General features: G+C 36.6%; 2 protein-coding genes and 1 long non-coding RNA gene across 13 annotated transcripts; all 3 read right to left on the reverse strand.

Moving 5' to 3' along the window:
• Positions 1 to 18,430: 18,430 nt before the first annotated feature.
• LOC149208483 (serine/threonine-protein kinase GRIK1-like) lies at positions 18,431 to 21,973 on the reverse strand. The gene is made up of 6 exons (XM_089396078.1): positions 21,412 to 21,973; positions 20,504 to 20,599; positions 20,213 to 20,274; positions 19,794 to 19,909; positions 19,630 to 19,708; positions 18,431 to 19,512 (listed from the first exon to the last, which is right to left on the reverse strand). Exons 1-6 carry the CDS (start codon positions 21,591 to 21,593, stop codon positions 19,340 to 19,342), a joined length of 708 nt encoding a protein of 235 aa, XP_089252204.1. The 5' UTR covers positions 21,594 to 21,973; the 3' UTR covers positions 18,431 to 19,339.
• A 421-nt stretch (positions 21,974 to 22,394) lies between these two features.
• On the reverse strand, positions 22,395 to 23,734 carry LOC149208484 (glyceraldehyde-3-phosphate dehydrogenase, cytosolic-like). 3 transcript variants are annotated; one of them, XR_016252774.1, is made up of 5 exons: positions 23,435 to 23,734; positions 23,192 to 23,291; positions 22,811 to 22,925; positions 22,586 to 22,646; positions 22,395 to 22,481 (listed from the first exon to the last, which is right to left on the reverse strand). XR_016252774.1 is itself a non-coding variant. In XM_089396080.1 (5 exons), the coding sequence occupies exons 1-5, from the start codon at positions 23,542 to 23,544 to the stop codon at positions 22,474 to 22,476; spliced, it is 426 nt and encodes a 141-aa protein (XP_089252206.1). In that variant the 5' UTR covers positions 23,545 to 23,730; the 3' UTR covers positions 22,395 to 22,473. The 3 variants fall into 3 exon arrangements, 2 of the variants coding, with proteins under 2 accessions (XP_089252206.1, XP_089252205.1); XM_089396080.1 differs by having other exon boundaries at positions 22,779 to 22,925; positions 23,435 to 23,730; XM_089396079.1 differs by having other exon boundaries at positions 22,395 to 22,484; positions 22,779 to 22,925; positions 23,435 to 23,730.
• A 385-nt stretch (positions 23,735 to 24,119) lies between these two features.
• On the reverse strand, positions 24,120 to 54,919 carry LOC149208485 (uncharacterized). 9 transcript variants are annotated; one of them, XR_016252126.1, is made up of 5 exons: positions 54,148 to 54,919; positions 53,830 to 54,000; positions 53,279 to 53,367; positions 52,941 to 53,059; positions 24,120 to 24,212 (listed from the first exon to the last, which is right to left on the reverse strand). It is a non-coding gene; the product is annotated as an uncharacterized LOC149208485 (long non-coding RNA). The 9 variants fall into 9 exon arrangements; XR_016252127.1 differs by having other exon boundaries at positions 52,941 to 53,149; positions 53,809 to 54,000; XR_016252124.1 differs by having other exon boundaries at positions 52,941 to 53,089; positions 54,148 to 54,918.
• Positions 54,920 to 72,089: the final 17,170 nt, after the last annotated feature.

The raw sequence follows: 72,089 nt of genomic DNA on the forward strand, positions 1-72,089 counted from the left end.
CAAAGATTGTCTCGTTAGTAGATTAAACAAAACACTTCCTCGGCAATGCCTATCGAAATAGACAAAGGTGAGTGAAAAGAAGATTATTTCACTCACATAACTTTGACAAAAGAATCTTATTCCAGAACAACCCCTCTTCCTCTACGGACGGGGTACAAACTAGTCATATTCTCCCGCGGAAACCTACCCTATACCCAAAGTTCTCTGCCGAAGCAGACCAGGACGCATGCCCCCTGGGTTCCAGTCATATCCTCCCGGATTACTCGCACTCATCAGGAGGACGGACCGTGGGTTGAGACACTTCTTGCGTGAACAGACCATTTAGGGATGGTATCTGACTATTTGCGATGCGTGATCCGGGGAATGAAAGTTGGTCCACGAGCTTGACCATTCTTCCTTCATGCGGAAAACACATTACTCTAAAGATTGATGAGACGATGGCTCCCATGCAATATATATAGTCTCATCCAAGGAGTAGGTTATAATCCAAGGGTCCTTAAACGACCATCACGTTCATTTGAACGGTCTTCCCTTTCAATGTTATTGGCACATTGGGGAGGATCCCTAAAGGGCGACTGGTTCCCTTATCAAAGCCTGATAGATTTCTCATTTCAGGCAAAAGCGTAGGCGAACCAAGCGCTTTCCAAGCAATAGAGGAAAGGATACTCACAGATGCCCCTTCATCAATAACTGTACCAGCCATTACCCTTCTGTATATTTGGACAATAATTCTGAATGGTATGCTAGCTGGCAAGCGGGATCTGCCTAGTTGGTTCCAGTCAAAGGACACAACCAGGTTGCTTGGTGGTGGGACCGAGTATATGGCCGGATAGCGCTCTGATGAACTTCCTTCCTACGATAAAGGAATGGTGGCATTGCCCCCTTGATCATCAGAGTCAGTGCTGATGAAGAGAATTTGGACGATGTCGTCTTTATTCTCCTCTGTGATAGTGTCATTCGAAGATAGAGCCTCTGAAGGAAAAACCGGGTCAACTGCCATTTCAACCTTTAGACATTCATCTGGTATGGATTTAGATGGTTCAACTTCAATGACAGGTGCTTCGGCTGACCACCTGGGCGGGTCAACCAGATTCTCAACTAGCGAGGGACTTGGCAGGAGTCTTTGATATCCAGGAGGAAGATGCTCTCGTAATATCGGGCAATCTTCCAATACTCTTTTTGCCTCGTCTAAGAAGGGACAACGGTGGATGTCGTGATCGCCTTCACACAATCTGCAAGGAAATTTAGCTTTCCCTCTCTGTCCTGGGGCTTCACTCCCACTAGTGGACGGTGAGCAGTCGACATGGCTATCAGAGGTCGATGCTACCGAATTGTGCAAACGGGGGGACCAGTCTCTTAGTATCTGGGGGATACAGGGACAACCTCTATGGAAGTGGTCTCCCTTGCATATGACGCATGGCGATTTAGGCCTTACGAGTGCTGTGTGTGGATTTTTGTTAGATGACACTTGTTTGCCCCCAGTCGCCTTAGGCTCCTTCTGCTTCTTTTCTTTCTTCTTCTTCTCCTTCTTCTCCTTAGGAACCCGGTTCTTTGTTCGACCAGTTCCGTCAAGCGAAGAGGAAGGAGGAGAGGAAGATGAAGTGGAAGGCTGGTGAGCAACTCTTTTCTGATCTAACTGTTGACTCGACTGTTCAGGAATTGTGGAATTCTGAATGACATTGGTTGAAAAGAGCCATACTGGTAGGCCAATTGTCAGTCCTGGAAGCGACAATGTGACCAGGTGGGGCGCACCAACATCTCCCCAAGAGGAGAAGGGACTAGGATTTCCACCAAGGGGAATTCCTTGGTTGGTGTGCTCCATCTTTTCAACCTAAAGATCAACGCAGGAATGATGGGTGATTGTTCCGTTTAAAATAAATTGTTAACGACGCTTTAGACACAACTTGATTTTTCAGTTTTAAAGAGTTGAGAAAAAGCTAAAGATGACTCTAGTCTCCTTCGATGTTTTAACGAGCCCGAAGTGACAAATGCTCAGATGGACTTTTTTTGTTATAGAGTCTGAAAAAGGCCAAAAGAAACTGCTCTGGAGATCTAGGCAGAGGGTGTGCCAAACTTTTCGCAAAACCGCAGAATACTTTTTACGGTACGGGCGGTCGATCTTCGTGAATGCTGTGTTCACTGCATTGCGATCAGTAGGGCGACCGACATGGCTTCCTAAGGATAAAGGATATATGCCTATAGGGGTCTCCCAATATATACGCGACGGTACGTGGGAGCACAATCCGTACTAGCGCTATCGTCCCTCAGGAGGAATCACCCACCTTCTACGAGATCGACAGTCACTAGGCTTAACGACGCCGGAACACGTCTCTAGCCTAGACCTCTATGTTGTGCGTTATGTTGCAAAGCGTTGTTAGGTTCATTCAGTTTATTTTAAGTTGATATTTTTAAAGTTTGTCTTTCAGGATCACCACGAGATGTATGGTACAATTCCTAAATGCAGTCTAAGATGATAAGCAAGCTTTATAATCTTTTCAACTTTGAAAATCCTAGCTACTAAGGGAAAAGAGAGCGACTATCTTTTCTCAAAGAGCAATCAGCACACTCTAATGCACTCTTCCTAAATCAAACATGCAAACTTATCAAAATGCAAATGCACAATGCAGGTGTTTGTTTTCCGCTTTCTTAGTATAAATGCCTACAAAGAAAGCTTTTTGTACAACTTTGAATTTGCTTTTAAATGACAGATACAAACAAGTTTTCTTTTTCCAAAATCAACAAGGGTAGAAGAGATTACAATCATTTTGTGATTTTTCGAAATGAATACTTGTTTTGACACTTAAAAGAGACAAAATTCAAACCAATAAGCAAAAGCAAATGATAATCAACTATAAACAGCCAATGAACTCTCTCCTAAGATCACAATCAATCAGATCTGAATCAAGGGCTACAGGATGATTATTTCACTCATGCAAAGGAAAACTATAAATGACGCCACAAACACATAAAAACACTCACAGTTTTTTTGTACAAAAGGAGGCGGAATTCAAGCAAAGAAAAGTGGTTATCAGACTGGTACCTATGCTGGTTAAAGGCTGCAAAAACAGAGATCAAAACAGGGCAAAAGACAGCAGAGAACCCCAGCTGCACAAGGCCAAACTGGTTCAGCGCAAGTCTAACACTGTGGAGTTGACATTCAGCGCAGGTAGCCTTCACGGGACCTGCGTTGAAATGCAGACTGCCTTCACAGTGTCTGCGCTGAAAGAGAAACTCTCGTTTCTCTTGGGTTCTGGGTCATAAAATGCTCAAAAATCAACTGTTTCAGGCCAAATCAGAAACACAAGCAAGATATAAATAGAGGGATGCTTTGAGAGGGTACTAAAGACTATCACAAAGGATCATCAAATCATTTGTGAGTCCATTGTTGAGATCATAGACAAAAACCCAGTGAAGGATCAAGGCAGCAACAGTCTACTTTGAGAAGCAGTTCAATTGTTGTTGTTGAGTATATGAAGCAAACAATGATATAAACACAAATAAAATGTCTAAAACAAATCTCCCCAGTGGATTCGCCAATTTGTTGTGGGGAAAAATGCCTATGCAGGACGATCCTATCCACCTAAGGTGTGACAGCGCCTTAGCAACAAACAGATACAGCTACTATGATTTCTTCCTTTATGAAATGTGAAAGAGGGGAGATCGGTAGACTTACCGTTGTCTTCCGGTTGTCCCTTGGTCTAGATCCTCTTCTCTTTGGGTGTCCACAGCTACTTGCCTCCTCGCTTGCTCAAGAGAACAGCTACTTGATTCCCACGAGATCACAAGAGAACAACTACCTGTGACAAGAGAACAGCTACTTGCGACAAGAGAAGAACACAACACAAAGGAAAATATACATATTCATAAATGATTTAGGATTAGAAGTAAATCAAATATACTAATGCAAATCATACAAAATACACTAGCATATAGGAAAGAACCAAGATAGCTTTATTGATTGATAACAAGGTTCAGGAAGAGATACAACCCATAGGGCTCCAATCCAGCATCTCCTTCCCAGCAGAATGGAATTCCTTCTTCAGCTCCCTTCAAAGCATTAAGCACCCAATGATCCAACCTCAAACCAACAGCAATTCTTTGCAATCACAAAATTCCAGCCTTTAGATCTCATGGAGGAGAGATCCATATATAGATGTTTTGGAGAGAGGATGAGTCAGCTTGAGATCTGACTAGTGTCCTCTCCCTCTCTCAGTTCTTGAGTCCACTTGGAGGTTCTTGCTTCCACTTGGAGATTTGGAACCTCTTACTCATCACCAGTCGAATTCCCTGATGCAAGTGTCATTTTGGAAGCTTCCTGAGCATTGACACACTGAGAAATGATCCTGCCACTTGTCCAGTTACGCTCAGCGCAGGTAGCCTTTGTTGCAGTTGACATTCAATGCAAGTAGACAGTGGAGCAGTTGACATTCAGCGCAGATGCTCAGTGGAGCAGTTGACATGATCCAGAATTGGCTTGTTTTTGAGCTGTTTCAGGTGGAGAACTTCTGTGAATTGTTGTGGTTTGTTGGCCTTGTTCCTCTAGGGGTAGGAACAACATGTTTAGGGACTTTGGATCCCTTAGATTATGGACATTTCATGCTCGAGGCTATAAGGCACAAAAATGTCTATAACACTTGTTCACCAGAAAAGAATAGATCTAGTCTTGATCATTCTCCGAGAAAATATTTCTTCGTTACTTCACTCTCCAACAACAACGCCAAATGTTGTGTATGTTTCTTGAAGGCAGTTATTGGCTCCAAAACTATGGTGAGAATCCAACTAGATCAAAATTTAAGTTCAAGATGACCTTCAAACTAGAGGGGACTCCCTCAAGTGTTACAAGGCTTTTTAATGTTTCTCAATTTCACTGGACAACAACCTATGATGCATAGTGGCTACATCTAGGATTTGTTGTATAGGTGGTTGCTATTGAGTCACAAACCCCTGAATAAAAAATAAAGCCCTCTCTTGCAGAGGCATTATCAAAGTGTCAACATTCAACTATGGCAGAAAAACATATCTTGAAAGGTTTTGATAGGGGAATAAATGAGAAATTAGATAATCAAGTATACTCCTTGAATACTTGATCATATAACAAGTGCATATGCATATAGAAAAATTTATGCAACCAACACATATATATTCAAGAGATGATAGAACGCAATAATTTAATGATGCAAAGGTACTAATTTAAATAATATGTTCAATTAGTTATTCTTAGTAATGATTATAACTTTGTAGTGGGTTTTCATGGAAGTCAATCGTCAACTTAGCCTTACCCTAACTTCTATGTTACCTTGAATGTATGATGAAAAATAGAAATAATTACACTGGAAAAATACATACATCAGAAATAGATTTTGTCATAAAACTAAAGCCAAAAACCCTTGATTAAGAATTATGCAATAAGAGTCTCTAAAAATGGCATGGTTTGGCATCAAAATCCAACCTTTTTACAATGAAAATGAAATAATATATAGAAAAACATCTTCCTCAAACTGTTCTATTTTATGGAATAAAAATCTAAAAATAAATTGAAATAAATAAAATCCCCACATAGTTGCAAGAAATTTGGAGTTAATTAACCGACTACTGATTTTGTTCCCTCAAATATGGAACTATTGAAGTTGTTGAAACTATCTTTCATTGTACTTATATTGGAACATTGATTTTCCTCCTTGGAATTAGCAGATAATCTCCAATTGCTGATTTTTCCTAAAAATGCTCAATTTGATTCTCGGACGGCGAGAAATACTCTCAACTGCCTGCAAATATTGATAAAATCCCTAGAAATCTTGATTAGGTAATTGCAATTATCATGTGAATATGAGATTTAGAATTGACTATTGATCTTCTGCCACTTTGCTGTTGACTGCTAATTTATGCACTTTTGAAAATTTGGGGTTGATTTCCTGGAATCCTGTAGTTTTGCACTTAGTGCCTTTCAAATACTTCCATTATTCTCTTCATTTTTGAAATCATTCTTTGCCATATAGTATTTCTAAAATTCTTTGTCACTCGTTGAAACTTACCATGCTCATATTTTGCAACATATTGATAATGAGCTTGAGTTCAAATGGTAACATGTTATATTTTGGGCTCCATTTTCTAATTTTAGAAAATAATTACGTGTTACACTGAAGGGTCTTTATGCTCGACTACTTTACAAATTCTTCACTTTTATTTTTTTATTCTTTCTATTAGATTAAAAAAACATGATAAAGGTAGCAAGTCCATGGATATACATCTAAGGCACTCCAAATTGGTTCATTTTCAAATGTTCCCTAAGATCAACAAAAGTGAATGCAAACAGAATATGATACTTGGTTCTCATTTCATATAACCTACTAGAGAAACACAATCAATTTACTTGTGCCCTTTTGGGGTCTTTGGAAACCAAATGGATAATGGTCTAATAAAATTGTAAATGTAGTTTCTCCAAACAAGATCAAAAACTATTGGTGATGTAAAGTCTTTCTTGTTGTAGTGGTATATAGTAGCAATTGTTGTTGAATATTTTCCATGTTTAGCAATATTCTATATAGAGATATATCTATTTGGACAAATTGTTTTCCAAATACCACAAACATGTTTATCTTTAGCAACCAATTCAGGACAAAGCATGCATCAGATTCATGATTCTTGTTCATCTCTCCTTAAACCTTCATAAATCATTCCATTTTTAGCTGTAAATAATAATATATCACCCAATATTTCTCCTTGATCATCACTCCGGAAATTATAATCTACAAATTTGTGCTAAATGAATGTATAGTTGAACAGTGTATTGGGAAGACAAGATGCCCTATTCCTGCATTATGCATCCATTTCTCTTGTTCATCTTTGAAAAAGATATAAAAAATATTTGCAACTTTAATATTTGAGTTGTCTGTTGCACATGGATCCTGGTTTTTTAATGATGAGAATGACATGATAAGGAACATTCTTGAAATGATCTCATCCAAAATGATACCCATCCTCTGTTATGAATTTTGCATTTCAAACAACAAAGTCAAAATTTCAAGATAAGAATAGATAACTGAACCAAGGCCTCCCATGCAATGTATATCAATGTGACTAAAGAATGTCTCTTACAACTAAAGAGCTCTCCACAAAGTTTAATGTAGATCAAGAATTGTCTCTGCCAAAAGGGTATGAGGGAATAACAATTGATTTTAGCATTTTCCTCACAACAAAGTCAACATTTGTCTGCACAAACATTGTGTATACCTGCACTCTTTACAAGGCTTATTCCTGTAACATGAACTTTCACATTATCCAACGGTTCTTAAAGATTCTATGATGCTAAAAACATTAGGTTTAGGGCTCGTTTTAGGTACTAAATGAGCTTTGACATGGTTATCAACATATTGACCTCCTACAAATGGGCCAACTAAACATAAATATTTTCTAGCTTTAGATTTGCTTTGTCTCCTGAGAGATTTATCAAGTACACTAATATCACTTACAAACCTTTCAACAATCAGAGAGAATATGATGCTCCCCCAGCAAGCACTTACATTTGCAATATCATTTGGTAGAAAGTATAATAAGTTGCTTCCTTCCCAACATTAATGACACTTCTTCAATTCTCATAATTAAGACAAGGGCATGAAGGATATCTTTGGGTAACACCTCAATCCTCTCTCTAGTAAACGACTGACACAATAAAATTTTTCATAACTCATCAATCTGAACTTCATTGTTTTCCTTCAGCTCTCCTTCCTCTACCGAAAACTTTCATAAGTCCTTTGTTGCCTCATCAAAACATGCTACATGATTTGAAATAGATTGACTATCCTCTATACCATTTGACTCAAACAAATTACTTAAAATATTCTCATCATCAGGAATTTGAGGATTGGAATTGTTGTTCAAACTGTCTTTTTGCTTCACATTTAATCCAAATACACAATGTTTGGCATGATGTCCTTTCCCATGCTCTTCAATATTAAATAGAAATTGCATAGGCCAAACTTATTTTGTTTTTTCTTGCAATTCGAAGTCTTTGTAGTTGATGGCCCCAAATTTCTTAACACTGATATTATTCTCCGTACACAACAACTAGGAAGTAATTTTCAACATTCATGTGGCATTTTCCCTCTCTTGAAAATTCCCGTGATCATCTTCAAATGTCTCACAAGTGCTGAAATGGTATTAGTAATTGAGCATTCGAAACATGTGCAAGGACAACTATATTACCTTCACATGCATTGTTTCTTATTGTATAAGATCGTGGATAGGTATATCAATTCATCCCCGTGCCCTTACAATGTATTCACACTTGTGCATGTTGAAACGAGTGGTATTGTGGGAGGGGGTACCAGCGGTTTGTGGTTTTTGATGAGGAGGTGTTGAAATTCATTAAGAATTTCCATGATGACAAGGTGGTTTTGGGAAAACAACTATTGTGGGACCCCCCCTCCTATCGAGTAAATTTTGAATGAAGGGGTCCACAAATTTTCCAAACCATTGATTTCCTCTAGAACAATTAACACCATTAAAACCTGCGGCTTTGCTTCCTTGGCTTAGAACTTGTTACATTGGGCTTTGACTTGGATCATCGTTTGATGCGTAGCACTTCATATGTTGATTATTCGATGAAATGGCTTGTGATGACTTGGAGATTGGGCTTTTCATGTAAATTAGCATTTGGGTGCTTGAACTACCAATTCATATATTTTTTATTTTCTTGGGATATATATCCCATATTCGACAAATGAAAAGAATTTGAGGCATATATATCTATATCTATATATATATATATCTATATATATATATATTACGCCTTCCAACATGTAGTGCACTCTCATGGTTTCATCTCATTAGCTTGGTGATTGATATGTATCAAAATTTGACCCTTTATGAACAATAACACTTAAAATAAGATTTCAAGATTGGGCCCCAAGCTACTATTTTTAATTAAAACTTTAAATAAATTAAATAAATAATTTCATAAAATATATATATTATATATTTTTATAAAATTAAATTTATTTAAAATCAAAACTATTATTAAAAATGGTTTGGAAATTTGTATAAAGATCATTTTGTGATAGAAATTTATATATTCCTGAGGGTTTGGCAAGGAAATAAACTAGTAGTTTTGAAAATTCTGTAACATTTTCCTTTACAAGAAAAAGTTACAACATGCCCCAACCTCCTCAATATCAATTCGCTTGCCACTACGAGCTAGGAAGCCCCAACTCCCTATCTTAGCAAGCCACCACTTTTCAGAGGCCCCAACCTTCTCAAACACCATGGACCACAATTTCATTCATTTTCATACTGGGTCCTCTTCTACAACAATAACACAACGAAAAATTGTTTACAATCAACAACACCAAACACTCACAAAGTCATACTCCAATGACAGTAGCACAAACCCTCACTCGACCATACAACATAACCATCAACGGTAGTGTAATATAAGGAAATTTCATGATACATGGAATCTACAATGATGTACTAGACTCTACAACATTAACCCCATATTTGATCACTATTATAATATATCATTCATCTTCATTATATAGAGTAGCTAAACTAAATTCCAACCATGGCATGATATATTTATACTAATTTTTTCCTCATCAAATTGGACCAAATCAGCACACTAAATACATTCCATTTCTCTTAATGACCATATCAAATAGGACTTGATCAACATATCACCATTCACACCAAATACCATGGGAATTCCTCTAGTTTTTCCTTTCCCATCCATCAGAGAAATTTTGAGGTCTAAAATGGGTCTTTTGAGTTATATTATAAAATAATAGAAGAAATAATAAAATAAGATTAAATTACATCATAAAATTTTAGAGGGTAAAAAGAAAAAACTACTTTTTCAATTCATATTTTTAACTTATCTCCCTATGGTTTTACTCTAATTTCAAGTGGGAGCTCTCATTAGATGCATAACATATTTCCTTATCCAAGGATTACCCTTGCATACTTTTGATGGAACTTTCTACATAAGAAATGAGAAATACATGGAAAAACATTATTGCAATCACATTTTTCATGTATTTCTCCTTTTTCATGCAGCGAGGTACATAAAAAGTATGCAACATAGGTACTCCTTGTATGAGGAATTAGATTTTGCATCTAACAAGTGCTTTGGCTTCAAAATTTGAGTAAAACCATAGGGAGATAAGTTGAAAATACGAGTTGAAAAAGTAATTTTTATATTTTTATAATGTTTAATCTTTTTACTTTTTTACTCCAAAAATGGTGAATCATCCCTCGTGGTTGACATGATCATAATGAATCCTATTGTTTCATATAAAGTTGATTTTGGTTGTACATTTTTGTTTTGAAGCCCTTTTTTTACCTTGAAATTTCTCTAATGCCATAGGCAATGCCATGAGCACATAACAAAAAGACAAGACATATTGTCGTGGGTGAGATGAAGCATATCTGCACAATTATGCTAGTGTAGTGGGAATGAAGAAGAAACCTTATTCAGTTTGTTTTCAGCCATCATAATTTTGTCTTCTTTCTCTTAGGTCGACAACCACTACATCAACACTTCGGCAAGCATCATGTCAAAGACTTGCAACACCATTCTAACCTTTTGTAGCATCAGCCAATCACCTTCAACAAAAAATCCAAAGCATAAAGTCTGAAGGTTGATATCAATGCCATCTAAACAATACTATTTCCAATATCTTCATCTTCCAAGGAGCAGATGTTGTCTCTAGAATAAAAACTCTTCTTCGGGTAATTATTATCCTTCTTGAATTTTCTAGATATCATCTTTTCTTTATTATCATATTCATTTTCTTCCCTTTTATAGGGACATTTAGAAGGATAATGACCAACTTTACCATAATTTAAGCACTTAAAAGGTAACATACCTTTGTACTTACCAGATCCTCTCTTCAACTTCCTTACAAACTTTGCTTCTTCTTCATCAAATTCATAGGTTGACTTTCTTGATCATCATGTGGTTTCTTTGTTTCCTTGAAGGTAACTTCCTTTGATGTTGATCTTTCTTTAGTAGTCCTCATCTCATAGGTAGTCAAGATTCCATAAAGCTCATCCAAGGCTAATTTATCTAGATCCTGCATCTCTTCTAGAGATGAAACCTTCACATTAAATATATAAGGAAGAGAGCTTAAGACCTTTAATGGGATTGACTATTTCATCTATACAAAGAAAAAATTTAGCTACATTTTCATATTCTTCATCTTTAAGCTTTCAAAATTCATTCTATGAACTTGAAGTTTGTCTTTATTTACCTTGTCATCACCTTCATGGTTGTTTTGTAGTTTTTCCCATATCTCCTTTATTGATTTGCAATTCATGAATTTAACAAACTCAAATTTAGAGATACCACTTAGTATTGCATTCATGGATTTTGCAAAGTAAAATAAATCTAGATTTTCATATCTAATGATAAAAAGAGTTGGTTGTGTACAACAATCCAAAATTTCATGTCAAACATCTGCACCAAGTGACCTCAAATATGTCATGATTCTAACTTTCCAAAAAGCATAGTTCATTCCATTGAATAGGGGAGATTTGTTAGTGAGGCCACCATACTAACTGGACATCTTTCTAGTTGGATTTCCTTCCAACGGTTAGACTATTGATGAAGGAACCTGCTCTGATATCAATTGTTGAAAATCAAATTTATACTGAGAGTGGGGGTGAATCACTATAAAGCACTTTAAGAATTTAAATAAGTTTAGAACACAATCATACAACAATCAAAATGCACAAATTATGAAAGATATATATATATATATATATATATATATATATATATATATATATATATATGAAACCATCTAGGAGAAAACCAAAACAATTCTTTCCATTAGAGGAATATGGAAACACCAACTTCAATTACATCTACCTTTGTCAGCACCAACCTATTAGAGACACCAATCTCAGCTGTTTTCAAGAACCAACCTATAAGAGACACCAATCTCCCTTACCTTTACATGCATCAACCTCAAGGAGAAATAAATCTCCTTTTCTTTGTACGAACCAAATTGTTATGCTACTCAAACCCCTTTCTCATACATTTTCAAACTTAGATTTAATGTCACTTCATTAAAATTTCACTTATACAATGATATATAATCTTAAATATTCTTTTCTTTTTGTATCTTTCTCTGCAACAAACTTTGTCTCTCTAGTTCTATGATCCAATTTCTTTCCACCAGATCTCTACTACTCCTTAGATCTACTTTGGGCTCCAATATTTTTCTGAGACAACTCCTTAATCATTTCCTCAACTCTTGTGATCTACAATTTCTTTTCACACAACAATTATTTACTTGGATTAGTTAAATCAACCTTATCATTTAATTCATATTTCTAACATTCGACACCTTCAACCTTTGCAAAATACTCTTGAGCATACTCTATGTCAACTTTTGCAAATATGGGACTTACCTACATTTAATTGTCTACAACGTTGCTCCCTCTCACGAATTGCCACAACTTTGCTTGTCAAAAATAGTCTTTTGATGTCATTGCATGAGAAGTCTCAATATTTACATTGTTTAAACTTTTATTTATACCCACATATTTCCAAGATTTTGGCCCCAAAATCAAGCATCTTTAGTTTTTAATGACTTAATTATTTGCATGCCTAAACCATTAAATTTTTGGCCTTAGCACTTGAGCTCTAAAACACATCAAAACGTATGAATAACTACTTGAATTGATGGCTTAACAATTTTTGTATATAAAAATCCTGTGTCCAAGCCTTTTGGCTTCAACCAACACTCCACAATAGGAAAATACCCAAATTCCAAATTTCCCTTTACCAAATTCCTTTAGCGTTGAGGGCTTGGAACCAAACCTCCTTCTAACCTAGGGCTAGAAACTACAAGCTTAAAAAAAAAATCACATGTTTCGCATCCAACTCTTTTGGCAATTGACCAAACCTCATGCATTGGTTAATCCTCGGATGTTGAATAGGATGGACAACCTTTTTAGCACAAAACAATGTTCGATTTTGAATCATGAACAAAGCTCCTTGAATATGATTGAATCTATTGTGTAGGCCTTTCATTGGCAGCGAACTTATTGTACACCTAAACACTATGATACCTAGATACCTCCTCTTGCTTGAACCTTTTCATCGATCCCTTTGGCTATTATTGAATCTAGCGATCTAGAGCTATGGTTATGCACAAGGAATTTCCACTTCACCCATTCAACTTTGGATTAGATCCAGATATGGCCTTTTCTTCCAAACTCCAAAAACACTAAAAATTCCAAACTATTTTAACATTGTGAACCCTTGCAAAACATATTGTTGGTGCAAATACTGAAGCATCAAAGTCTGCCACGTTGATGCTTCATGGACCAATCAAAATTAAACACTTATCTTTGTGTAGCATGCATTGCCATGTCATGTGTCATGTGTGACATGCCAAACATCCACTTGGCCACCCAAAAAATGTTAGAAGTGGGTGCCACATGTCACTACCTCTCGTTTGCACGTCTAGAGGACCTACCACATGGTTCCACCTCACATGTCACGTGTATTGGGGCCAACTTGCATGCTTAGATGATGAAATATTGATCTAAAAATCACTCGTGAGTGATCTCAGTTAAATAGTTAATAAACGAAGGTATTACAGACTCATGTGTTGGTGGGTGTCTATGTTATCTTAGGCAACAGATCGATCAGATTGCAAAATACTCAGACACTGGAAAATGGAAAACAGTAAGAGAAACATAGTAAGCAAATACAAGAACACAACACATTAATAAGGATTTCACCCTATTCTCCACGGCTACGTCTCCGGTCCAGCTTTCAGTGGTGAACTTCTTTTATTGTGTCTTTAAAGCAGAGATTTACAATGAGGAGCTCAACTTGAGTCTCCTGAAACAGATAATGCTTGGTAGGGTGGTTCTTGGATTCCCCAAGCCACTAGAGTGCACAGACTCTTCCTTACCAAGTCTTGACCTCAATTAGTCTGAATGGGATGAGTCCAACTTGGTACTCAATTCCCGACAGGTATCCTCACAGGGAATTGCTTGAAATTTTCAAGCCTTCTGTCTACTCGATGCTGCCTTAGGCCAGCTTGGCTCTCTATTTTCTGCTTCTTGCTTCACTGCCTCTTTTGTCTTTTTTTTCACTGTTTTCTTCTCTGGTTCTTCCTTGTTCTATTATGTGTCTGTTTATGGCTTAAAGCCAATCTGTCCTTGACTATTCGCTTCCTCTTCCGCCTTTTCGGATCGCATGCTATTGTTTGCTTGTTCCCTACCTCTACGTCATCGCCAACGTCTCAAAAGGAAGTGGCCACTTGTCCTCTCACGAACTGCACTAGCTCTTCCTCAACGGTTCGGTATTTTCGGTTACATTGTGTGTTGATTCATCCGCCAACTCAGCGGTCAAATTGGACTTTATATGCCACGGCTTAATTCCCCCGTCAAATTCGGTTTCTCATCCGGCACAATCTCCGCTATCAGATTTGGAGACCCCAGATCCTATGGTGTTCACTCTTATCATGCAGTTGACTTGCTCAACCATTAGCCCATGATGAGAGGCGGTTTTCTCTCTCATCCGCCAGACATGCATCGTGCAATGTATGGAATCGCTCGTTCTCTGCCCAAATCTTCTTACCACCCAATATGCCTCTGATATTCCACCGGTTTTGGAGCGCGGGTCCCGCCTTTCGCTTTAGCACTTTCCCTACAGTTTCCCAGCTTCCCATGCAACCGAGCGCTTGGGGCCTTTCCTTCTCGAGGGGTTTTGCCCAGCGATGCGCGATTAGCGCTAAAGCGAAATGACCTCCATTTCCCCATCCGGACTTCCTAATTGCCAGTTTGCATCCTGTGCGGTCTCCATGGGCCTCGGTCAGCGTGCTTTGGCTGAGGTCCTCGTTGTTCCTTACTGGCTACAAAATGCCACTCTCTAGAGGTCTTCATGATAGCTATTTGTTCATAAATTTTTTAAGTCTGTCCTGATTTGATATAGTCATAGCACTTTGCTAGTTTTCATGGATCAAAATCGGATCAAATATGGTATTTGTATATTTGGTAAGTGTCTCTACATTACACACCTAGATGCCTAGATCCAAGGAAAAAGTTTGAATTTATCTGGTATCTAGATTTTTGGCTAGGTGTTTCTTTGTTGCGCCCCTAGATGTCTAAATGCAAGGGAAAAGGTAAAATTGTATCCAGTATCTGGATATTTGGCTTTTTCTTACTTCATTGCACCCCCATATGCTTGAATACCTATATTTTGAATAACCTTGAGCAAGTTTGAAACTTGCTTTAACTGCTTCACTTGAACTTTGTTTTTCTCCTCATTCCGACAAAGTTAGGAGAACTGTAATATATTATTAGAAAGGTATCAGAACACTCAATCCAACCATACATATTTCATTCTCATTTGGATGAAGCAACTATAGAAGTAATGCCTTGAAGGATAGGTTACTCAAAATATGAATTCATCCATGACATTAAGCATAGACCAATTACACTTAGCGATCAATGGCATCATACACTCGTCAATGCAACAATGACATCAAAGACAACATACACTCAGAAATCTACCAACACACTTAACAGAGTTATGATAAATAACGGTATTTATATCAAAAAAATTCAAGTCTATTTCCAATCCATATGAATTTAGACAATCATTTTCTTTGAAACTTATACTAGCATTTGCACCAGAAGTTGCAAAGGAAACGCCATAAGGCATAAAGTGCGGAAATCCATTATCCATATAGTGTGTGCATTAGGTCAATGACCTAAATATCAACATGTCTATTCACTTTTTCTAAATGTTGTAAATGACCAGAATTATAGAAATATTCCTAAATGTGTACCAATATTTATAGGCACACTCCTTATACCTTAAGATTTTTTGTTGCAGCTTCAGATTTGGAAGTCTTGAGATTTACCAAAGCTTCAATTCTTGCTTCTTCTCGTCGATATCTGAAATTTACAGAAAACTTGAATGCTCACAGATTTTGTTGTGAGAATTATAGATAACAAATGTTAGCAATCTATTAATTTAGAAAAAACTTTGTCAGAGATAAAGGTCTTATCGCGTTTATCAATACATAACATTGTAGATTAGAGCTCATTTCAACTTTAAAAACTGGAAATTGAAACAGAGAAAAAGAGAAAACATAAAGGAAATTGAAACAGAATTGTAATACGATCTTTTAAATGCATTAACACTAAGCTAATGATATGTTCTTTAAAAATGCGCCCATGAAAATCGTTCTCTATTAAAAACTAGAAATTGAAACAGAGAAGAAGAGAAAACATAAAGGAAATTGAAACAAAATTGTAATACGATATTTTAAATGCATTAACACTAAGCTAATGATATGTTCTTTAAAAATGCGCCCATGAAAATCGTTCTCTATTAACGCAAGCAAGAGATATTTAATTACCACTACAAATTGCTTTGACATTTGTTGTGGTGGTCTTTAACACTACATCTAACTGGTAAAGTTTATGTTCAAAAACACTTTTTTACATTCCTGGTCTAAGTAGAAAATTGTTTTTTGTTAACCAAACTACAGAGAGCAATCTGCATGTAGAGGTTGAGTTCACAACAGGCAAACACTTCGTGAAGAAAAGGGACAAAAAATATCATAGCTTTGGGGGTGGAAAGCTTTGTCATGTTAAGGCAAAAGTTGACTCAATTCAAGATTTTAATCTCAAGCATGTCACATCCAATGAGAGTGCCTTTGATCAGGTCCGTACAGAAGGGAAGCCTATGTGTCAAAAGACTGTAATTGCAAGAATTTCAACGGATAGAAAAGCCTAGTAACTGAAACAATTGGTTCAACATTTAGTCATTCTATGTTTCTTCAATAACATAAACACTGGAGCATGGCAGATGACTCACAATGCTCACACCTTTTTAGAACATTGATTGAAGGGGATTTGGCTTACTTATTTGTTTTATATTTCATTGTATATTTAGCAAATTAAAACATAAATTATGGACTAAACAAGAACATGCCTGGGGATAGAAAATTCTTAGAAAAGGGTTGTCGGCATTCTAATCCAAAGAATTGGAAAGAATCCCAAAACTTGTCAACTTTAAATGTTGCAAGCATGCTAAATTCATTATGTGTCTTCAGTGCTTTAGAAATGTCTTAAACATCAGCTCTAGATCTTCTTCTTGTGCCTACGTGCCTACTCTTGCAACTTTCAAAGGGGTCATGCCTTTCCAGCTACTCAAAAAAATGATTTGTGAATCTTATTTTTCTTAATGTTAGATATTAATTTACCAAATCCTCAACAAATGAATAGAAAGAATTTAATGATAAAATGGAAATTTCGAAAAACATCACAAATAAAGATATAATGCGTTGAACTTACAAGCCACCAAAAAACTGGAACAAAATATCGATGGACATTATCACGACAAAATGCACACCAAGTGTAAGAAATATTATTTTCAGTGTCAACAATCTAGCACATTCAAAACTAATATTACAAGCAACTGCCATTTATGCCAAGTCTCCTTTCCTTGCACAGCATAACATCTCAATCTAGTTGCAAGTTAAACATGAAAAAAATTGTGTAATTAAAAATTGAAAAACAGTTGGTTTTGAATACATAATGAATACAAAAATTGTAATATAGATTTCAGTTTTGACTTATGAGTTACCATTTCAAGTTTGTACAATACCCGAAATTTCCAGCATCTCCCCATTCAACTCTCTTCATCTGCAATCTTCACTATCTAAGTTCCAAGTTCTAGAATAATTGCAATTTTTCTTTGAAATCACTTCCTTCTAAAGCTCAGATAGAAACATTACAATGCCTAGGAATCAGACACAAGAAGCAGCCCACTTGAACAATTAAAGTGGCCCTTGAGGGGCAAACAACTGAACACGAGGACTTTCATTTGGTTAAGCTGTCGTGACAGCGCGTACTTTTCTATCAAAATCACCCAGAGATTTGCACATGGCTCCAATTGCTTATTCATGGCTCAAGAAATTTAACTTTAGTGGTTGCCTTAACATACAACCATCTTCACTGCTGAGCTTTAACCCCACTTGCAAAAGCTTAAAATTAGAAGCTCAGACAAAGATGGATATTGCAATTTCAAGCAAAAACATGAAATGGCTATTCATACATCATTGTATAAATTAAAGCGCTGATTCCTTACCAGTTCTTATTGCACAATAATTAAATAATAGAGGCCAATATAAAAGGAATGGAACTCAATCCGCAAGCAAGGTTCCACAGTTCAATCAGCCATTTAATACCAACACTCTAATGCCTTCTTATCAGTTCAATGGATTGGTATAAGCACCAACTGGAAATCTGATCAAACTCAGCCATGTAGCAAATGAGTAGACAAAATCAGTTTAGAGATTTCCCAAAATCCTCCATTCAAAGTCGCATCTTTGGTGGCTTTCTGGTACCAATCAGCTTGTTATAGAAACCCTCAGCTCCAAGAAATCAACAACGAATCTATTGGGTTTCGTTTGTGAATATACAGATGCATCATCAATAGATAAGAATAAAAATCACAATCTAAATATGAAGCCCCATATGACCATTTTATTCAGGGATAGTTCCATCACTGCCATCAAAAACCTGGCCACACAATTAGCTTGCTTTTCTATTGTTACACTCGTCAAGTTGTGTACCACAACCATAAAAGGAAAGGTCTTTATAATATTCCACTACAAGAAAACTAACTTGACTGATTCTAGATCAATTTGAAATGGCCAAGATCTCTGCAGATATTTGGACTGGCAACCAACCTAGCTTGAAAACAGGTTGCACGAAGCCGTAAAAAATAAGCTATCATAAATAGAGTTATTACATGCACAAGGTGCTTAAAACCCTCTGCCTCACATCCCTTTACAAGGAGGATACACAAATTGCAATATTGTTTTATTGTGAATTACACCAGGGAATTCCTAGTATGAAGAACTTGATTGCTACATCTTAACAGCACATATTTTACAACAGAGACACTGAACTTGCCTGCTGCAACCTTACCAGCACATAATCTGCAACTGACACACCGATATCTTGAAGAATTCCCCCAGAGCTCTTGACAGTGAAGTGCTTTGAAAGTTTGAAGTTTGAACATTAGCCACCATATCATGTGATTCTTGATTATTATTTGCATGGTTAGAACTATCAAATAATATTCCTTTGAGGTCCCAATTGCATTAGAAGGAAGTCCAACTAAAGCATGTCGTTGAATATCTAAAGTCATACAGGCAGATACAATGTACAAGCATCATAGAGCAACTCAATATAAATACAATGAGAAAAGGAACCCTCTCTTCTGAAGAACCACAACATCTCTTCCATGACTAAGCAGCCATGAAATATGTAAAAATAAAAACCATAACCATCCCTGTTAAACTGATTCTGACAATGCTTCAGAGGAAGCTACAGTTTGCTCATGATGATCAGAATGATATCTGGAGCTACCCTGTTCACATTTCCCCAAAACCTGCACAGTTGACGTGAAATCCTTCATAACCCACGGATGCCTTGCAACAGCCTCTAAGCTCATCCTTTTCTTCGGATCTATGAAATCCAATAGTGGCAGCTTGATTATTATGGTGAATTTCAAAATTTGCAGCAATGCAACTCTTAAAATTAAAATCTGCTCTGTAAAACATTCAATTGAGAAAAGTCACTTACCCTTGCAAAGAAGACCTTCGAGTAAGTTTGCAAGTGTTGGATTCATATCCTCTGGAAGTACAAGTGGATCATGAACAATCTAAGCCACCACTAGTAACAACAAAATAAGTATTTCCCTCCATCCGGCCTGTTTGAAAAGTCAAAAGCAGCAGAGATTCATTTACCTTGTCATATGTGCCTTGCAAGGAGTCACCAATGAAGGGATAAGAACCTAACACCATGCAGTATAGTGTCACACCCAATGCCCACACATCAGCAATTTTACCATGATATGTCAAGCCTATTGAAAACAGGCAACAAAAATTGTCAGGCCTATTTTGACAACTGAAGTATCTGTCCTTTAACATGTGACCCTTTCTTCCTTTCCTCTGGTCTTTCATTTCATTGAACAGGCTTTTATTTACAAGAGAACAAGCATGAATTGAAAATATAATATATGTCGAGTATAAGAATGTAATCTGACAACAAACAAGATGGACAATATATCATCGAAGATATGAATACAGTACAAATTAGCAGCAATGATTGTCCAAATCTTGAGCAGACGGTATTTGTATAACTAGCAAAGTTTCAAGCACTCTACCTAGGCAACATTCTGGTGCAGTGAAAACAGGAGTACCAGGAGACCTTCGAAGCTTATCATTGCTGCCCTGTATACATCCAAAGGAACATTGGATTTTGTAAAACATTTCCTCCCAGTAACTGAATCCTCATTGTCCAACGTTAACATTTAATAAAAAATACTCACCTAACAATAGTCAACAGTAGGCATTTGTAATTGTCTATAACTATCAAAAGGTGCAGTTTGAGAGGTCATGTTTAGAACACATTCACTATCAGAAAGGAAGGTACACTCAGAGAGCAACTTTCTTACCTCAAACATCCTGCTAACACTGAAGTCAGAAATCTTAACTGTTCCATCGCTGCCAACCAGAAGGTTTTCTGGTTTGATATCTCCATGAAAGATATTCTGCACAGTAATTTTCAGGTTCCCAACTAAGAAAGTGGATGGAGGCAAGTCCAAATTTAACACAGTAAAAAGAAGATAAGTTTCAATATTAAGCTATTTTATTTTTCCAACAATAGAGAGAATGATTGGTATTCTCCTTCAAATTGTTTTAGTGAAAACAAGGTATGCAATATGTAAATATTTCAAAATTTGGTAACAAAAAAATGGCAGAATCAAAGCTTGAATAAAACCTTTTATGATTTATCCAATGAAATGAAGGAAAAAAAAGAACAAGATATTGAAAATAATAGTAATAGATTCTGAATTAGTTCTAATACATTCAATAATCCTGACAAAAGCTTGAAAAAACTTCAATGATCAGTGCTCTTTATATGTTTCTCCCAATACAAAATTATCATTCCCTGTTCAACAAAGGTAGTGAAATGATGCCTAAGCCTGTGAATGCATTGGACCGCTGATAAGTACAATTCTTAACTTTAGAGAAGTATGAGTGAAAATTCTGACATGAGTGAGAAAGGATTTTTCTCTTCTGGAATTGGAAACAATAAATCTTACCCAATATACTATATCTTCTTCAAGTTCTTAAAGTTTTTTGGGTTGTTAGTTGTCAAGTCTCTATATGGCACAAGGTTACCACAGCGTCCTCTGTGTAACCAAGAATTCCTTTCAATTTTCCCTCAGATTCCTCCCTATAAAATGAAATGAACCATATATAGTTAAAATGAAATACACAACCTTGAAACTTATTCCTGACAGAGATTGTATATATCCTCTTCCCTTCCTCTTCTTAGGGGGTAACTGAGACTACTTACTTAATGGCCGCCTTGATCTCGTCATAAGTGGCAGACTTCTCAAGTCTAACAGTGAAATCAACAACTAAAACATCTGGTGTGGGTACTCGGAAGGCCATTCCAGTCAACTTTCCATTGAGAGCTGGTAGAACCTTGCCAACAACCTTCAAAAATACAATCACAATTAGTAGCTGTGAGAACATAAAAGGTGATGCTGGTGGGGATTCATATTAACAAAATTAGAAGAAAAATATGCAGAACCCAACTAGATTACAGAGAATTAACCAATTGCAAGTACACAGTTAATGTTTCTCCAAAGAAATCCAACAAACAAATAAAACCTAATCACCCTAAGCATGGGACAATATGATAAAATGCGAAAATTAGGTAAGAAATAAAAAATATTAAATTCAAATGGGATCCAATGTCAAGCAACTGTGTTGTTGTGCCTACTATAAAGAAGTGGTACTTCCCAATTTCTCTCCTAACAGTCACCTAACTGTCAAGGGTAACCATAAGGATGAACAAACACCAGTGGAAAATAGAAACAGACAAGCTTAACAAAGTGGGCTATACAAAGAGATAATTTGGATGTAAAGATAGGAAAATCGTGAGCCCTAGGTTTCGAACAACAGTGCACTTTCATGACTGCGTGAAAGTAATGGTAACAAGCTGTATTTTGTCACTTGACACGGGAAGGTGGTAGTATCACTGTTTGTTGCTCAGGTAAGACCCTGGTCATACTAAGTTTTGTTCAGGTAAGGTCCTAATCATAACTTCCCATGAAGAGAAGACATTTCAGACATTTCAGGTTTCTCAGGGCTATCTTGAAGCAGCTGAGGTAATTTTTATACATGAAAAGAATGACCAAAAGAATTGTCTCAGAAGTAAATCAATAAAACTAACCTTATAAAGTGTTTAATGTGAATGATAATCACCAGAATAAAATATTTACTGATGGTTTTAAATACGTTTAATCATCATTGGTAATTTGTTGCTTCCTACCTTAGCTGCTCCTGTACTGCTAGGAATAATGTTAAAACCAGCTCCTCTATCACCTCGCCAGTCCTTGTTTGAAGGCCATCAACTATCTTCTATGTTGTTGTTTACATACAGAAACATAAGTCAATGCAGCTTGAAAACGCCTTGTATCAATAAAATTCAAGGGCATAATACTAGTTCATAGTAAGTGTACCTGTGATGGAATGGACAGTTGTCATGAGACCTTCAACAATGCCAAACTTGTCATTGATTACCTGCCAGAGAAAACAGAGTGTTTTTGTTCTCTTTTAACATATAGTTCCTCCCCAGCAATATGTAATTTTTCTCATATAAAGACACCTATACAATGAAAACTGTGATAATTTAGTAAAAATATCATTGCAAACCTTAGCCAAGGGAGCCAAGCAGTTAGTAGTACAGGTTGCATTTGAAACAATGTTCAAATCAGATTTGTATTGGTGCTCATTAACCCCAACAACAAACATAGGTGCATCCTTGCTTGGAGCTGAGATAACAACTTTTTTAGCACCTGCCTATTAGAAATCAACAAAAAAAAATTATTATATGGAGTCCAAATTGTAATTTCCATTGTTGCACTTTATACCGTTTGAAATTTACAAAATTAGATATGTTAATAGCCTTTAGGGAGGGAGCGGTATTACATGTGACAACTCCTTAGTTACCTCAAATATCATTTATCAACTTTTAGGTACATTGTATTTTTAACTAGTAGCATGTCGGATAAACTTTGAAGGAAAAAATCAATTATAATTGAATTGTGGAATGGTAATATTCAAACCTTCAAGTGAGCAGTTGTTTTCTCTTTGTCGGTGAAGACACCTGTGGATTCAACCACATACTCTGCGCCGACCTCGCCCCATGGTATTTCCTCAGGATTTCTATAGTTTTCAAACCAAAATGTGAATAGTTAGACAAATGGGAACAAATAGACAATGTCAGCACTTACACTCTGTTCATGCCTAAGCTCAAGCAATAATTGACCTAAGAAACTCTCATTGATCTCCATAAACAAGTGTTTTACCTGAAACTGAACATAGCAACAGATTTTTCTCCAAAGAGTAAAGTTTTCGAGTCTTTGACCTTGACTTCATGATGCTTCCACTGTCCGTGGACACTGTCATACTTGAACATATAATTTTGAAAAATAACAAAGGCACAGAAATTACTGCAGAGATCTTGAGTGGGCAAAATATGGTAGAAGAAAGCTATCAAACAAGTTAATAAAATCTTCCTGTTTCAGTTTGTCCGTAAAACATAAATGCTGTTGGGAATAAATCGAAGAACAAAAAATGCAAAACGAAGAACAATCTTCAGGTAGACGATCCAAAATTCATCAGGAGAATGATGTGCAGGCAGCTTCCAAATTAGCAACTCCATGCTCTTCTGATACTCGATTAAACAATTTGCAATAAGATACATATACTATAAAGAAAACATTGTAAACATATCGATAGAATCCAAAGCAAATTTAAACTGCATGTACATAACGAAGAGAAACTGTTCCGGGATGATATCTATGAGGCTTCTTCACACCTCTGGTCGTGGGAGCAGATTTACGAGGCTTCTTCACACCTCTGGTCGTGGGAGCAGATTTACGAGCAGCCTAATTTAAAAAAGGAGCTTCAGAATAAAATGCCACAATAAAAACAGCACGCCTCAATTAACTCCACCAAAGATGCAACGGAAGAAATATAGGAAAGTCGTTACCTTTGTTGCGAGCTGCTTCCTTGGAGTCTTTCGTCCGATAGATTTCCATGTTGTCTGCTTCGTACGAGCCATGATTCAAGGAAAAGAGCGATCTACAGCACAGAGAGCAAGAACGAAAGCATAAGACCAAAGCCCAAACATCAAAACAGAAAATCCAAAACCACAACAAAAAATTACTATCAATCTCTTTCAAAAAACCACTTTTAGGCAATCCAATCACGATCACACCGCCTTAAATAAAATGGAGATTTTCCCGTACTAAACCCTCGAAAACAAATTTGAAGAACAAGGAAAATAGGAAATCAAAGCAGACATATACTCTGTGACAAACTAAAATGGAAATAAAACATGGATCCTAACCCAAGAACAACCACAAACCCTAGGAAACCAAGAGAATTCACTAATTCAAGAACAATCTGACATAGACTTATGAAGTTGGAATTGTTGAATTTTTATAAAAGGCTGGGCCACCTTCTCGGTGGCTATTTATTTCAAAGCAAACCAATCAACATGATGCTACCAATCAGCATGGTGCTTATCGAAAAATGTTGATGAACTACATTAGATAGTAACCAAATTACTGGAAGTCGGAAAAATGAAATGCTTGACACATTCAACAATAAGGCTCAATGCACTGTAGCAATCACGTTGTTATTAAGAGGGAGAGATTTATGTCAAGCATCTCCACAGTGCAGAGCTACCTTGATTTTCTGCACGGTACAGGATATGAGGTTGTTCACTGTCTCCACTGATTCTACTGTGAGTTTGGCTGTTGGCAAGCTGTTGACTAATATCTGGAATTCAACTGTTAAAAGTGATCCTCCCACACGCGGGCTGTTGACTCCAACGCCCTTTCCAGTAGGGTTTAGTGCAAGGGGCCTGCATTTACAAGACATAAACTTTAATACCTAACACGTTAACTATAACATTAAAACTATAACCTATATGTACCTAAATTGTCTTAACATAGTGAAGGTAAAGAAGAATCAAGTGTATGCTTTCACAACCGTAATTGTATGCATTTAAAATTTTAGAGATTAGTAAGTTCTTTTCTAATTTAACCCTAGATGCAATAACATTAAGGAACAAATATAAGTATGCCTAGCTGGAAAAAAAGGTAACAACATCTACTAAGGTATGTCACATCTTATTTTTATTCCTTACAAACCACCTAGATCGAGAAAAAGGCTAAGACTAGTTTCCTTTAAAGCACTGTAGCTCATAAAGGTAGGAATTAAAAGCAAAAGCCTACAAAAGAAAGAAATAAATCTTACAAAAGTAGGACACCAAAGCCTACGAAAAAAAGAAATAAATCTTACAAACATTATGATGAAGAAGGAATTCAATACCCATTTAGGAGATGAACAGAAGAACATGACCTCCATTTTTACTAAAATCACCACAAATATTGATAATTACTCTAAGTACACAATGTCATTAGGATATTAATTCAATAGTAGGGTGTTCAAAAAGTCCCTTTCTCACTAACTTTCTCCCTCTTTTATAGAAATTTTCAATAGTGACACTTGGCACCTCATGCAAAAATAATCATTTTCTTTATTCCAATAATGCCTGCAATAAAAGATTTATTTTACACAAATCAAAACAAAATTTATTTTCTGTTGAATGTAACTAAAACCAGAATAACAAAATAACAACTCAAACCCTTTTGTAATTAAGAACTCCATTGGTCATATGGTGCTCACATATGCAATTTTATGAGCATTGTATAAGGACATATCATACCTCCATGCTAAGGGAAGAGGTTTGGGCTAAGTTACAAAAACTTTTCAACAGGTTCATGGAAGCATCTTCTTGTCGGGCATTATGTCCTCACCATTGAATCATGGCCACTTGTTAGTGCATCGATCTTTCTGATAAGGATTACGTTTTGTATCAAAACCCTTATAGATGGATCATGTGCTGTGTCAAAGAGCCAAGAAATATCTAACTAGATAGGATCCAATAATCTTGAGAGACTTTAGATAGGATCCAATAATCTTTGTTCAAAAAATTAATATATAAAGGGAATATTTTCTAGCTGTGCGTAGATTTTTTTTTTCCAGTTTGTACAAATTTCTTATTCTTGTTAACTTTCAGATTGTTCAAAAGCATTCTCTCCTGGTTAAATATCATGGATCAAAGATGTTTATCTAGATTTCAGACATGATAAATATTTACAGGAAATGTAGATCCTTTTGAGGTTGAGCCAAAGTTGGCATGCCATGATCAATGCTCCATCCTGTATAATTTTTTTCAGTTCATTAATGAAATGTAAGATGCATTTCCATATATATATATATATATATATATATATATATATATATATATATATATATATATAAACGCAAAGAACCAGATATGCAGCAAAGATGTGCCAAGATATATTTTCTTTTCAGATAATTACAGAATCCAGATATGAGACTAGTGCTCCGTGATGCAAGCAGATCAAGAAAACTTCTCGCAGATGCAGAGCAGGGAGATCTCGTCTCGTCTAAAACTCAAAGAACTCAAACTTCAAAATACAGACTATAGAGTTAAACTCCGTGATGCAAGCAGATCGAGAAAACTTCTCACAGATGCAGAGCAGGGAGACTTCACTCAGAATACAACACTACTCAGACTCTCTCAAAACTCTCAAGACTCCAATGCCCCCAATGAGCTTACAATGCTAGTATTTATAATATCCTAGCAGGTCATCCGGTGAAAGGTTTTACCGAGAACTTGAAACTTTAAAAGATTCGTTAGATCATCATGCAAGATGTCTATCACGAATCACTAAAGAACTTTGTACAAAAGTAATGAATAGTCCTAAAGATTCGGGCAAGTGGGGACAACCACTTGTTATCTCATCCCTTGGAGGCTAAGCCATATGGGGACCGAATCATGACATCTCTGAAGTGAAAAGATGGCCGGAATCTAGGACGTCGGCTCTTATACAAAAGTAATTACACAGTGGAGATTTTATTCGGAGTAAATCCCACGCAAACCAAAGAACAACAAGATAAAGTAATTACACAGTGGAGATTTTATTCGGACTAAATCCCACGGAAACCGAAGAGCAGTATATGTACAAATAAAGCATGATATGAAAGGATTTCATTTGATTGATCCCTTCAATCAGTCACTGTTAGCCCTGTCGTCATAATCATGTGCATGAGTATCTGGAACAGCTGGATTATTATGGCCAAGCCTGACTTGGTCTTGTTCTATTAATTCTTCAATTAGCTCTTCATTGTTTGGAGCCAGCACTTCGTATGGGACAGATTCATCTAGCCAATATGGTGCTACATCTCTGGTACAACAAAAGAATGGAAATGTGAACATGAATGTTGGCCTGTCATGTGGGTCCACTGATATCAATCCTCTGAATCTGACAGAAAGCTTAAAGGATTCATATTCTTCATTAGGAATGACAATTGTGTGTTTGTGGATGAATTCAAACTCTAAGACGAAATCATTTTGGACAGCTACATGCATTTCCCAATGAAAGATTCTGACAAACTCAGCAAAAGTCCTATCGAAAATGCTTTTAGCTCTAGGCAAATATCTAAACATGAATAGCTTAAACCATGGAATCCACCAATTGTTTGAGGGATCTATAGCGTTAGCATAAAATATGACCTTAACCGAACCATGTATCCTAGCTCTTTGGTGAATGGAAAAGTAATCTGCCCATGTCCAGTCAGTATTTTGAATACACCCAAAATAAACAGGATCTGGTTCCCTAGACAATGCATAATAAACACGCCATGGCCTAATCCTATATGGTAACTCTTTTGCATATGACCATCTAGACTCCTCGGAGTCAAGCCATTTTTGCAGAATGATTTGTCTTAAGCATAATGGCAAGACTCGGACCTGTTTTGATAGACATTCTAGACAAAACTCATAATGACAGTTACTACAGACTGTAACATACTTAACTCTTTTAGACTCGACATGACTGGACTGACTTGTGGAAGCTTCGTGCTGGTTAAGTGTTCTGAACATCTTGATCTCCTTGGTTTCTTGAGCACCTTCTCTGGTAAGCATGTCAGCAAGATAATTTTCTGCACCAGATTTGTAAACAATATCAAAGTCAAAACCTTCTAGCCATAGTGCCCATCTTAGTACTCTGGTACTGCCTTCTTCTAACAACCTTTTGTTTGCCAACATCTGTTTCATATGCTTTAGATCTGTTCTGACAATAAATTTAACACTTTTCAAGAACAAGCGAAATCTTTTTATTCCTCTCTTTACTGCAAGTATTTCTTTATGAGAAGAAGGATACTTTTTCTCTGTGTCATTAAAAGATCCTGAGGAATAGGCACAAACCAATTCTTTTCTTCCATGCTTTTGTAGCAAAACTGCAGCCCAAGTGTGATAAGAAGCATCTGTTTCAAGTATAAAAGGAAGATTAGTATCAGGAAGCTTGAGTTTTGGCAAATCATTAAGCTTACTCTTAATACTAATTACTGTTGCTGTCATTTCATCTGTCCATCTGACACCTTTCTTCTTTAGTCTGTCCTGCAGTATATTTGTATCCTCTTATTGGTTAGCATAAAATTTTCTTATATAATTTAGGCATCCAAGAAATCTCTGCAGGGTCTTTACATTGGCAATTATATCAGGAAACTTTAATAGATGGATTAGCACATGTGGCTGAAGTTCTACATGTCCTTTTTCTATGTGTAAACCCAAGTAATCAATCTTGACTTTTCCAATCTGAAACTTCTCTTCTGAATCTGAAAGTACTAATCCATGCTTATATACAAGTTGGTAGAATTGTTCTAAATGGATCTTGTGCATATTTACATCTCTGCTAAATACAAGCAAATCATCAATATATACAATAATGTACTCTACCCCACCAAAATGTCTTCCATCCTTTTTTGGAATTCAGATGGAGCATTTTTAAAACCAAAGGGCATCACAGTCCATTGATATTGGCCATGAGGAACAGTGAAGGCTGTTTTATACCTGTCATCAGGAATAATACCAATCTGCCAAAATCCACTTTTAAGATCAAACTTGTTGAACACATTAGCATTAGCAATTTTGGCAAGTAATAATTCTTTGTTAGGCAGAGGATATCGAATAGGAAGAAGAGCATCATTCAAAGCCTTATAATTAATCACAAGCCTTTTCTTGCCCCTTTTCTGCTCACTATGCTTATTGACATAAAAATCCGGGCAGGCCCAAGCGCTCTTGCAGGATTCAATAAGCTTTTGTTCTAACAATTGTTCAATTTCTGCTTTGCATAATTCTTGCTCTTTTGGACTCATATGATTTGCACTGGCTTTTTGTGGCTTAGGAATATATCCTTCTCGGTAAGGTAGTGCAACAAAATACTTTTCTCTTGCCCAAAAAGCATCTGGCCTACTTGAAGTACAATCTGCACGAAGTTTATCAGAAATTTGTTGCAAAGTTTTGGGACCATGTAACTCTGCATTTTTTACGATCTTATTAATCTTGGTCAGATCTTGCAGACTATACTAGAGAGGATCCTTTTCTTCAGGTTGCACATTAATTTTATAGTCACTAGAAGCAGGGACTGTGATAGGACCAGCAGTGGTGGAGAATGTAACATAATCTTGTCCGAAAGTGACTGGCAAATATTTCTTCAGAAAATTTTGTCCTAACAGAACATCAACACCAGTATCAAAACTATACAAAGTGACAAAAACCTGGACATCGTTCAAGAAAATAGGAAATTCAGGAGCTATGTGACTTATTTCCATTAAATCACCAGTGATAGCCCTGAATTAGAGTTTAGTAGGCTGCCAATAATAATGGGGAATAGCTTTATATTTGCAGCAACTACTCATAGCACCAGAATCTATTTGAGCATCCAAGGTATACTGTTTAATGCTAGGGACTTTAATTCTTATTGGAATAACTACTCTATCTCCGATGCCCATAACATTAAAAAGCTCAACATTTTTCTTTGGGGATATTTCTTCCATGACTGGCACATTTTTCATCAGTAGGCTGGTTAATTCGGAATTACAATCATCATAATCAGAAATAAGCATTTGAAGTTTGGAAGACAACTGTAACATTTCTGACCTTGTATGGTGAATTGAAGATTCCAAATCTGTGATCTTCTTTTTAAGAGCATCAATTTGATTCATACCTGGAGATACTGAAATCTGCAAAGGTCTGAACATTGAATCGAACTCTTTTTCGATGAAGTCATCATCATCTATTTCTTCCTCTGAAAATTTTTCTTTCCTTTTGGATGCCAGTTGTTTCTCAAGATTTTCAAGTTTTTCAGTCAATCTTCTTCTTGCCGTAAACTGAACTGGATCTAACTGTGCTAGATCAGCTTTGACTGCTGCAATCTTTGCTTGTATCTCTCCTGAGGAATTCAAACTAAACATTTTAATATCAGGAATGAAGGTTTCATCAGAATCAGATGATTCTGAATCAATTGTTAATTTCCTGATTTCAGAAATTTCACTATCCGAAGATTCTGAAGAAGAACTTGAAACTTCAAAATATTCTCCATCAGAATGGGATATGAGATCCCAATCTTGTGGATCATGTATTGTAGAAAAGATATTCATTATCTTCATCTGCTTTTTATCCTTTCTTTCTCTGCAAGTGTTAGCATAATGACCTTCTTTACCACAAATAAAACACACACCTTTTTTAGAAGGTTTTGATCTTTTCCTAAATACTACCCTTCGTCCTTTAAATGATCTTTTGGAAGGAAAGTATTTTTTCTTTTTAGGAAAGTATTTATCAGCCTTGCAGGAGCAAGAGTTATCAAACTTTGTCTTTTTAGAAACCTTTCTTTCACTTTTCTTGTGACAACCAAAATTATAGGTTTCTTTGAAATTATTACAAAGCTTTGTGCTAAAGTGCATCTGTTTTGAAAAATTCTTCTTGGATTTGCTCTCTGCACATTCTTTCTGCAATATTGTGACAATCAATTGGTGAATAGCTGCAAATGATTGTCCTTCCAAATTTACTTTATGATCTGCTATGTACTGGTTAATTAGATCAGGAATTTTTCCAGGCATAGACTGGATGTAATATCTCAGATAGGCAACATTATGTGGATCACTAGCCTGATACAGAAGTTTTTGCATAACACAAAAATACTCTTGCAAGTAATCAATGTCGCATAACTTCTGGGAGAGAAATAACTGTGAATGATGGGCTGAATCTTCAGGGACTAATCCAACAAATTCATGTTTTAAAGCTTCAAACAGTGCTCTTAATGGATCAGTACTATGTTCAACTATTTGATCTTTCTCTTCCTCTGCAAGCCTTTCCCACCATTGCTTTAGTATGCCAGTAAAAGACCATACAATCTGAGTAACTACATCAGACCATGACACTTTGGCTTCGGCTTTCCTCTGTAACGCCCAAGCATGGACATTATGCAAAACAGCAATTACTTCATTATAATCAAGGCAATCAATATTTACTAACAATGAATTTCCATATCCTCTGGAAGCAGGATTGTCTAGCCTTATAGGTACAGATTGCATATTTTCAGTATATCTGCTGAACGGGCTGGATGTTGATGCTTCATGTGCATTGGTATCACCGGCACCTCTTTTCCCTTTGTTGGAATGGAAAAATGAATCACTTCTGTCTCTTTTAGAATTTGATTCACCATGTGTTTGCTCACCAGTTACTCCTGACATGGCCATTATTGAAGGAGCAGATGGTTGGCCATTTTGTTTCATCAAAGAACTAAGGCTAACATAGTTCTTTGGTAGTCTTAGACTTTCAACAGAAGGAATATCAGCTAGTCTATTCTTCATCAACTCTGTCTTTTCTCTAGCTAGATTGATTCCTTTCTTGATCTTCTCAAGTCTGGCTTTATCTATATTCTCTATCCCTTTAAAAAGAATTTGCTTTGATTCATCAGGTTTGGAGGAGAATTTCAGCTTTGAACTTAAGACATCTACTTCTCTATAATGAGGTGGAGAAGCAGGAGTGGGGAGTGCATTTGTAAGATGTTCTAAAGACTTGGAGATAATACCCATGTTTGACTGAATATTATTCAACTTTTGTGTGTGTTCATCTTGGATTCCCAATGTCTCAACATAACCAGTATGCATCTTTTTGATGTGCTCTTTGATTTCTAAAACATCTCGGGCTATATCATCAATATTCTGAAGCATACAAACTATTTGGTAGTTTGTATAATTATGCAGCTTTTCATTTTCATTCTGATCTGGATCAGAAGATGCTTTCATAGATAACCATTGGAAATCTGCTTTCTTCGTTCCATTGCTAAATGTCCTTCTAGAATTTCCAGATTCTAAATATCTTTCTGGTATTTTTGCAGTAACTTCTGACTGAGCTCTAGGAAGTGAGAAACTTTTGATATCAGGTATAAAGACGTCAGAGCTAGGAGATTCATCAGTCTGGAATGTAGAAGATGAAGATGGAACACAGAACTGACAATCATCAGGTAGCTGAGAGGTGGATTTTCTATGATCCTCTCTTGGAGCAGAATGTCTTGATGATAAATTTCTAGGAACAGGGGGTATCTGTGGATTCCTACCACCCAAGATTGTAGATCTAGGGAAGGATGACATAGATCTAGTAAGTGAAGGAGTGGTAAATTTAAGACCAGTGGATCCGTCAGGATGATGGATGAGAGACAATTTCGGAGGAACTTTAGAGGTTTGCAGTTGAGGATATTTCTGTGAAAGTGGAATATAAGTACTATTCCATTCATCTGGTAGAGTACATTCTGCAAAACCAATCTGTAGGGGAGCAGTGTTACCAGGGCCAACAATAACACCTTCTTTTAAAGCTCTACCAGTTAATTTTGGATTCAGAGGAGGCATGGAAGTGGAGACGAATCTCAGGCATGTAGAAGCATGGAGCTGAGCGATCTGTGACTGTGGGGCAACATTAAAACCATAAAACTGAATATAAGCATTCAAGAATTCATTGATATAAGGGTTTGTCAATGAAACTTGGTACCTAGGGATAACTGATGACCAAACAGGGCCATTATTGAGGGGACTTTGGAATCCTCCCAATAAAGCGTCATCGAAGTTATTCATTCTTGTATCAAGGACACATGTCAAGCATGAAGTACTTAGACCAGGATGGACTAGAGGATTAATTCCAAATTGTACGATACCGATATGGATATATCTATAACCATTTTCTAAACCCCATTTGATATCTTCTGGCTGTATTAGTGAGATTTGATATACAGACTGGCCAGACTACCAAAGAACTATGTTAGCCTTAGTTCTTTGATGAAACAAAATGGCCAACCATCTGCTCCTTCAATAATGGCCATGTCAGGAGTAACTGGTGAGCAAACACATGGTGAATCAAATTCTAAAAGAGACAGAAGTGATTCATTTTTCCATTCCAACAAAGGGAAAAGAGGTGTCGGTGATACCAATGCACATGAAGCATCAGCATCCAGCCCGTTCAGCAGATATACTGAAAATCTGCAATCTGTACCTATAAGGCTAGACAATCCTGCTTCCAGAGGATATGGAAATTCATTGTTAGTAAATATTGATTGCCTTGATTATAATGAAGTAATTGCTGTTTTGCATAATGTCCATGCTTGGGCGTTACAGAGGAAAGCCGAAGCCAAAGTGTCATGCTCTGATGTAGTTACTCAGATTGTATGGTCTTTTACTGGCATACTAAAGCAATGGTGGGAAAGGCTTGCAGAGGAAGAGAAAGATCAAATAGTTGAACATAGTACTGATCCATTAAGAGCACTGTTTGAAGCTTTAAAACATGAATTTGTTGGATTAGTCCCTGAAGATTCAGCCCATCATTCACAGTTATTTCTCTCCCAGAAGTTATGCGACATTGATTACTTGCAAGAGTATTTTTGTGTTATGCAAAAACTTCTGTATCAGGCTAGTGATCCACATAATGTTGCCTATCTGAGATATTACATCCAGTCTATGCCTGGAAAAATTCCTGATCTAATTAACCAGTACATAGCAGATCATAAAGTAAATTTGGAAGGACAATCATTTGCAGCTATTCACCAATTGATTGTCACAATATTGCAGAAAGAATGTGCAGAGAGCAAAGCCAAGAAGAATTTTTCAAAACAGATGCACTTTAGCACAAAGCTTTGCAATAATTTCAAAGAAACCTATAATTTTGGTTGTCACAAGAAAAGTGAAAGAAAGGTTTCTAAAAAGACAAAGTTTGATAACTCTTGCTCCTGCAAGGCTGATAAATACTTTCCTAAAAAGAAAAAATACTTTCCTTCCAAAAGATCATTTAAAGGACGAAGGGTAGTATTTAGGAAAAGATCAAAACCTTCTAAAAAAAGGTGTGTGTTTTATTTGTGGTAAAGAAGGTCATTATGCTAACACTTGCAGAGAAAGAAAGGATAAAAAGCAGATGAAGATAATGAATATCTTTTCTACAATACATGATCCACAAGATTGGGATCTCATATCCCACTCTGATGGAGAATATTTTGAAGTTTCAAGTTCTTCTTCAGAATCTTCGGATAGTGAAATTCCTGAAATCAGGAAATTAACAATTGATTCAGAATCATCTGATTCTGATGAAACCTTCATTCCTGATATTAAAATGTTTAGTTTGAATTCCTCAGGAGAGATACAAGCAAAGATTGCAGCAGTCAAAGCTGATCTAGCACAGTTAGATCCAGTTCAGTTTACGGCAAGAAGAAGATTGACTGAAAAACTTGAAAATCTTGAGAAACAACTGCCATCCAAAAGGAAAGAAAAATTTTCAGAGGAAGAAATAGATGATGATGACTTCATCGAAAAAGAGTTCGATTCAATGTTCAGACCTTTGCAGATTTCAGTATCTCCAGGTATGAATCAAATTGATGCTCTTAAAAAGAAGATCACAGATTTGGAATCTTCAATTCACCATACAAGGTCAGAAATGTTACAGTTGTCTTCCAAACTTCAAATGCTTATTTCTGATTATGATGATTGTAATTCCAAATTAAACAGCCTACTGATGAAAAATGTGCCAGTCATGGAAGAAATATCCCCAAAGAAAAATGTTGAGCTTTTTAATGTTATGGGCATCGGAGATAGAGTAGTTATTCCAATAAGAATTAAAGTCCCTAGCATTAAACAGTATACCTTGGATGCTCAAATAGATTCTGGTGCTATGAGTAGTTGCTGCAAATATAAAGCTATTCCCCATTATTATTGGCAGCCTACTAAACTCCAATTCAGGGCTATCACTGGTGATTTAATGGAAATAAGTCACATAGCTCCTGAATTTCCTATTTTCTTGAACGATGTCCAGGTTTTTGTCACTTTGTATAGTTTTGATACTGGTGCTGATGTTCTGTTAGGACAAGATTTTCTGAAGAAATATTTGCCAGTCACTTTCGGACAAGATTATGTTACATTCTCCACCACTGCTGGTCCTATCACAGTCCCTGCTTCTAGTGACTATAAAATTAATGTGCAACCTGAAGAAAAGGATCCTCTCCAGTATAGTCTGCAAGATCTTACCAAGATTAATAAGATCGTAAAAAATGCAGAGTTACATGGTCCCAAAACTTTGCAACAAATTTCTGATAAACTTCGTGCAAATTGTACTTCAAGTAGGCCAGATGCTTTTTGGGCAAGAGAAAATTATTTTGTTGCACTACCTTACCGAGAAGGATATATTCCTAAGCCACAAAAAGCCAGTGCAAATCATATGAGTCCAAAAGAGCAAGAATTATGCAAAGCAGAAATTGAACAATTGTTAGAACAAAAGCTTATTGAATCCTGCAAGAGCCCTTGGGCCTGCCCGGCTTTTTATGTCAATAAGCATAGTGAGCAGAAAAGAGGCAAGAAAAGGCTTGTGATTAATTATAAGGCTTTGAATGATGCTCTTCTTCCTATTCGATATCCTCTGCCTAACAAAGAATTATTACTTGCCAAAATTGCTAATGCTAATGTGTTCAGCAAGTTTGATCTTAAAAGTGGATTTTGGCAGATTGGTATTATTCTTGATGACAGGTATAAAACAGCCTTCACTGTTCCTCATGGCCAATATCAATGGACTGTGATGCCCTTTGGTTTGAAAAATGCTCCATCTAAATTCCAAAAAAGGATGGAAGACATTTTTGGTGGGGTAGAGTACATTATTGTATATATTGATGATTTGCTTGTATTTAGCAGAGATGTAAATATGCACAAGATCCATTTAGAACAATTCTACCAACTTGTATATAAGCATGGATTAGTACTTTCAGATTCAGAAGAGAAGTTTTAGATTGGAAAAGTCAAGATTGATTACTTGGGTTTACACATAGAAAAAGGACATGTAGAACTTCAGCCACATGTGCTAATCCATCTATTAAAGTTTCCTGATATAATTGCCAATGTAAAGACCCTGCAGAGATTTCTTGGATGCCTGAATTATATAAGAAAATTTTATGCTAACCAATCAGAGGATACAAATATACTGCAGGACAGACTAAAGAAGAAAGGTGTCAGATGGACAGATGAAATGACAGCAGCAGTAATTAGTATTAAGAGTAAGCTTAATGATTTGCCAAAACTCAAGCTTCCTGATACTAATCTTCCTTTTATACTTGAAACAGATGCTTCTTATCACACTTGGGCTGCAGTTTTGCTACAAAAGCATGGAAGAAAAGAATTGGTTTGTGCCTATTCCTCAGGATCTTTTAATGACACAGAGAAAAAGTATCCTTCTTCTCATAAAGAAATACTTGCAGTAAAGAGAGGAATAAAAAGATTTCGCTTGTTCTTGAAAAGTGTTAAATTTATTGTCAGAACAGATCTAAAGCATATGAAACAGATGTTGGCAAACAAAAGGTTGTTAGAAGAAGGCAGTACCAGAGTACTAAGATGGGCACTATGGCTAGAAGGTTTTGACTTTGATATTGTTTACAAATCTGGTGCAGAAAATTATCTTGCTGACATGCTTACCAGAGAAGGTGCTCAAGAAACCAAGGAGATCAAGATGTTCAGACCACTTAACCAGCACGAAGCTTCCACAAGTCAGTCCAGTCATGTCGAGTCTAAAAGAGTTAAGTATGTTACAGTCTGTAGTAACTGTCATTATGAGTTTTGTCTAGAATGTCTATCAAAACAGGTCCGAGTCTTGCCATTATGCTTAAGACAAATCATTCTGCAAAAATGGCTTGACTCCGAGGAGTCTAGATGGTCATATGCAAAAGAGTTACCATATAGGATTAGGCCATGGCGTGTTTATTATGCATTGTCTAGGGAACCAGATCCTGTTTATTTTGGGTGTATTCAAAATACTGACTGGACATGGGCAGATTACTTTTCCATTCACCAAAGAGCTAGGATACATGGTTCGGTTAAGGTCATATTTTATGCTAACGCTATAGATCCCTCAAACAATTGGTGGAGTCCATGGTTTAAGCTATTCATGTTTAGATATTTGCCTAGAGCTAAAAGCATTTTCGATAGGACTTTTGCTGAGTTTGTCAGAATCTTTCATTGGGAAATGCATGTAGCTGTCCAAAATGATTTCGTCTTAGAGTTTGAATTCATCCACAAACACACAATTGTCATTCCTAATGAAGAAGATGAATCCTTTAAGCTTTCTGTCAGATTCAGAGGATTGATATCAGTGGACCCACATGACAGGCCAACATTCATGTTCACATTTCCATTCTTTTGTTGTACCAGAGATGTAGCACCATATTGGCTAGATGAATCTGTCCCATACGAAGTGCTGGCTCCAAACAATGAAGAGCTAATTGAAGAATTAATAGAACAAGACCAAGTCAGGCTTGGCCATAATAATCCAGCTGTTCCAGATACTCATGCACATGATTATGACGACAGGGCTAACAGTGACTGATTGAAGGGATCAATCAAATGAAATCCTTTCATATCATGCTTTATTTGTACATATACTGCTCTTCGGTTTCCGTGGGATTTAGTCCGAATAAAATCTCCACTGTGTAATTACTTTATCTTGTTGTTCTTTGGTTTGCGTGGGATTTACTCCGAATAAAATCTCCACTGTGTAATTACTTTTGTATAAGAGCCGACGTCCTAGATTCCGGCCATCTTTTCACTTCAGAGATGTCATGATTCGGTCCCCATATGGCTTAGCCTCCAAGGGATGAGATAACAAGTGGTTGTCCCCACTTGCCCGAATCTTTAGGACTATTCATTACTTTTGTACAAAGTTCTTTAGTGATTCGTGATAGACATCTTGCATGATGATCTAACGAATCTTTTAAAGTTTCAAGTTCCCGGTAAAACCTTTCACCGGATGACCTGCTAGGATATTATAAATACTAGCATTGTAAGCTCATTGGGGGCATTGGAGTCTTGAGAGTTTTGAGAGAGTCTGAGTAGTGTTGTAGTCTGAGTGAAGTCTCCCTGCTCTGCATCTGCGAGAAGTTTTCTCGATCTGCTTGCATCACGGAGTTTAACTCTATAGTCTGTATTGTGAAGTTTGAGTTCTTTGAGTTTTAGACGAGACGAGATCTCCCTGCTCTGCATCTGCGAGAAGTTTTCTCGATCTGCTTGCATCACGGAGCACTAGTCTCATATCTGGATTCTGTAATTATCTGAAAAGAAAATATATCTTGGCACATCTTTGCTGCATATCTGGTTCTTTGCGTTTATGGTATCAGAGCCATCTGGTTCTTTGTCCAAGAGCTGTTTTAAATTGTCTGGTTCTTCCATTGAGTAGTATTTGTCCGAGCTATTGTCCACGAGTCTAAAGTTTGCGATAAGGCGCTGGTAGAGAGCTGTGAAGGTGAAGGACTACCGTGTTTGCTTTCCTGGTGCACAAAAGCTTTGATTCTCCTCTGTTCAGGTGCTTACTCATACTTTCTTTCAATGGCTGGTTATATGAATGAGTTTTCTCTTCAGAAGCCCGAAGACAGAAAGATAGCTCATAAGAATCGATGGTCTTTTATGAATAAGTTTTTAAATAAAACCAGAAATGAAGATGTTCTTTATGATGAAAAAGTATTAGTACAAGAATTTGAACCACAGCCTAACTGGACATTGCCAGAGATTGATATTGATAAACTTTATAAAATGCCTGTTTTCCAGTTTCGAGCTGCTCAGTTATTTAGATTTACATCTGTAAATATTCCTATTTCCACTGGCCAGTCTGTATATCAAATCCCACTAATACAGCCAGAAGATATCAAATGGGGTTTAGAAAATGGTTATAGATATATCCATATCGGTATCGTACAATTTGGAATTAATCCTCTAGTCCGTCCTGGTCTAAGTACTTCATGCTTGACATGTGTCCTTGATACAAGAATGAATAACTTCGATGACGCTTTATTGGGAGGATTCCAAAGTCCCCTCAATAATGGCCCTGTTTGGTCATCAGTTATCCCTGGGTACCAAGTTTCATTGACAGACCCTTATATCAATGAATTCTTGAATGCTTATATTCAGTTTTATGGTTTTAATGTTGCCCCACAGTCACAGATCGCTCAGCTCCATGCTTCTACATGCCTAAGATTCGTCTCCACTTCCATGCCTCCTCTGAATCCAAAATTAACTGGTAGAGCTTTAAAAGAAGGTGTTATTGTTGGCCCTGGTAACACTGCTCCTTCAATAATGGCCATGTCAGGAGTAACTGGTGAGCAAACACATGGTGAATCAAATTCTAAAAGAGACAGAAGTGATTCATTTTTCCATTCCAACAAAGGGAAAAGAGGTGCCGGTGATACCAATGCACATGAAGCATCAGCATCCAGCCCATTCAGCAGATATACTGAAAATCTGCAATCTGTACCTATAAGGCTAGACAATCCTGCTTCCAGAGGATATGGAAATTCATTGTTAGTAAATATTGATTACCTTGATTATAATGAAGTAATTGCTGTTTTGCATAATGTCCATGCTTGGGCGTTACAGAGGAAAGCCGAAGCCAAAGTGTCATGGTCTGATGTAGTTACTCAGATTGTATGGTCTTTTACTGGCATACTAAAGCAATGGTGGGAAAGGCTTGCAGAGGAAGAGAAAGATCAAATAGTTGAACATAGTACTGATCCATTAAGAGCATCAATTTGATTCATACCTGAAGATACTGAAATCTGCAAAGGTCTGAACATTGAATCGAACTCTTTTTCGATGAAGTCATCATCATCTATTTCTTCCTCTGAAAATTTTTCTTTCCTTTTGGATGGCAGTTGTTTCTCAAGATTTTCAAGTTTTTCAGTCAATCTTCTTCTTGCCGTAAACTGAACTGGATCTAACTGTGCTAGATCAGCTTTGACTGCTGCAATCTTTGCTTGTATCTCTCCTGAGGAATTCAAACTAAACATTTTAATATCAGGAATGAAGGTTTCATCAGAATCAGATGATTCTGAATCAATTGTTAATTTCCTGATTTCAGGAATTTCACTATCCGAAGATTCTGAAGAAGAACTTGAAACTTCAAAATATTCTCCATCAGAGTGGGATATGAGATCCCAATCTTGTGGATCATGTATTGTAGAAACGATATTCATTATCTTCATCTGCTTTTTATCCTTTCTTTCTCTGCAAGTGTTAGCATAATGACCTTCTTTACCACAAATAAAACACACACCTTTTTTAGAAGGTTTTGATCTTTTCCTAAATACTACCCTTCGTCCTTTAAATGATCTTTTGGAAGGAAAGTATTTTTTCTTTTTAGGAAAGTATTTATCAGCCTTGCAGGAGCAAGAGTTATCAAACTTTGTCTTTTTAGAAACCTTTCTTTCACTTTTCTTGTGACAACCAAAATTATAGGTTTCTTTGAAATTATTGCAAAGCTTTGTGCTAAAGTGCATCTGTTTTGAAAAATTCTTCTTGGCTTTGCTCTCTGCACATTCTATATGCAATATTGTGACAATCAATTGGTGAATAGCTGCAAATGATTGTCCTTCCAAATTTACTTTATGATCTGCTATGTACTGGTTAATTAGATCAGGAATTTTTCCAGGCATAGACTGGATGTAATATCTCAGATAGGCAACATTATGTGGATCACTAGCCTGATACAGAAGTTTTTGCATAACACAAAAATACTCTTGCAAGTAATCAATGTCGCATAACTTCTGGGAGAGAAATAACTGTGAATGATGGGCTGAATCTTCAGGGACTAATCCAACAAATTCATGTTTTAAAGCTTCAAACAGTGCTCTTAATGGATCAGTACTATGTTCAACTATTTGATCTTTCTCTTCCTCTGCAAGACTTGAGAAGATCAAGAAAGGAATCAATCTAGCTAGAGAAAAGACAGAGTTGATAAAGAATAGACTAGCTGATATTCCTTCTGTTGAAAGTCTAAGACTACCAAAGAACTATGTTAGCCTTAGTTCTTTGATGAAACAAAATGGCCAACCATCTGCTCCTTCAATAATGGCCATGTCAGGAGTAACTGGTGAGCAAACACATGGTGAATCAAATTCTAAAAGAGACAGAAGTGATTCATTTTTCCATTCCAACAAAGGGAAAAGAGGTGCCGGTGATACCAATGCACATGAAGCATCAGCATCCAGCCCGTTCAGCAGATATACTGAAAATCTGCAATCTGTACCTATAAGGCTAGACAATCCTGCTTCCAGAGGATATGGAAATTCATTGTTAGTAAATATTGATTGCCTTGATTATAATGAAGTAATTGCTGTTTTGCATAATGTCCATGCTTGGGCGTTACAGAGGAAAGCCGAAGCCAAAGTGTCATGCTCTGATGTAGTTACTCAGATTGTATGGTCTTTTACTGGCATACTAAAGCAATGGTGGGAAAGGCTTGCAGAGGAAGAGAAAGATCAAATAGTTGAACATAGTACTGATCCATTAAGAGCACTGTTTGAAGCTTTAAAACATGAATTTGTTGGATTAGTCCCTGAAGATTCAGCCCATCATTCACAGTTATTTCTCTCCCAGAAGTTATGCGACATTGATTACTTGCAAGAGTATTTTTGTGTTATGCAAAAACTTCTGTATCAGGCTAGTGATCCACATAATGTTGCCTATCTGAGATATTACATCCAGTCTATGCCTGGAAAAATTCCTGATCTAATTAACCAGTACATAGCAGATCATAAAGTAAATTTGGAAGGACAATCATTTGCAGCTATTCACCAATTGATTGTCACAATATTGCAGAAAGAATGTGCAGAGAGCAAAGCCAAGAAGAATTTTTCAAAACAGATGCACTTTAGCACAAAGCTTTGCAATAATTTCAAAGAAACCTATAATTTTGGTTGTCACAAGAAAAGTGAAAGAAAGGTTTCTAAAAAGACAAAGTTTGATAACTCTTGCTCCTGCAAGGCTGATAAATACTTTCCTAAAAAGAAAAAATACTTTCCTTCCAAAAGATCATTTAAAGGACGAAGGGTAGCATTTAGGAAAAGATCAAAACCTTCTAAAAAAGGTGTGTGTTTTATTTGTGGTAAAGAAGGTCATTATGCTAACACTTGCAGAGAAAGAAAGGATAAAAAGCAGATGAAGATAATGAATATCTTTTCTACAATACATGATCCACAAGATTGGGATCTCATATCCCACTCTGATGGAGAATATTTTGAAGTTTCAAGTTCTTCTTCAGAATCTTCGGATAGTGAAATTCCTGAAATCAGGAAATTAACAATTGATTCAGAATCATCTGATTCTGATGAAACCTTCATTCCTGATATTAAAATGTTTAGTTTGAATTCCTCAGGAGAGATACAAGCAAAGATTACAGTAGTCAAAGCTGATCTAGCACAGTTAGATCCAGTTCAGTTTACGGCAAGAAGAAGATTGACTGAAAAACTTGAAAATCTTGAGAAACAACTGCCATCCAAAAGGAAAGAAAAATTTTCAGAGGAAGAAATAGATGATGATGACTTCATCGAAAAAGAGTTTGATTCAATGTTCAGACCTTTGCAGATTTCAGTATCTCCAGATATGAATCAAATTGATGCTCTTAAAAAGAAGATCACAGATTTGGAATCTTCAATTCACCATACAAGGTCAGAAATGTTACAGTTGTCTTCCAAACTTCAAATGCTTATTTCTGATTATGATGATTGTAATTCCAAATTAACCAGCCTACTGATGAAAAATGTGCCAGTCATGGAAGAAATATCCCCAAAGAAAAATGTTGAGCTTTTTAATGTTATGGGCATCGGAGATAGAGTAGTTATTCCAATAAGAATTAAAGTCCCTAGCATTAAACAGTATACCTTGGATGCTCAAATAGATTCTGGTGCTATGAGTAGTTGCTGCAAATATAAAGCTATTCCCCATTATTATTGGCAGCCTACTAAACTCCAATTCAGGGCTATCACTGGTGATTTAATGGAAATAAGTCACATAGCTCCTGAATTTCCTATTTTCTTGAACGATGTCCAGGTTTTTGTCACTTTGTATAGTTTTGATACTAGTGCTGATGTTCTGTTAGGACAAGATTTTCTGAAGAAATATTTGCCAGTCACTTTCGGACAAGATTATGTTACATTCTCCACCACTGCTGGTCCTATCACAGTCCCTGCTTCTAGTGACTATAAAATTAATGTGCAACCTGAAGAAAAGGATCCTCTCCAGTATAGTCTGCAAGATCTGACCAAGATTAATAAGATTGTAAAAAATGCAGAGTTACATGGTCCCAAAACTTTGCAACAAATTTCTGATAAACTTCGTGCAGATTGTACTTCAAGTAGGCCAGATGCTTTTTGGGCAAGAGAAAAGTATTTTGTTGCACTACCTTACCGAGAAGGATATATTCCTAAGCCACAAAAAGCCAGTGCAAATCATATGAGTCCAAAAGAGCAAGAATTATGCAAAGCAGAAATTGAACAATTGTTAGAACAAAAGCTTATTGAATCCTGCAAGAGCCCTTGGGCCTGCCCGGCTTTTTATGTCAATAAGCATAGTGAGCAGAAAAGAGGCAAGAAAAGGCTTGTGATTAATTATAAGGCTTTGAATGATGCTCTTCTTCCTATTCGATATCCTCTGCCTAACAAAGAATTATTACTTGCCAAAATTGCTAATGCTAATGTGTTCAGCAAGTTTGATCTTAAAAGTGGATTTTGGCAGATTGGTATTATTCCTGATGACAGGTATAAAACAACCTTCACTGTTCCTCATGGCCAATATCAATGGACTATGATGCCCTTTGGTTTGAAAAATGCTCCATCTGAATTCCAAAAAAGGATGGAAGACATTTTTGGTGGGGTAGAGTACATTATTGTATATATTGATGATTTGCTTGTATTTAGCAGAGATGTAAATATGCACAAGATCCATTTAGAACAATTCTACCAACTTGTATATAAGCATGGATTAGTACTTTCAGATTCAGAAGAGAAGTTTCAGATTGGAAAAGTCAAGATTGATTACTTGGGTTTACACATAGAAAAAGAACATGTAGAACTTCAGCCACATGTGCTAATCCATCTATTAAAGTTTCCTGATATAATTGCCAATGTAAAGACCCTGCAGAGATTTCTTGGATGCCTGAATTATATAAGAAAATTTTATGCTAACCAATCAGAGGATACAAATATACTACAGGACAGACTAAAGAAGAAAGGTGTCAGATGGACAGATGAAATGACAGCAGCAGTAATTAGTATTAAGAGTAAGCTTAATGATTTGCCAAAACTCAAGCTTCCTGATACTAATCTTCCTTTTATACTTGAAACAGATGCTTCTTATCACACTTGGGCTGCAGTTTTGCTACAAAAGCATGGAAGAAAAGAATTGGTTTGTGCCTATTCCTCAGGATCTTTTAATGACACAGAGAAAAAGTATCCTTCTTCTCATAAAGAAATACTTGCAGTAAAGAGAGGAATAAAAAGATTTCGCTTGTTCTTGAAAAGTGTTAAATTTATTGTCAGAACAGATCTAAAGCATATGAAACAGATGTTGGCAAACAAAAGGTTGTTAGAAGAAGGCAGTACCAGAGTACTAAGATGGGCACTATGGCTAGAAGGTTTTGACTTTGATATTGTTTACAAATCTGGTGCAGAAAATTATCTTGCTGACATGCTTACCAGAGAAGGTGCTCAAGAAACCAAGGAGATCAAGATGTTCAGACCACTTAACCAGCACGAAGCTTCCACAAGTCAGTCCAGTCATGTCGAGTCTAAAAGAGTTAAGTATGTTACAGTCTGTAGTAACTGTCATTATGAGTTTTGTCTAGAATGTCTATCAAAACAGGTCCAAGTCTTGCCATTATGCTTAAGACAAATCATTCTGCAAAAATGACATGACTCCGAGGAGTCTAGATGGTCATATGCAAAAGAGTTACCATATAGGATTAGGCCATGGCGTGTTTATTATGCATTGTCTAGGGAACCAGATCCTGTTTATTTTGGGTGTATTCAAAATACTGACTGGACATGGGCAGATTACTTTTCCATTCACCAAAGAGCTAGGATACATGGTTCGGTTAAGGTCATATTTTATGCTAACGCTATAGATCCCTCAAACAATTGGTGGAGTCCATGGTTTAAGCTATTCATGTTTAGATATTTGCCTAGAGCTAAAAGCATTTTCGATAGGACTTTTGCTGAGTTTGTCAGAATCTTTCATTGGGAAATGCATGTAGCTGTCCAAAATGATTTCGTCTTAGAGTTTGAATTCATCCACAAACACACAATTGTCATTCCTAATGAAGAAGATGAATCCTTTAAGCTTTCTGTCAGATTCAGAGGATTGATATCAGTGGACCCACATGACAGGCCAACATTCATGTTCACATTTCCATTCTTTTGTTGTACCAGAGATGTAGCACCATATTGGCTAGATGAATCTGTCCCATACGAAGTGCTGGCTCCAAACAATGAAGAGCTAATTGAAGAATTAATAGAACAAGACCAAGTCAGGCTTGGCCATAATAATCCAGCTGTTCCAGATACTCATGCACATGATTATGACGACAGGGCTAACAGTGACTGATTGAAGGGATCAATCAAATGAAATCCTTTCATATCCTGCTTTATTTGTACATATACTGCTCTTCGGTTTCCGTGGGATTTAGTCCGAATAAAATCTCCACTGTGTAATTACTTTATCTTGTTGTTCTTTGGTTTGCGTGGGATTTACTCCGAATAAAATCTCCACTGTGTAATTACTTTTGTATAAGAGCCGACGTCCTAGATTCCGGCCATCTTTTCACTTCAGAGATGTCATGATTCGGTCCCCATATGGCTTAGCCTCCAAGGGATGAGATAACAAGTGGTTGTCCCCACTTGCCCGAATCTTTAGGACTATTCATTACTTTTGTACAAAGTTCTTTAGTGATTCGTGATAGACATCTTGCATGATGATCTAACGAATCTTTTAAAGTTTCAAGTTCCTGGTAAAACCTTTCACCGGATGACCTGCTAGGATATTATAAATACTAGCATTGTAAGCTCATTGGGGCATTGGAGTCTTGAGAGTTTTGAGAGAGTCTGAGTAGTGTTGTAGTCTGAGTGAAGTCTCCCTGCTCTGCATCTGTGAGAAGTTTTCTCGATCTGCTTGCATCACGGAGTTTAACTCTATAGTCTGTATTTTGAAGTTTGAGTTCTTTGAGTTTTAGACGAGACGAGATCTCCCTGCTCTGCATCTGCGAGAAGTTTTCTCGATCTGCTTGCATCACGGAGCACTAGTCTCATATCTGGATTCTGTAATTATCTGAAAAGAAAATATATCTTGGCACATCTTTGCTGCATATCTGGTTCTTTGCGTTTAGATTCATCAGTCTGGAATGTAGAAGATGAAGATGGAACACAGAACTGACAATCATCAGGTAGCTGAGAGGTGGATTTTCTATGATCCTCTCTTGGAGCAGAATGTCTTGATGATAAATTTCTAGGAACAGGGGGTATCTGTGGATTCCTACCACCCAAGATTGTAGATCTAGGGAAGGATGACATAGATCTAGTAAGTGAAGGAGTGGTAAATTTAAGACCAGTGGATCCGTCAGGATGATGGATGAGAGACAATTTCGGAGGAACTTTAGAGGTTTGCAGTTGAGGATATTTCTGTGAAAGTGGAATATAAGTACTATTCCATTCATCTGGTAGAGTACATTCTGCAAAACCAATCTGTAGGGGAGCAGTGTTACCAGGGCCACCAATAACACCTTCTTTTAAAGCTCTACCAGTTAATTTTGGATTCAGAGGAGGCATGGAAGTGGAGACGAATCTCAGGCATGTAGAAGCATGGAGCTGAGCGATCTGTGACTGTGGGGCAACATTAAAACCATAAAACTGAATATAAGCATTCAAGAATTCATTGATATAAGGGTTTGTCAATGAAACTTGGTACCTAGGGATAACTGATGACCAAACAGGGCCATTATTGAGGGGACTTTGGAATCCTCCTAATAAAGCGTCATCGAAGTTATTCATTCTTGTATCAAGGACACATGTCAAGCATGAAGTACTTAGACCAGGACGGACTAGAGGATTAATTCCAAATTGTACGATACCGATATGGATATATCTATAACCATTTTCTAAACCCCATTTGATATCTTCTGGCTGTATTAGTGGGATTTGATATACAGACTGGCCAGTGGAAATAGGAATATTCACAGATGTAAATCTAAATAACTGAGCAGCTCGAAACTGGAAAACAGGCATTTTATAGAGTTTATCAATATCAATCTCTGGCAATGTCCAGTTAGGCTGTGGTTCAAATTCTTGTACTAATACTTTTTCATCATAAAGAACATCTTCATTTCTGGTTTTATTTAAAAACTTATTCATAAAAGACCATCGATTCTTATGAGCTATCTTTCTGTCTTCGGGCTTCTGAAGAGAAAACTCATTCATATAACCAGCCATTGAAAGAAAGTATGAGTAAGCACCTGAACAGAGGAGAATCAAAGCTTTTGTGCACCAGGAAAGCAAACACGGTAGTCCTTCACCTTCACAGCTCTCAACCAGCGCCTTATCGCAAACTTTAGACTCGTGGACAATAGCTCGGACAAATACTACTCAATGGAAGAACCAGACAATTTAAAACAGCTCTTGGACAAAGAACCAGATGGCTCTGATACCATAAACGCAAAGAACCAGATATGCAGCAAAGATGTGCCAAGATATATTTTCTTTTCAGATAATTACAGAATCCAGATATGAGACTAGTGCTCCGTCATTCACAGTTATTTCTCTCCCAGAAGTTATGCGACATTGATTACTTGCAAGAGTATTTTTGTGTTATGCAAAAAACTTCTGTATCAGGCTAGTGATCCACATAATGTTGCCTATCTGAGATATTACATCCAGTCTATGCCTGGAAAAATTCCTGATCTAATTAACCAGTACATAGCAGATCATAAAGTAAATTTGGAAGGACAATCATTTGCAGCTATTCACCAATTGATTGTCACAATATTGCAGAAAGAATGTGCAGAGAGCAAAGCCAAGAAGAATTTTTCAAAACAGATGCACTTTAGCACAAAGCTTTGCAATAATTTCTAAGAAACCTATAATTTTGGTTGTCACAAGAAAAGTGAAAGAAAGGTTTCTAAAAAGACAAAGTTTGATAACTCTTGCTCCTGCAAGGCTGATAAATACTTTCCTAAAAAGAAAAAATACTTTCCTTCCAAAAGATCATTTAAAGGACGAAGGGTAGTATTTAGGAAAAGATCAAAACCTTCTAAAAAAGGTGTGTGTTTTATTTGTGGTAAAGAAGGTCATTATGCTAACACTTGCAGAGAAAGAAAGGATAAAAAGCAGATGAAGATAATGAATATCTTTTCTACAATACATGATCCACAAGATTGGGATCTCATATCCCACTCTGATGGAGAATATTTTGAAGTTTCAAGTTCTTCTTCAGAATCTTCGGATAGTGAAATCCCTGAAATCAGGAAATTAACAATTGATTCAGAATCATCTGATTCTGATGAAACCTTCATTCCTGATATTAAAATGTTTAGTTTGAATTCCTCAGGAGAGATACAAGCAAAGATTGCAGCAGTCAAAGCTGATCTAGCACAGTTAGATCCAGTTCAGTTTACGGCAAGAAGAAGATTGACTGAAAAACTTGAAAATCTTGAGAAACAACTGCCATCCAAAAGGAAAGAAAAATTTTCAGAGGAAGAAATAGATGATGATGACTTCATCGAAAAAGAGTTCGATTCAATGTTCAGACCTTTGCAGATTTCAGTATCTCCAGGTATGAATCAAATTGATGCTCTTAAAAAGAAGATCACAGATTTGGAATCTTCAATTCACCATACAAGGTCAGAAATGTTACAGTTGTCTTCCAAACTTCAAATGCTTATTTCTGATTATGATGATTGTAATTCCAAATTAACCAGCCTACTGATGAAAAATGTGCCAGTCATGGAAGAAATATCCCCAAAGAAAAATGTTGAGCTTTTTAATGTTATGGGCATCGGAGATAGAGTAGTTATTCCAATAAGAATTAAAGTCCCTAGCATTAAACAGTATACCTTGGATGCTCAAATAGATTCTGGTGCTATGAGTAGTTGCTGCAAATATAAAGCTATTCCCCATTATTATTGGCAGCCTACTAAACTCCAATTCAGGGCTATCACTGGTGATTTAATGGAAATAAGTCACATAGCTCCTGAATTTCCTATTTTCTTGAACGATGTCCAGGTTTTTGTCACTTTGTATAGTTTTGATACTGGTGCTGATGTTCTGTTAGGACAAGATTTTCTGAAGAAATATTTGCCAGTCACTTTCGGACAAGATTATGTTACATTCTCCACCACTGCTGGTCCTATCACAGTCCCTGCTTCTAGTGACTATAAAATTAATGTGCAACCTGAAGAAAAGGATCCTCTCCAGTATAGTCTGCAAGATCTGACCAAGATTAATAAGATCGTAAAAAATGCAGAGTTACATGGTCCCAAAACTTTGCAACAAATTTCTGATAAACTTCATGCAGATTGTACTTCAAGTAGGCCAGATGCTTTTTGGGCAAGAGAAAAGTATTTTGTTGCACTACCTTACCGAGAAGGATATATTCCTAAGCCACAAAAAGCCAGTGCAAATCATATGAGTCCAAAAGAGCAAGAATTATGCAAAGCAGAAATTGAACAATTGTTAGAACAAAAGCTTATTGAATCCTGCAAGAGCCCTTGGGCCTGCCCGGCTTTTTATGTCAATAAGCATAGTGAGCGGAAAAGAGGCAAGAAAAGGCTTGTGATTAATTATAAGGCTTTGAATGATGCTCTTCTTCCTATTCGATATCCTCTGCCTAACAAAGAATTATTACTTGCCAAAATTGCTAATGCTAATGTGTTCAGCGAGTTTGATCTTAAAAGTGGATTTTGGCAGATTGGTATTATTCCTGATGACAGGTATAAAACAGCCTTCACTGTTCCTCATGGCTAATACCAATGGACTGTGATGCCCTTTGGTTTGAAAAATGCTCCATCTGAATTCCAAAAAAGGATGGAAGACATTTTTGGTGGGGTAGAGTACATTATTGTATATATTGATGATTTGCTTGTATTTAGCAGAGATGTAAATATGCACAAGATCCATTTAGAACAATTCTACCAACTTGTATATAAGCATGGATTAGTACTTTCAGATTCAGAAGAGAAGTTTCAGATTGGAAAAGTCAAGATTGATTACTTGGGTTTACACATAGAAAAAGGACATGTAGAACTTCAGCCACATGTGCTAATCCATCTATTAAAGTTTCCTGATATAATTGCCAATGTAAAGACCCTGCAGAGATTTCTTGGATGCCTGAATTATATAAGAAAATTTTATGCTAACCAATCAGAGGATACAAATATACTGCAGGACAGACTAAAGAAGAAAGGTGTCAGATGGACAGATGAAATGACAGCAGCAGTAATTAGTATTAAGAGTAAGCTTAATGATTTGCCAAAACTCAAGCTTCCTGATACTAATCTTCCTTTTATACTTGAAACAGATGCTTCTTATCACACTTGGGCTGCAGTTTTGCTACAAAAGCATGGAAGAAAAGAATTGGTTTGTGCCTATTCCTCAGGATCTTTTAATGACACAGAGAAAAAGTATCCTTCTTCTCATAAAGAAATACTTGCAGTAAAGAGAGGAATAAAAAGATTTCTCTTGTTCTTGAAAAGTGTTAAATTTATTGTCAGAACAGATCTAAAGCATATGAAACAGATGTTGGCAAACAAAAGGTTGTTAGAAGAAGGCAGTACCAGAGTACTAAGATGGGCACTATGGCTAGAAGGTTTTGACTTTGATATTGTTTACAAATCTGGTGCAGAAAATTATCTTGCTGACATGCTTACCAGAGAAGGTGCTCAAGAAACCAAGGAGATCAAGATGTTCAGACCACTTAACCAGCACGAAGCTTCCACAAGTCAGTCCAGTCATGTCGAGTCTAAAAGAGTTAAGTATGTTACAGTCTGTAGTAACTGTCATTATGAGTTTTGTCTAGAATGTCTATCAAAACAGGTCCGAGTCTTGCCATTATGCTTAAGACAAATCATTCTGCAAAAATGGCTTGACTCCGAGGAGTCTAGATGGTCATATGCAAAAGAGTTACCATATAGGATTAGGCCATGGCGTGTTTATTATGCATTGTCTAGGGAACCAGATCCTGTTTATTTTGGGTGTATTCAAAATACTAATTGGACATGGGCAGATTACTTTTCCATTCACCAAAGAGCTAGGATACATGGTTCGGTTAAGGTCATATTTTATGCTAACACTATAGATCCCTCAAACAATTGGTGGAGTCCATGGTTTAAGCTATTCATGTTTAGATATTTGCCTAGAGCTAAAAGCATTTTCGATAGGACTTTTGCTGAGTTTGTCAGAATCTTTCATTGGGAAATGCATGTAGCTGTCCAAAATGATTTCGTCTTAGAGTTTGAATTCATCCACAAACACACAATTGTCATTCCTAATGAAGAAGATGAATCCTTTAAGCTTTCTGTCAGATTCAGAGGATTGATATCAGTGGACCCACATGACAGGCCAACATTCATGTTCACATTTCCATTCTTTTGTTGTACCAGAGATGTAGCACCATATTGGCTAGATGAATCTGTCCCATACGAAGTGCTGGCTCCAAACAATGAAGAGCTAATTGAAGAATTAATAGAACAAGACCAAGTCAGGCTTGGCCATAATAATCCAGCTGTTCCAGATACTCATGCACATGATTATGACGACAGGGCTAACAGTGACTGATTGAAGGGATCAATCAAATGAAATCCTTTCATATCGTGCTTTATTTGTACATATATTGCTCTTCGGTTTCCGTGGGATTTAGTCCGAATAAAATCTCCACTGTGTAATTACTTTATCTTGTTGTTCTTTGGTTTGCGTGGGATTTACTCCGAATAAAATCTCCACTGTGTAATTACTTTTGTATAAGAGCCGACGTCCTAGATTCCGGCCATCTTTTCACTTCAGAGATGTCATGATTCGGTCCCCATATGGCTTAGCCTCCAAGGGATGAGATAACAAGTGGTTGTCCCCACTTGCCCGAATCTTTAGGACTATTCATTACTTTTGTACAAAGTTCTTTAGTGATTCGTGATAGACATCTTGCATGATGATCTAACGAATCTTTTAAAGTTTCAAGTTCCCGGTAAAACCTTTCACCGGATGACCTGCTAGGATATTATAAATACTAGCATTGTAAGCTCATTAGGGGCATTGGAGTCTTGAGAGTTTTGAGAGAGTCTGAGTAGTGTTGTAGTCTGAGTGAAGTCTCCCTGCTCTGCATCTGCGAGAAGTTTTCTCGATCTGCTTGCATCACGGAGTTTAACTCTATATATATATATATATATATATATATATATATATATATATGTTTTTTCATATATATGGTTGTGGGGATTCCAAAGCCATGATTTCCAATAAGGATCAGGATATGCAATATAATCAGTTTATAATCAGTTTCCAGGGTTCGTGAAGCAAAATTCTAGAAAAAGGAAGACAGGGAAGACCACCAACAAACCTCAGCAGATAGAAGATAAGCTTGAACGACCGAGTGCCCAAACAGATCTACTTTTCATCTAGTGTGAGGTACAATGCCAAATTCCGTCTTAAGAAATATGTGCCCCAGAGTTGTTTGATCTGTCATGTCCACATATTACAGGGCAGTTGCTTCATCGTGCATAACATAACCCCCATTTGTAGACAGCAATAGAGAGAACAGTAAAATCACTGTGTCAGCAGCTTTAGAATTTAAAACACTCACTATAGTGAAATAGAACCTCATGTATATCTAGCGCAATATATAGCACAGACACACTTTTATCTCAGTTCAGAGATTTCAAAAAATAGCCAAATTACATGAATTCAAGCTGCCCGGATGCCACGAGCCTCTGAACACTTTTCTTCTTCTTCTTATTCTGCTCCCTCCACCACCTTACACAGAAGCCCTGTCAACAAAAGAACTGGAGACTCAGAATTATTTCATTTCAATATCACCACATCCAAAATCTACTACAGAAAGAGAAACAAGACTCACTCTCAAACCTTATTAGAGAACTCCTCAAACATAAATATCAAATCATGGAATATGAACTTGTCACGTAAAGGAATATGTATCTGGAAGGTCTGCCAGACCAATTTGGTCATAAAAACAATAAATCTATTCCTTTATCCATTCATTTTTTACAATTCGTAAAACACAACCTATATCAGACGAAAAGCTCTGCTTTCAACTATATTAACAGAGGAGAAATAAATAATTTGTTCCCAGTACATGATTTTGTAATCAAATAAAAAGACTTTTTCAACTCACAAGGACTGAAAGATGACTCGATTTCAGAACTTTATCCAGATCTTTAGCATTCAAAATGCAACCAAACAAAAAGTACCTTAGTTTTTGTACTTGATACCTTGAACATCACTAAAAAATTATCTCCTACTCTGCCAAGTTTTAGCCTTTAGGCGGGTATCCAAATTTTGTGGTAAGACTTTTGCCTGGAAAGGAAGTTGATCATTTCTCATCTTAGTCAATCCTCGGAACCATTTTGCTGCTTTGCTTGTGCCAAACAGGACATCACAGTCTGCACATTTATCACAAAACTAACATAATCAATAACATGAACAAATCTGAAATAAAAAGGGGTTATATACTCTAACATGCAGCAATGTTGTTAAAACTGAAAAAATAAATAAATAAAAGCTGTCCAGAGACAGAGCAAGTTACCTACCTGATGACCCTGATTGATCTTCTGAAACAACAATAATAGCATCCATAATGCGCTCTTCTGCTTTTGTCATACAAATTAAAAAATCAAAACCCTGAATACCCTTCCTGTTGTGAAGCAGAAACATTAAAACTTCCCACTTCAAAACCCAATAGCTTGCAGACTGCCTTCAAAGCCTTAATCTATACTGAACGAAGCCATTAGTGGGAAATGCTTTATGCTAAATAAGATGTAACTAATCTCTGACCAGAATATGAAGAGAAAAATTGACAGATTCAGTATCTGTCGAATACAAGTGCATATCTATCTGGTGAAACAACAATAGTAGCATCCATAATGCCCATCTTTTCTCTTGTCATACAAAATAAAATATCAAAACCCTAATTACTCTTATTATTGTGAAGCGGAAATATCAAAACTTCCCACTTCAAAAACCCAAAGCTTGCAGTCTGTTTTCGAAGCCTTAATTTATATTGGAGGAGGGAATGACCAATGTCTTTTTATTTGCATTTTTGTTATACACTAAAAGAACTACTAGTACCCTTTTATCCACAATTTCTCTATACAAGGAACATAGATTTAAATTTCCAAAAAAAATAACCTGGTACAATTTTACAAAATGTTAAAAGACACAACAGCATGAATACAGGATATGCCAGCTTCCTTTTAAAAGCTTTGCACATGAAATGGAGCTCGAAATCCGATCTGCATAATCTTATGTAACGTGACCATGATCTTGCAACTGATGCATGAACTCCCTCTCCTGGGTAACAAATCTGGCTAGAGCAAACTTCCCAGCTAGTTCCACACCTGCTTTAACCATCTTTTCAAACGTTTTCTCTGCCTCTGCAGCTCGACCCAATCTTCCATAGGCGGCAATAACAGCACAAAATGATGAACAGTTAGGCACAAACCCTGCTGCTCGGATGAAACTATTCGATGCAGCTCGATCCAATCTTCCATAGGCGGCAATAACAGCACAAAATGATGAACAGTTAGGCACAAACCCTGCTGCCCGGATGAAACTATTCGATGCCAAATGAAAAAATGAAACGCCCAAACCGTTTGGGCAACCCTTTTGAATCAACGATCAACGGCTGAAATTGTTGCAATCGTCTAACATATAATCCTGTGGCTTACAAGATGACAGGTAGGCAGAGAGGGGAATTGATCTCAGAGGGAAACGCCTTACGGTGTAATTACTTAAGCATAAAATCTAGTCACATTGTAGTCAAGGGTCACTCTTGCCTAACATAGAGTTTGATTCTTATAGCTTTACATGAGATAATCTATTTTGTTTTTTCAAGTATTCATTTGGTTCTCTCTAAATAATCATAATTATGAGGACAAAATATGCTTATCCCTCTTCCTCAAGGAGAATGTTGATATTCATTAATGGCTTCCTAGAGGGAAATTCTCCATACCAACATGAAACAAATTGATTAATTGTTACTTCTGTCCCTCTAACATTTGTGGCAAGAAGCTACATTAGTGAGATGATCCCTCATATGGGTCAATGATACTATGAGATATCTACTATAACAAGGACTCCATAGGAGTTACCACAACCCACTATGAAGGATAATTCTTCTAGGAACCCCACTACAAAGGGAGCTAGGGACTCAAAAGGATTAAAGGGAGCACCTTCTACTTATACCCACATGTTACTCTGCAAGGGTGACTAGGTTCAAAATGTATCAAAAGGGGCTCATGGATATTTCCATGCCTAATAAGAGGTTTCCATGTGTGATCTGGATCTTGGGGGGAGGCCCCCAGGATCCAAAAGATTGAAATTGATCATGGGGGGGAGGCCCCCAAGATTTGAAAAATTGAAATGCCAGAAGAAAAAGAGGAGAGCACCCAATAAAGAAAACCACAAAGAAATTTTTTTTGTTAAAACAGATAATAACTATAAAGGCTACATTGTGGTGGACAATCTGTCCTTTTACAAAATGTGACTTGTTACTTATAGCCTTTTTTTGTTACAATACCACAAGTAAATTCCATGGGCGGGTAAATACCATTAGTGAATGAATACCATGGGTGGATGCCACTTACAATACCATGGGTGGATGCCACTTACAATATCATGGGTAAATTCCATGGGTGGATGAATACCATGAGTGGATGCCATTTTCCATTCCGATCATTACTCTCTCCTTAAGAAGCAATGGTACCCATTGCATGAAGTTCCCTCCTATGAAGCCTTTGTTGAATATGAAGGGCCACTGAAGAGAAGGGTTTTTTGTGGTTAACCCATAACCATGATGAACGAAGATCCGAGGATAGAGATACCTTGTAATGCTTGTGATCAACTGTGATACTGACAGTGTGCGACCTAGAAAATGGACTTTGATGAAGTGTGGGTTTGTGGATGACCCATAACCATGAAAAATGAAGATATGAGGATAGAGATACCCTGTAATTCTTGTGACCAACTGTGATACTAACAATGTTCGACCTAGAAAATGGACATCGATGACAAGGATTTTGTGTGGTTGATCCATAACCGTGATGCTGACTATTGATAAAGTAGCAAGTGCCTACATAGCCTGGGGTGGGAAGGCACGTCTCCAAAGAACCCAAACTAGATTCTGTTATGTTGAAACTGATGAATGTGAAGCAGGTGCCTACTAAAGCAGGGTGGGAGGGCACATCTCCAAAGGGAACCCGCTCTGAATGCTACCCCAGATTTAAAATAGACTTAACTTGGTCAATATAACTCAGAATATTTATTATAACCTATTTTTGGAAACATAATGACCATTCTACATCTTCCCATGAATTTGAAATCCCTATCTAGACACTCTGGAAAGTCCGATTTGTGCTGCAACTATTCTTCCATCACAAACGTTCTGAAACAAATAGTTGATTTTAAATCATAAATATCTCCCTCATCGGAACTCTGATTCGACCAATTTTTTTTTTGAAATTGGGTGATTTTTTAGAGGAACTCAGATATATAATTTTATTTTTTAATTCTACAAAAAAACTGTAAACAATTATAGGAGAGTGGCCATCCACAAATTGTCATCAAAAACATTTCTCCAATATAGTTGATTTTAAATCAGTGATATCTCCCTCATCTGGGCTCCAATTCAGCCGATTGTTTTTTTAATTTGGGTATTTTTTCACAAGAAATCCAAATATGTTATTTATTTTTGTAAATTTTGCACCAAAAGTTTCATATCTGATCTGCAAACTCACTGCCCAAAAAAGATTTCTGCAAAAAAATGAAAAAAAAAAAATCTTACCGCTTTGCCCAAGAAAGTGTTATGTGGAGGTCGTAACATGTTCTTGAATTTTGTTTAATATTTCTACAAAAAATTGAAACTGAAATATGCATCAAACCCTCATTCCCATGGAATCGTAACCTGCTATGATAACATTGATTTGGATCTTGGGGGGAGGCCCCTAAGATCTAAAAGATTGAAATGGATCTTGGTGGGGAGGCCCTAAAGATCTAAAAAATTGAAATGCCAGAAGAAAAAGAGGACAACACCCAATAAAAAAAACCACAAAGAATTTTTTTATCATTAAAATAGATAATAACTATAAAGGCTACATTGTGGTGGATAATCTGTCCTTTTACAAAATGCGACTTGTTACGTATAACCTTTTCTTGTTACAATACCATAGGTAATTTTCATGGGTGGTTAAATACCATTGGTGAATGAATACCATGGGTGGATGTCACAATACCATGGACAAATATCATGGGTGAATGAATACCATGGGTGGATGCCACTTACAATACAGAGAGTGGATGAATACCATGGGTGGATGCCACTTACAATACCATGGGTGGATGAATAGCATGAGTGGATGCCATTTTCCATTCGGATCAATGTGATAGGTGGAACAAAAAATATTTTTTTTCTTGTCTCCTATATAAAATTTCGTCATCTACAAAGACCAGGGAAGGCATTTTTCTTTGTCACTAAAGAATATAGGAGTGGGAAATGAAAGGAAATTACAACTACTTATTGAGAACCATGCTAAACCCATTCTTTAGGTCAGTGGCCTTCCACTTGTCTTAAAAGCATAAGAATAAAATAAGGAAAAATAAATAAAGGGAATGTGATTGGAAATTATTAACTAGAGGAGGCTGGTTGGAGGCTTAAATAGTGAGTTGGACATAAGAAAGCCACAATTGTACAAAGGTTGGTTTAATGTTATATTTTGTAACTATAAAATTTCGAAAAAGTGACTTAGATAATAGTTAATTTTTTGGTTCATGGAAGAGATCTGATTATAATTAGTTCAACATTGTCATAATAAATTGCATTTCTTGTGTTTACAACTATACGACTTTGCAATTGTATAAAAAACACTAGTAGTAATAAGAAAAGGAATATAGGCATATAGTAGCTATAATTTTTCCAATTCATGTTTCTCTAGGATATCTCGTGGCATTTATGATCTCATTATTTAATATTGTTGAAAGACATTAAAGAAATCATAGTTATTGTTTATGCACACTAGGTTATTATTATTTCATGTTTAAAATCAAAATTATTATTCATTAAATTTGTGTTGGTGAGTCATGTGACCATAGGATTATGATTACAAATCAAGGAGAGGAGGCATCTTCTCATTTCCATTGATATTTTTAGGCATAATAATGGGTTGAACTAAACATTGATTGATGTGATTAAAAGCCTCATCAACATATAATTGGCATGTTACTCTATAGGAGATATCCAGACTATGGTTTCTTAAGATAAGATTACATGCGTTGTCGAAGAATGCATTTTCTAGTAACTCTATAGTAATATGTCCCTGATCTTCCCCTAGAGAGTAATATTTCCAATTTAGATTTATCTCTACCAAGTGTACTAAACATGTTTTTATTTTTAAGTGACTCTTTATCCTCCTTTTTATATCTTTTAAGGAATGTAATAATTATGTCGATAGGAATTTTATTGTGAGGTTTCTCTTGGTCACACTGTTGAGATTTGTCATCCTAAACAACGGTTTCAAATCTCAACAGTGTCCCCTTCACAACTACTAGGAAAAATCAAGCATTCAATGGAGACTGCATGCGCTATTTCCCTTGCATCAGAATTTAGCTAGAATGCCCCTGATGCTCGCTTGAACATCCTCCACTAAAATTTAGCCGAAATTCCCTCGACGCTAGCTTAAACATTCTCCATACCTCCTCTTCTAGCACCCACCACACTTCCTCCACCCGGCAAAGTGGTCGACAGTCGACTATCGATCAGTTGTTATTCCTACTCCATTATGTGCCAAATTATAAGAAACCGAGCACTATGGAGAAGGAAATGGTCACCCCAAGCGCCCTATATGCTATGATCGTAAATCCTTCGCCCTCATAATTATCTGATGTAGTTGTGCAGTTCGTGTATCTCAAGCCCGTAGGGAGCAGCAACACTAGATTCACATTTATTGCCAACGATGGAAAGACGAGGCTCAAGGCAATGCTCCCAACGAGTATGGCTGGCGAAGTAAACTCTGGGAAGCTACAAAATTTAGGGCTTATTCGTATTATTGATTACACTTGCAACACCATTCAGAATCAGCCACAGAGGGTATTAATAGTCATAAAGTGTGAAGTTGTTTCACCTACACTTGATGCTGAAATCGGTGAACTAAAAGTGAAACAAGAAGGAAATAAGGTGCGCATGAAACCTGAAGTAAAAGCCAAGACAGATGGAACCGTTTCAAAGTCTGCCGCTCAGATTGTGCATGAGAAACATGGGAATGTTGCACCTTCTACACGATTGGGAATGTCACACAGAGTTTATCCTTTAGTTCATTAGGGGAATTTTGAGGTCTAAAATGGGCCTCCTAAGAAAAATGCACAACCAAAATAAACTTTATAATAACTAATAGGATTCAAGATGATGATGTCAACCATGGGGGATGATTCACCATTTTTGGAGTAAAAGAGTAAAAATAATAAAAATAATAAAACTATTTTTTCAACTCGTATTTTCACCTTATCTCCCTAAGGTTTTATGCAAATTTCGAGCAGGAGTACTCGTTGGATGTAAAATTTAATTCATCATCCAAGGAGTACCCATGTTACATAATTTTGATGGACCCTGCTACACAAAAAATGAGAAATACATGAAAAACCAGGATAGCAATCACGATTTTCATGTATTTCTCATTTTTCGTGTAGTAGGGTACATCAAAAGTATGCAACATGGGTATTCCTTGGATGAGGAATCAAATTCTAAATCAAATGAATGTTTCCGCTCAAAATTTGAGTAAACCCATAAGGAGATAAGTTGAAAATATGAGTTGAAAAAATAGTTTTTTCTTTTTTCCATCTAAAATTTTATGATGTAATCTAATCTTATTTTATTATTTCCATTGTTTTTTTATATTTTCCTTAGGAGGCCCATTTTAGACCTCAAAATTTCCCTATGTAACTAAAGATATTAGCTCAATTTATTGGTGCGAAGGTTGTCAAAAGCATGAAACTAAGTGAAGCCTAAGGTATATTATGGTGGTTAAGGCATCTGATTCAAGTGGTGAAGCCTGGCTTTCTGTTTTCAATGACCAAGTAGAGAAAATCCTTCGGCATACAGAAGATGATATTGCAACTATTAGATCTGAGGAAGCGGATCAGAAGGCATACCAGATAGAGCTTAAGAAGGTTATGTAGGTTCCTCACATACTTCGTATCAAAGCAGCGCAGTCTGAATACATGAATGACATGAGGCAACACATTACAGTTCATTCATGAAACCCCATGGATTAGACTGGTGAATGCAAGTATTTGTTAGAATAAATATCAAAAATGAAGACCCAAGCATAGAGTTAGTGGGTTTTCCTTTCCTTGGAGTGAGTGCATGGTAGCATGCAAACCCAATCTAATTAGATGTGGTTGATGCATCTCCTCATTATTAAAATGGCACATGTAAAATTTATTACCGCATCTTCTATTCGTCTCTTCTTCTTTTTTGGTTCTATGTTTTTCCCTTCAGAGGTTTTATACAAGGCAAAAGTGGTTCAGAGGTAGGAAAGAATTGAACCAAGCTATCAAAAAGATTATTATGTTATTACCTTGTTGCATGCTTGTAACATTAGATTTGAATGATTGTTTTGTTTCAGTGTGTTTTTCGCTAGGATACCCCTTTCAAGAAAATAGGTGGGCTTTATTTACCTTCAGTGTTTTTCCCACTATGTACAGTGGGACGTTTTAAGTATGGATGCCCAAAACAATGATATAGTATAAATATTAGTATCAGATATTGTTTATTGGACTTTCTTGACCTCTCGAGATGGTCCTAGAATGTCAAGTAACATCTTTTGTTTCTTCACTTTTGAATAAAAGTGGTTGGTAGCCACCATCATTGGCAAAGAGCATAGCGACAATGAGACCTCCTACGACAGTCTCGATTGTGACGTTGAAAAATTCCACCTTGGGATCGTCAGTTTTTGTATGAAATATATTTTCTAGATACTCCAATGTGCAACCCCCTGATGATGCCTTCCATGCCCCTCCATCGATGCTCAAAATTTGAATTTTTCCATTGCTCGACTTTTTGTTGATGAGCTCCTTCTCCTAGTTGTAGCTGAACAAAAAATTATTCTCTGACAATGAGAAAATCTAGTAACTGAGCTTGTTGTTGTCATAGAGCATTCATCCATGTCTAAATTCCAATCTGAGAAACATAATTCGATTGATGTTGAAGAATATTAATATGGTCAGCAACGTATAAGACATATCCTCTCTTCTATCCATTGCAACAATCAATAGAAGAAAATCTTGAAATAATATTTCTAGAATTGATGTGCACACTACATATTGGCAGGGCCTGGAATTTGTGTGTTCCACATAACATACTTTGGATTTTTAAACATATTTCAAAGTGAATAAAAAATTTAAAAAACTTAAAAGACGTCATTTTTAGGGGAATTTCAACATAACTCTCTTCCATTGAGAAGAGAAACGAGGTTTTGTGGTAAAAGATCAATTCCAAGAAAACATGGAGGACTTGATCTCTACATTAGATATGATTGATATTAAGCCATCAACTCACAAATACATTTGGAATAATCGAAGGACATGTCACAGACACATTGCAACTCGCCTTAACATGTTTTTGGTAGCATTCTCCCACCTTGTTGTAGGATTTTCTAGTGTCTTCACAAATTTTTCCATGGGAAGGGTCTGATCACAAGCTCATTTCTCTTGAAATTATCCAATCTATGGATTATGGGCCATTTTTGTTTCAATTTTCTCCCATCTGGATTAAAAAATATGGCTTCATATAAATGGTCAAAGGTTACTGAAGAATATGGTTGGTAGGGTCCCCAATAACAATTTGGGAGTAGAAAAGTAAATATTTAAAGAAAACCATCAAGAAATTGGTTAAGGATAGGAAAGAGGATAATGCATCAAAACTTATCCAACATAAAACCTCTTGAAAGAATCTTAAAATATAATAGAGAAAGATATTGCTTAAAAATAATTTCTTCTCCAAGAATGGAAAGAGTTTGAATAATATCATAAATCCCTTGAATAAGAGGAAGAGGTGTAGCGTCTTGAATCCTACAGCCTTCAACTTCAAGCTGGGGATATTAACACACAAAATTTTCATAATCGAGTAAAATCTTTCCCATTGAAGAATAAAATTAAAACCATTTTGGTAGATGGCACCTAACTCAATGAATTTGGAAAAATCAGGGAGCAAGTGGTCTCCCATTACAAAACGATCTATTCTAACCCACAGGTTCTGAATTCAGTTGTTTTGCATATATAATAGAGGAAATTATGCCACAAATATCCATTAAAAAACGCTCTATTCTGACCCACAAGTTCCAAATTCGGTTGTTGTTGCGTATATAATAGAGGAAAATACTCCATAGATATCAACAGAGGAAAACACAGACTTTTCGAGGTAAGTAACAGAATAGGAAGTCAAAGCATCTTTTCCCTATGTCGAAAAAAAGAACTTGGCCTAGATGATTTCCCGACTCATTTCTATCCATTCTTTTGGGAGGTGACCAAGTTCAATTTAATAAGGATAGTATATTGTATGTTCAAGAAAAATTGTATAGGGCTCCCTCTTAGCCTTAGCGCCCAAGGAGGTTTGTCTATCCTCTTTTTCTAGGTTTTGGGCAATTCCTTTGTGCAACCTCTCATACAAAATAATCTCCAAAATTTGAGTGCAAAGATTGAAGCCTATTCTCCCAAAACTCATCTAAGAAAATCATGGAGGATTTGTTGGCTCAAAGGAAAATTATTGATCACATTGTGTTGGTGCTTCACTAATCCTCTTGTTTATTTGGTTTTACATTTAATGCTGGATTTAGTGGGTGTCTGATCCTTTTGTTTGTTTGGTTTTGTATTTAAGTCAAGATTGAACTTTTTGAGCTAAGTTAGTTGTTCTATCAAAACAAAATATAACTTAGATTTTCCAAATTTTAGTGATGTCAATTTAACTAATTTCTAATTTAGAGTATTGTATGGAGCAAGTATTTTTAATAAATAAAAAATGTATTGCAATAAATAAAGGATGTATTTTGTTTTATAAGATAAAAAAAATGTATATGTGTTAAAAATTAAAATATAATTTTTATATTATTATATGTCCTTTTTAAGGAGTCTCAAATGTAATCTCTAATCATTACTGTTATATTTGAGAATGGTATTTCCTTACTTATATTTGGTGTATTTGTAATTTCTATTTGTATCTTTTAATAGTTTAGACTCTTATGTGTTAGTATTAAATTTGTTATACTTCAAATAGGGTGACATGATAGTTTGAGGACATTCCCAATGGTAGCACATGTAGCATGATCTGGTAGCCAACAAACAATAGGAATAGGCAATGAAGGATATAAAATGGCTCTTTAACATTGCCCATTGACCACTATTAGTTTAAAATTGACCAATGAAATTTATAATGCTTATTTTTCAAAACCAAATATTTTTTCAATATTATTAAAAATTTCAATTTTAAATATTTGCATTACAATATATATATATATGAAATTTTTTATAAAATTACATCCCACGTAGTCACGCCCCTTGGCACACTAGACTGCCAGACCTTCAATTAGACATTAGAAACCATTCTATTTCAAATGTTATTGTATATATATTCAGATGTTAAAAGAAACCCTAAAACAACTCTTAGTGATTTGCTCATGGATTGAGAAAAGCATAATTATAGAAAACCAATGTGATAGGGTGTCTGCCAACATTTCCATATATGACTTCTTCCACTTTATTCTGACTATTTCAGCAAATTTAATTTTTAAGTCTTTACTTGCTTGATTCACTGTCCTCCCTATTAGCTTGTGGTTATCTCTATCTCCTCAGTGCTTCTATGAAGGCATCTGATTGTCGGGATAAAATCAGTAGATTTAGATAACCCACCCATGTCCCACATGCAACCCTCTACTTTACCAATGCCTTCCCATTCCACCCCATCCCTAACCTCCTAATTCCTCATGCCTTCAACATCCTTGTTTCCTAAAACACTACCTCTGCGTCACTCTACCATAGAAAATCTTGTAGATTCACAAGCTAATGCAATTTTCTAAAGCAAGAGACAGTAATCTACTTCTACTCTTTACAGTGGAAGCCCATAAACATCGAGAAAACAATAGTCAATAGAGGAAGAGAATCAAAGGCACATAACATAATAAATATCTGGGAAAAGCCACAACTCAAAACCTCGCTATTTGTTTTGTATTAATCTGAAAAATCAAGATAAAATTGCAATGCTTGTTCTCTCTAGAACAATCCCAGCACTCAGCAAATTCAATCTCCAACTCATAAGCATGATCAACCCCACATCTTAGCCTCTTCATAAGCTCTCCTATGGAGGATAGCTTGTATTTAAAGGGAAATAAAGCCTCTAAAAATTGTGCAATCCCTTAAGGATCAATTCCTGATTGCATGCACTATCAGTGCAACTCAGAAAAACCTAAAACAAATAATACATTGTCCCTGCACTCTAGTCTCAACTAGGTCTTTCTCAGAATCGGCATGCATGAGTTTCCGATGAGTAAATATTGAGTTAACTAGAGTACCACTAGTGGAGTTCATTAGTGTCACCATTGATTGTTAACTCACTATTAGTTCTCTCAATCAATTTGAGAACTAATTTAACTCAACTGACTCGTGAAAATGAATCTTATATTTTACAACTCATAATTAACTCACACTCGACTCCTACAAAGTAGGGAGAACATACACATGATGACAGAAATACTCCCAACTCGAATTTCCTAAGTTAAGTAAGTTTAATAAACTTAATTAACTAATTTTAAGTTTCTATGAGAATAGAATTCAAATTTAATTCACAGTTTAATTCACGGACAAATTAAACTAGAATTTATTGTTGCCATTTCTCAACACTTACTCTCAAAAATAAAGGGATTATCAACTGCCTCAATCCTGTCTCTATGAAACTCGAATTTACATCTTAACAATGCCTTTGTTAATATGTTAGCATTTTGCTCCTCTGTGGGAATGTAATCTAACAACATGATCTGACTCAATACACAATCTTTGAGATGATGATACTGGATATCCATATGCTTGGATCGATCATGAAAGAATGGATTTTCAGAGAGTTTGATACAACTCTGATTATCACAATAAATCACTATCGGATCCAATTGCTAACCAAACAAACCAACCAGGATCTTCCTCATCCAAACAGCCTCACATGTTGCCTGACTTGCAGCCATGTACTTTGCCTCTGTCGACCTGAGTGCAACTGATATTTGTTTCCTCATGTACCAAGAAATTGTCTCTGACCCAATACTGAAGATCCCTCGTGATGTGCTCTTCCTTTCAAATGAACTCCCTGCCCAATCTGCATCGGTGAAGCCTTGAAGCTTCACTCCCTCTGTCCATCTGTACCATAACCCAAACTGAGTAGTGCCTCTAAGGTATCTCAATACATGCTTTATTGCCTTCCAATATGGCTTGGTAGGCCTAACCATCACTTCACTAAGTTGGTTAACTACATAGAACATATCTGATCATGTGTTCACCAAGTACATGAGTGAACCCACAAGATACCTGTAAACAGTAGCTTCCACTACTTACCCTAAAGTAGCATCCTCCTTCCTCCGGTTACCAACTAGAGGAGTCTCCATGGGTTTACTTCTCTCCATGTGGAATCTCCTGAGTATCTCGTTGGCATACTTCCATTGAGATACAAACAAATCCCCATATCCTTGTCATAACTCCATGCCTAGAAAGTAATGCATGAGCCCCACGTCCTTCATCTTAAACTCTCTTGCAAGGTCCTCCTTGCAAGATTTGATGAGCTTCTCATCACCTGTCAGTATGAGATCATCTACATAAAGTACAATGATCAATAGCTTACCTTCCACCACTATGTTGGGTCCCTATAATACTAGTGATTACCCCATTACTATTGTAGTTATACCCCTTATTAATATTGTTGTGCCCCTATTGCCTCCACATTGTTATTACTATGCCCCATAGAATCCCTCTATTGTTATTTTTGTGGCTTTATATTATTATTGTTAGGTCGGCTGGATTATATTGTGACTCCTTAGACTCCTATATATAGAAAGGAGGTTTTGTCATTTGAATCATCCAAGAATTGTTCATTTATGTAATGTAAAGGAGGTTGCCCCCTCGAAGAGGCTGAATTCTAAGGCGTTGATCTATCTTTTCTATCTTTTCTTGAGCTGGTTTCATAACATTTGGTATCAGAGCTTTGGATTCTAGGGTTTCGCTGCTCCAAACAGGTCATCGTGGAATTTTCACTATAAATTTCTTTCTGCGACGTTTCAGAAGTTGTAAAAAAAACCCATTTGAGAAGAAATCACGCTGAACCTTGGGTCCGAATTTCAGAGCTTTTTGCGCTATATTTGTGGAGATATGATCTGAGGAAGTTGGTCTTTTTGCAGACTCCTGAATTACATTCCAAACAGGTGACCTGGGGAAAATCGTCATAACTTTCTCTCTGGGGATCGGATTGAAATTTCATAAGAAGGTATAGAAAGAGGACAGACTCTAGTTTCTTGTATGCATTTTTCAGATCCAAAGGTAAAAACAGTGACTCGTGGCACGTCGTACAAGTTCGCTCTACTGAACTAGTCTATAATCAAGTCACTGTGGGAGATTTCGCATAACTCTTCCTTGGAGAATCCAATTTGGGTCAGACTTGTGGCATTGGAAAGAGGACACAGAGGGCTACTACAAGTCTCAAATTCAGAACTAGATGATCGAAAGTACAGAGATACATCAGAGGCAATATCAAGCTCCTACAAAGTGAAAAAAGGTGTGTAGATTTTCTTAAATTTTTGCTTAAGATTGGTTTGAAAATTATTTTGAAGGAATTATTATTGGTAACTGATGCCCCAAGGAAAGAAAATGCAAACACCTAGTAAGGAACCTGAAAGCTCTAGCATGACTCATGAAGAAGAGGAAGAAATGCTACATGATATATCAAAATTACAAGAACAAGTGCAACAAATGTCATGCTCACAAAAGCTAACAGAAGCTAAGATAAATGGCATGGAATCTAAGATAAAGGGCATGGAAGCTAAGATGGATGATTGGAAGTCAGATTTGAAGACAGACATGGAAGAATTGAAGATAGATTTGAACACAAACTTGAAGACAAGCATGACAGATATGAAGACAGATTTGACAAATTTTCTACAAGAAATACCTACTAATGGTGAAAAGGTAGTAAAGGAAATGTTAATCATGATTCATAGACTCTAATGTTGGATCGAAGACCCACCATATTCCAAAAATCGATATGAGGAAGTTTGATGGCAAGGATCCCGCAACATGGATATTACAGATGGAGCAATTTTTCGATCTCAATAATGTGCAAAACACACAAAAGGTACGTATGGCAACTTTATATTTGGAACCAAATCAGTTTGTATGGTATCAATGGCTTTGCTCTCGTAAACAATTTATCACTTGGGCAATTTTTACGGAAGAATTGATAGCACATTATGAGGATACAAAAAGCAACACTTTTTTTAGCCAATTGATAAGTCTCAAACAAAAGGGTTCAATAATGGAGCACATTGAGGAGTTCCAAAAATTGAACATAAGGGTAAAAGATATTCCAGAGGAGCATAGGATTGATGTGTTCATAGGGTCTTTAAAGGATAATATCCAACATGATGTTCGCCTTTGGGAACCTGATTCATTAGAGAAGGCATTCAGGTTAGCAAGAAAAATGGAAAGCAAAATTATGGCAACCAGGAAGCATACCACTCACAACTATAAAGATGGAAGTGTTGTTGCCCCTAGTCTTCCACAACCTATAAGGTTGACACCACAACAATTGGAAGAAAAAAGAGCAAAAGGGCTTTGTTACAGTTGTGATAGCAAATACACTAAAGGTCATAAGTGTGCTGAGAAGAAATTATTCTACATAGATTGTGAAGAGGAAGAAGAAAAGGAGCAAGAAAGGTCAAAAGAAGAGGATATACTCCAGGAACAAAGCCTAGATGAAGAACAAATAAATCCGACCATATCTTGTAATGCATTGGTGGGAATTACCACTCCTCAAACCATCAAGATAGAAGGACAAATCAAGAAGAAAAAGGTAATAGTGTTGATTGATTCAGGAAGCACCCACAATTTTATTCATTGTAGGGTAGCAAAAGAATTGAATTGCTTCCTATATCCAGCACCAGAGTGTCAAGTGATGATTGCAAATGGAGGAACAATAAATTTCTCTGGAAAGTGCCATAATATCAAGCTATCCATGGGAGAATATGTATTGACTAGCCCAATGCTTTCCATTCCAATGGGAGGTGCTGATGTTGTACTAGGAGTCCAATGGCTACAATCCTTGGGTACAATAGCTTTTAATTTTCAAGAACTTTTCATCAAATTTTCTGCGGAAGGAAAGGAAGTTGAATTAAGGGGTATTGCAGGGAAACCAGGAAAGATAATCAGCTCTAATGGTATGACAAAGCTTCTAAAAAAGGAGCAAAGAGGTGTAATTGCACAATTATGTTCGCTAGATGTTTCCACATTGGAATCATCTATTTCTCCAGATCTCCAAAAAGTCCTGGACAATCATTCCAAGGTATTTGAGACTCCCAAAGGTCTCCCACCTATGCGTGATCATGATCATGCTATTCATCTGATTCCAGGAAGTGTTCCTCCAAACATCAGGCCGTACAGATATCCCTATGTCCAAAAGAGTGAAATTGAACGTATGGTTGCAGAAATGCTAGAGGCTGGTATAATTCAACCGAGTCAAAGTTCTTTCTCTGCTCCAGTAGTATTGGTGCACAAGAAGGATGGATCATGGCGCATGTGTCCGGATTATAGGGAGCTCAACAAGCTCACTATTAAAGATAAGTTCCCCATTCCTGTCATTGATGAATTACTGGATGAATTGCATGGATCAATTTACTTCACCAAGTTGGATCTTCGTTCAGGATATCATCAAATCAGAATGAAGATTGAAGACATTCCGAAAACAACATTTAGAACTCATGAGGGTCATTATGAATTTTTGGTCATGCCTTTTGGCCTTACCAATGCACCTTCAACATTTCAAGGTTTGATGAATTCAATTTTCAAACCATTCCTTAGAAAATTTGTGTTAGTATTTTTTGATGATATACTAATCTACAGCAAGTCTTGGAAGGATCATGTTGAACATGTTGACAGGGTGCTACAACTATTGGAGGAGAAACAATTATATGCAAAAAGATCCAAATGTTTCTTTGGAGTCCAGGAGGTGGAATATTTGGGTCATATTGTATCTCATGAAGGAGTTAAGGTAGACCCTAGCAAAATTAAAGCCATTAAGGAATGGAAAATCCCCACATCCATAAAGCATCTGCGAGGATTTCTTGGGTTGACAGGGTATTATCGCAAGTTTGTTAAGAATTATGGGAGAATAGCAGCACCTCTAACAACATTATTGAAGAAAGATGCATTTTCATGGACTCCGGAAGCAACAAAGGCCTTTGAACATCTTAAAGAGGCAATGTGCCAAGCACCGGTCTTAGCTACACCGGACTTCACAAAAACCTTTATTGTGGAATGTGATGCTTCAGGAAATGGAATTGGTGCTGTTCTAATGCAAGATGAAAGACCCATTGCTTTTGAAAGTCGTCCAATCAAGGGAAAGTTTTTAAGCAAAGCTATTTATGAGAAGGAAATGTTGGCAATACTCCATGCACTTAAGAAATGGCGACCCTACCTAATGGGAAGACACTTCAAGGTAAAAACGGATCATGATAGCCTTAAATACTTTTTAGAACAAAGATTATCCTCTGAAGAGCAACAAAAGTGGGTCACAAAGATGTTGGGTTATGACTTTGAAATCATCTACAAAAAAGGGAAGCAAAATGTGGTGGCAGATGCACTCTCAAGAAAGGATGAGGATGTGGAAGCATTGTTGTGTGCCATTTCTATTATCCAACCAGATTGGATAAACGAAGCAAGGGAGGAATGGAAGAATGACGAAGAAGTGTGGGCACTTATTCGAAAGCTACAACAAGATTCCAGTACGTCTGATACATTTAGCTGGCAAAATGATTCGTTATGGTACAAAGATCGCTTATACCTCTGTAAGAATTCCCAGCTAAAACAAAAGATTCTTATGGAATTGCACACTTCTCCCTTAGGAGGGCACTCAGGATTTTTAAAAACTTACCACAGGGTTAAGAAGGAATTTTTTTGGGATGGCCTTAAATCAGATATTCAAAAGTTTGTGGCGGAATGTTTGGTTTGCCAACAAAATAAAGTTGAAACAATTAAGACACCGGGTCTATTACAACCTTTATCCATTCCAAGCCAACGTTGGGAGGAGGTTTCAATGGATTTTATCACAGGTTTACCCAAGTCTGAGGGAAAGAGTGTCATCATGGTGGTAGTTGACAGACTTACCAAGTATGCACACTTTTGTGCATTATCACATCCATTTAAAGCCAGTACAGTTTCTACTGCATTTATGGAAACAATTCAAAAGCTACATGGAAACCCAAAGATTATTGTAAGTGACAGAGATCCCATTTTCACTGGAAATTTTTGGACAAATTATTTTCTTGTCTTGGTACTCAGTTAGCTCATAGCTCATCTTATCATCCTCAATCTGATGGGAAACTGAGATAGTAAACAAATGTTTGGAAGGATATCTTCGTTGCTTTGTATCTGATAAACAGACACAATGGGTCAAATGGTTGCCTCTGGCTGAATGGTGGTATAACACTTCCTTCCATACAGCAACAAAAATGACCCCATTTATGGCACTTTATGGGTATCAACCACCATCCATCACATCATATTTAAGAGAAAATTCTAAGGTTCAGGCAGTGGAACATCACATCGAACATCAACAACAAGTCCTCCAACTCTTAAAGGATAACCTCGTGTTGGCACAAAATAGAATGAAACAACAGGCAGATCAACATCGCAGTGAAAGAAGTTTTGATGTAGGTGATTGGGTATTCCTACGGCTACAACCATATAAGCAAATGTCCCTCAAGCAAGCTAAGAAGGATAATAAATTATCACCAAAGTATTATGGTCCGTACAAGGTGTTGCAAAAGATTGGTACTATGGCATACAAATTGGAGCTTCCTGCAGCTTCTCGATTGCACCCAGTTTTCCATGTTTCATGTTTAAAGAAGGTTATAGGTGACAAGCTCCCAGTTCAAACAATATTGCCAGAACTTGACGAGGAAGGAAAAATTATATTGGAACCGGAAGCAGTCACAGAAACAAGAACTCGACAGCTACGAAATCGATCAATTTCAGAGTATCTTATCAAGTGGAAGAACTTATCCGCTGAAGATTCCACATGGGAGGATGAGAATTTTATGCAGAAGTATCCAGAACTACTCAAGCGTTGAGGACAACACTTTTTTGAAGGAGAGGGGCATGTTGGGTCCCTATAATACTAGTGATTACCCCATTACTATTGTAGTTATACCCCTTATTAATATTGTTGTGCCCCTATTGCCCCCATATT

This window comes from Pinus tabuliformis, chromosome 1_2 (assembly GCF_031772625.1).
Source record: "Pinus tabuliformis cultivar Carrire ecotype Pingquan chromosome 1_2, CPIR1, whole genome shotgun sequence".
Classification (NCBI taxonomy): Eukaryota; Viridiplantae; Streptophyta; class Pinopsida; order Pinales; family Pinaceae; genus Pinus; species Pinus tabuliformis.

Excerpts from the sequence above, each read along its gene's own strand:
- LOC149208483 (XM_089396078.1), bottom strand. The coding sequence starts at position 21,593 with ATGTTCTCACAGCTACTAATTGTGATTGTATTTTTGAAGGTTGTTGGC. Across the intron at positions 20,275-20,503 it reads GTGTTAGCAGGATGTTTGAG|CAATGATAAGCTTCGAAGGT; the intron begins GTAAGAAAGTTG and ends TATACAGGGCAG. Across the intron at positions 19,709-19,793 it reads TGCAAGGCACATATGACAAG|ATTGTTCATGATCCACTTGT; the intron begins GTAAATGAATCT and ends GTGGTGGCTTAG.
- LOC149208484 (XM_089396079.1), bottom strand. The coding sequence starts at position 23,544 with ATGTTCAAGTATGACAGTGTCCACGGACAGTGGAAGCATCATGAAGTC. Across the intron at positions 23,292-23,434 it reads GTTGCTATGTTCAGTTTCAG|AAATCCTGAGGAAATACCAT; the intron begins GTAAAACACTTG and ends TGAAAACTATAG. Across the intron at positions 22,926-23,191 it reads AAACAACTGCTCACTTGAAG|GCAGGTGCTAAAAAAGTTGT; the intron begins GTTTGAATATTA and ends GATTTCTAATAG.